General features: G+C 44.2%; 2 protein-coding genes across 2 annotated transcripts; one reads left to right on the top strand and one right to left on the bottom strand.

The window, feature by feature from the left end:
* Positions 1-6,878: 6,878 nt before the first annotated feature.
* Positions 6,879-33,596, bottom strand: LOC121581350 (proteoglycan 4-like). Its single transcript, XM_045224935.1, has 12 exons — positions 33,435-33,596; positions 28,974-29,223; positions 11,838-12,597; positions 10,083-10,634; positions 9,778-9,893; positions 9,508-9,695; positions 9,342-9,439; positions 9,029-9,186; positions 8,713-8,905; positions 7,770-7,914; positions 7,605-7,680; positions 6,879-7,386 (listed from the first exon to the last, which is right to left on the bottom strand). The coding sequence occupies exons 1-12, from the start codon at positions 33,594-33,596 to the stop codon at positions 7,280-7,282; spliced, it is 2,805 nt and encodes a 934-aa protein (XP_045080870.1). The 3' UTR covers positions 6,879-7,279.
* Positions 33,597-58,264: 24,668 nt separating this feature from the next.
* LOC121581352 (zona pellucida sperm-binding protein 4-like) lies at positions 58,265-64,346 on the top strand. Its single transcript, XM_045224936.1, is given in 11 exon segments — positions 58,265-58,355; positions 58,438-58,586; positions 62,189-62,237; positions 62,282-62,369; positions 62,477-62,606; positions 62,637-62,658; positions 62,738-62,824; positions 62,827-62,929; positions 63,716-63,860; positions 63,950-64,025; positions 64,240-64,346. Coding segments are annotated over 11 exon segments (1,047 nt in total).
* Positions 64,347-72,089: the final 7,743 nt, after the last annotated feature.

Genomic DNA, 72,089 nt, shown 5'->3' on the forward strand with positions numbered 1-72,089 from the left:
AAAGCTAAACAGCTACCTAGCTAGCTAGTTGACTGCTGTGGCTATCCAAAAAGGTATTGTTTTGAAAGTTGGATCATGTTATCCTTTGAGGCTTTAAACGTGTTCTTACTCTATGATTGAACATTCTAAGCAACTGGGAAGCATCCATGGCAGGCATTGTTGTCTCCTTAGCTTGCTACATAACGTCTGAGTGATAGCAGCACCACCAATCAGCTTACACCACTGCACACACACATGTCATTACTATGACAACTAGCATAGTCTTGTCAGCAAATGACTGCTGTCTGAACATACACAAATCCGATTTGGTCACTTGTAACTTGCTATTTGGACAGTCAGTAGACCAAAATGGATTTGAAAAACAAAACTGATTTGAGCATTAAGGCCTGCAGTGTGAACAATGCTTTAGAATACATCTCATACCTAGGAAGGATCTAAGCTGACAGTTGATTAACACATGCGTAAGATTCAAAGCCCTGTCTAAGTCAATGAAAAATAATTTTTGGCCTTACTGCTATTAGCCCATACAAACGCATTGAATAACATTTTAAATTTTAGTCATTTAGCAGACGCTCTTATCCAGAGCGACTTACAGTTAGTGAATACATTTTTTTTTTATACTGGCCCCCCGTGGGAATCGAACCCACAACCCTGGTGTTGCAAACACCATGCTCTATCAACTGAGCTACACCCCTGCCGGCCATTCCCTCCCCTACCCTGGACGACGCTGGGCCAATTGTGCGCTGCCCATGAGTCTCCCGGTCGCAGCCAGCTGCGACAGAGCCTGGATTCGAACCAGGATCTCTAGTGGCACAGTTAGCACTGCTATGCAGTGCCTTAGACCACTGCGCCACTCAGGAGTAACCTATAACAGATTCACTACATGGAACAACAGATAGAGGAAATTTGTTCTGAAGTGTCTGTCCTATATCTGAGAGGTATAAGTAAGATCAGGAAACGAAATATATATATATATATATATATATTTTACATATTTGTTTTTGCCACTAAACAGTCTCCATATATACAGTACTGGTACCGGGGACCTTCAGACGAGTCTTGTGAGGCCTGTGAGAGAGCAAAAGTCTTGTGAGGCCACGAATACCAAGGAGCTCTCCAAACAGGTCAGGGACAAAGTTGTGGAGAAGTACAGATCAGGGTTGGATTCTACAAAAATATCTGAAACTTTGAACATCCCACAGAGCACCATTAAATCCATTATTTAAAAAAATTGAAAGAATATGGCACCACAACAAACCTGCCAAGAGAGGGCCGGCCACTAAAACTCACGGACCAGGCAAGGAGGGCATTAATCAGAGAGGCAACAAAGAGACCAAATATAACCCTGAAGGAGCTGCAAAGCTCCACAGCGGAGATTGGAGTATCTGTCCATAGGACCACTTTAAGCCGTACACTCCACAGAGCTGGGCTTTACAGAAGGGTGGCCAGAAAAAAGCCATTGCTTACAGAAAAAAATAAGCAAACACGTTTGGTGTTTGCCAAAAGGCATGTGGGAGACTCCCCAAACATATGGAAGAAGGTACTCTGGTCAGATGAGACTTAAATTGAGCTTTTTGGCCATCAAGGAAAATGCTATGTCTGGCGCAAACCCAACACCTCTCATCACCCCGAGAACACCATCCCCACAGTGAAGCATGGTGGTGGCAGCATCATGCTGTGGGGATGTTTTTAATCGTCAGGGACTGGGAAACTGGTCAGAATTGAAGGAATGATGGATGGCGCTAAATACAGGGAAATTCATGAGGGAAACCTGTTTCTGTCTTCCAGAGATTTGAGACTGAGACGGAGGTTCACCTTCCAGCAGGCCCTAAGCATACTGCTAAACAACACTTGAGTGGTTTAAGGGGAAACATTTAAATGTCTTGGAATGGCCTAGTCAAAGCCCAGACCTCAATCCAATTGAGAATCTGTGGTCCAACTTGAAGGAGCTGGAGCAGTTTTGCCTTGAAGAATTTTGAAAAAAATCCCAGTGGCTAGATGTGCCAAGCTTATAGAGACATACTTCAAGAGACTTGCAGCTGTAATTGCTGCAAAAGGTGGCTCTACAAAGTATTGACTTTGGGGGGGGTGAATAGTTATGCACGCTCAAGTTTTCAGTTTTTTTGTCTTTGTGAAACAAGAAAAAAATGTTTTGCATCTTCAAAGTGGTAGGCATGTTGTGTAAATCAAATGATACAAACCCCCAAAAAATCCATTTTAATTCCAGGTTGTAAGGCAACAAAATAGGAAAAATACCAAGGGGTGTGAATATTTTCGCAAGCCACTGTATTACTGGGCTATATCAGCCAATACGCTAGATGTAGTTTGAAGAGAGCAGAGTTGGAGAGACTTGCACTTTCTCTTTAGTTATTTGTATAGTCTACCTTTAAGGAGTGGGAAGATCTTCAGATGGAAAATATGGGTGATCAATATTTAGGCCTATTTCTAGGCAATGTAGTAAACTATAGCCTAATCATAGGACTATTAAGGAAGTACATTTCCTTGGAAAGATAACTGCCCCGTGCTTCTCCGCCCATGCATAGGCTATGACCTACTCAATTGAATTGAGACCACATGCGCACCTGATCTCGCAGGTATGGCTATTGAACTGGAAGAAGCAAGAATGATGACAGCGACACTTGCTACGTTTTGCATAGGCCTATAGGATATAGCATACCTTTTCGGAGGACGATTTGCAGGCAGAGACAATTAAATGGGTAATCAATACTTATTGAAAATGAAAAGGCGCAACTCTCACTCACCATAGTAGCCTAACCTATGTGCACATTGTGCCTTTTCCTTTTCAATGACGATTCCATTTTTTGATTGCACTTCGACACACGTTGGTTGAGCGCCCTCCACTTCTTTCCTTTATCAATATTTATTTACAGACAATGTAGAAAATAAACTACAGTCTGATCATATTTAAATTAATTTTCATATTCAAGTTCACTGCCACGTGATTCTCCGCCCATGTAGGCAGCCTACTTTATTTCCATGAGACCACACATACTAGGCGCACTTGAACTCTCACGCCCAACTAGGAGAGGTAGGCTACTGAAGTTGAAGCAGCCAATTCTGAGTGTGTGAATAATGCAGGCATCCAGCGGGAACACAGCCCTCTAGTGCAGTCAGTACACAACACAATGCTCATCATGTCTTAGCAGGATCAGATGGTGAAAGAGGTCCCAGCAGGCTCAGACAGCCAGGGAAGACCAGTCTATGGAGCTCAGGTGAATTTTCCAGTATATTAACAATATCAGTGAATGATACAAAATTCCATCTTGAATTGATGGGTAGACCTACAGTAGCTACAGGACAGCAGTTTAAGCTTAAAGCTACAGTCTGGGATCTGGGAATAATGGTCATTTCAATTATTGAACCATTGATTCTATTCTTGGATAATTTACTGAACAAAAATAAAAACGCAACATGCAACAATTTCAAAGATTTTATTGAGTTACAGTTCATATAAGGAAATCAGTCGCTTGAAATAAATTCATTAGGCCCTAATCTATGGATTTCACATGACTGGGCAGGGTTGCAGCCTTGGAGGGCAAGTTTTGAGAGAGTGTGCAATTGGCATACTGACTGCAGGAATGTTCACCAGAGCTGTCGCCAGAGAATTGAATGTTAATTTCTCTACCAACGTCATTTTAGAGAATTTGGCAGTACATCCAGCTGGCCTCACAACCACAGACCATGTGTATGGCGTTGTGTGGGCGAGCGGTTTGCTGATGTCAACATTGTGAACAGAGTGCCCCATGGTGGCGGCGGGGTTATGGTATGGGCAGGCATAAGATACGGACAACAAACACAATTGCATTTTATTGATGGCAATTTGAATGCACAAAAATACTGTGAAGAGATTCTGAGGCCCATTGTGAGGCTAATTCTTTTAAGGTATATGTGACCAACAGATGCATATCTGTATTTCCAGTCATGTGAAATCCATAGATTAGAGCCTAATGAATTTTATTCAATTGATTGATTCATGAACTGTAACTCAGTAAAATCAATTAAATTGTTTCATGTTGCCTATATTTTTGTTCAGTATAGTATAAGGAATTGTTTCAATTCCATATATGTCACGGATTCAGCCGAGGCTGCCCCTCCTCCTTGCTCAGGCAGGCTTCGGCGTTCGTCGTCAACGGAGTACTAGCTGCTACCGATCTATGTTTCTGTGTTCTACTTGTTTTGTCTTCATTGTACACACCTGGTTCCCATTATGTCTATGATTTGTTCCCTATTTAACCCTCTGGCTCCCACTGTGTTGTGTGCGTGTTTGTTCTATGTTTGGTGTTATCGACTGGTGAGCGGGATTGTTCTCCCTGCGTGGAGTTTATGTTCACTTATATTTACGATTAAAGTACGCTGTCTACTAGCTCTGTGTCCTGCGCCTGACTCCGTCCTACCTCTACACACTGACGCCTGACAATATTGTATTTCTATCGGCAATGTTTTTTTTTTTTTTTTCTGGGGGATGGATCAGCTTAATATTGCAGATAGATTGTATCTTCTATCAATGTAATTGTCGGCAATGTTTTGTTGCATAATGGCTGCCGATGTACCCTACATAAAAGCCAATTTATCCAAATGTTGTAATAATGCGGAGGGCTCCATATAGCTCTGTATTGACATGATTGATTGACGGTAGATGGGGGTGGAAGGTCCTGTTGTATAAACACAAACTCACTTCCTTCACAACAGCTCTGCTCAACAGCTCTGTGCTGCTCCGCAAAGCGCAAGAAGTATGAATGCCCTGACTTCTGCAGAGGCCGTATCACCGTAAATGCTGCACAGCCAATGCAGACGCGGATTGACCATGTAGCAACTTTAACCCTCCATCTTATTCAGTGGGTACAGTGCAGAAAAGATCTGTTCCACTTCAAATATTTTTAGGTATCAGTCCCTGTAATATATCAACCATTGAAGGCATGGTAAGTGCAAACACATATTAGATCAGTGAGTAACAACAAGGAGGGAAATGGGTGCATAATACAATTATGAATAGGGCCTGCGTAATAGCTTGGGGATTGTTACCTATAAAATGTATACCTGCAGCCTTCTGTTACACTGGAATATCTTCCAACTCCCCAATTATTCGTGTCAATATGCTCACTTGGATAATAGTATGGATCATTGACCACGTTTACATGCACACCAATATCCCGTTATTATTCGGGATACTCAAGTATTCTGTTTTTGAGTTGACGCATATAAACATCATATCCCGTTTACAATAACCCCAAAAAAGCTTGTATCCCGGTTATGAGAAACACGGATAAGATGCCTGGAATATGCTGATCTTAGACAGGATACTGTGGCATGTAAGCATCTTATTCCGTTTACAGTTGTTTTTCGCAGTCTGCGCAGGCTAAGTTTCGCATATCATGGGTGCTGTGTGATGTTTTCATCTGATTGTCAAACAAATCACTTCAAAAAGTAGGCTATCTGCGCAGTTCGATCCACCATAATTCCATAAAAATGTATTTTGCTTATATGTTGTACCAGACCATATTGCCTACTGACTATTTTCACCAATCATTTAGACAACTTTATGCTTATAATTTCCAACATTTGGTAGGCCATATTATAATTTCCGATATTTGGTAGGCCCTTTGTTTTTCAACTATAGTTGGATACATGCCGCTTCTCTTCTGTCATAACTTGTTTCTCCATAAATAAAGTAGTGCTCACCAGAATAACGAATTACATTGATAGAATGAATGCATTAGTAATCTAGTGGAAACTTGTAATGTTGTCTGTTTCGTTTAGGGACCGGGGAGAAAATGCAATAACTCCAAAACAGTGGAAAGATTGGTCCTGTGCAAAATGTCAAAATGTCATCAGTTTGACCGTTTTTTAAAGGAAATTAAATGCTGAGAAAAAGATGAAACACGTTTTTGATTAGACTTCAGTTCGTCTTGTGTCCAGTTGCAGGTCAATCAATCATATTTTATGTGGTTGAAATACTGTCTGCTTGCATAACAGTGTCAAAGATAACACATTACACACACATTTTCTCAAGAGATGCTGAAAAAAAGAATTCATATTTCTCCACTCCTGTTCCCAAGACTAAATTAAAATGTGTATCATTTTACTGCAAGAAATGCCTAATTCTGTAGGACTTAATATTAAATTAAGCTACAAGTGAGAGGTTATAGGCCTATAGTCAGTGTCCATATTTGAGTTACTATTCAATTTAACCCATATGAACTTAAATGAGGAATATTCTGTTTTCATGGATACAGGGATACTCATGTGCATGTAAACAGCTTTTCCCGAATAAGACCTTAAGCGGGGTATGCATTACTACACGGAATACTGTGTGCATGTAAACGTGGTCATTGATCCCATTCAGTGTTGACCTACAGACCCTATATAGTAAAACTACTTAAACTGTTCTGTGTTTAGGCCTAGAATGATACTTCTACACAACCTTGACCACTGCTATCAAGGTGTTCCAAGAAATAGACAAGGCCTTCACATAACAAACCTGACCAGATTTACAGATCTTATATCCACATTTTTATGGCGAGAGAATAGGACATTATTATGAACTGCCAACTTTGTGGTACAACTGTTTATTAGAAACAATAAATACGTAGCAAAATCAGGAGACCATGTTGTATTAAAACCATATAGAGTTAAAGCTTGTGTCTGAGGTCGTGCATAAGCTGCTGTCTAGCTGTAATCAGGATATTTTCGACTAACCTTTACTTTGTGATACTCTCTTCGATATTGGTTCGAAAGGTGTCTGTAGGAGACCCCTGGAGTGTCACAGGAGACCCCTGGAGTAGGGTAGCACACTTCTGTGTCCAGTTGCAGGTGGAACTCGAAAAACTGGAGAATATTCAGAAAAATATTATATCTACGTTTTGTATAGATTGAGAAATGCCTCTTGCATGTGTGTAGATCTTTGTTTTGGTCGCACTGTGTGACATGCTGTCAGCCGCGGCCACGTCACATAGAAACGACTAGTTCCTACAAAGATGTTGGGAAATGCAAGATGTCTGGCAGCTAAAATGGCGAAGTAACTCCTCACTTGGTGCAAAAGGTGGATTTAATTTCTTTCTGAATATTCTTAGATTTTTGGAGTACCACCTGCAACTGGACACATATACATTTATAAGAGACAAGTTTCTTCCAAATCAAGAACGAAGAAAGTATCGGCAAGAAAAATGACTGCTGGTGCTTTTCAAAACCTCTGCTGTAACGGGTATGGAAGTACAGAGTACATTATTTCATTCCCCATTACAAACTGTAGCTGGTTGTATTAGTGGTCTGAAGGGTAGACAGGCTTTTTGTCAACCAGGACCACTTCTCCACTGGAGACCACAGCAGTCTGTATAGTCTTCCTCTGAGCAGCAGCAACATCTCTCCCTGAAAAACACAACAGAAACGGTTAAGAACAGAACCTGGGTCATATTCACAATAACAAAGCATTTGAACGTAGGAGTGTTGATCTAGGATCAGTTGTCTGTTAAATCATAATGATTAAGATTATGGACAAGGAGGATCTGATTGTAGATCAGCACTCTGAGACACCATGGGCCATGGTGTCCAAGCAAGGCCTTTGTAAAGGGAGAACCACCACCTACTTTGCCTGTTGCATTTCGGTTCACAGGAGACCCCTGGAGTAGGGTAGCACACAGATGTACTACAGTGGATGAAAATCTGGCAAGAGAGTACAGCATAAAATAAGTTAATGAAAAGGAAATTGTATATCAAATGAAGTTTGTACAATAAAATAGCTAGCCAATTACCCGATCTTTCTGGGGAGACAGAGTGTGGTCCACAAAGGTGAACATCTCGAGGGTGAAGCGTTTGTAGTGGTTGGGGTACAGAAGGCCAGAGGAACCTTCCACAGGGACCATGGTAGTCAGGTAATTATCATTCTGGTAGGAACATCTGGAAAGAGAGAGAGGAATAATAGAAACTTCATGTTGCAAAATGTCATCCAACACTTCCTGTCCAAAGCACTTTACACTGAGTGTACAAAACATTAGGAACACCTGCTCTTTCCATGACATAGACTTACCAGGTGAATCCAGGTGAAAGCTATGATCCCTTATTGATGTCACCTGTTAAATCCACTTCAGTCAGTGTAGATGAAGGCGACGAGACAGGTTAACGAAGGACATTTAAGCCTTGTGACAATTGAGACATGGATTGCGTATGGTTCCCTTCCGAGGGTGAATGAGCAAAACAAAATGTTTAACTGCCTTTGAACGGGATATGGTAGTAGGTGCCAGGCGCACCCGTTTTAATTTTTCATGAACTGCAACGCTGCTGGGTTTTTCACGCTCAACAGTTTCCCGTGTGTATCAAGAATGCTCCACCACCCAAAGGACATTCAGCCATCTTGACACAACTGTGGGAAGCATTGGAGTCAACATGGGCCAGCATCCCTGTGGAACGCTTTCAACACCTTGTAGAGTCCATTGCCCAACAAATTGAGGCTGTTCTGAGGGCAAAAGGGGGTGCAACTCAATATTAGGAAGGTATTCCTAATGTTTTGTACACTCAGTGTACATGTAAGTCTCAATTCAAAATACATAGTGGTACATGATGTCTTCTGATGTCACATAATGAAGAGATCTCAAACATATTGTTCATAATACATACAGTATTAGTAAAAAGAGCAAGACGTATAATCAGGGAGCACAAATCACAGAAATCAGGTTGATTAGTCCTGTAGTTACTCACTCTTCAATGAGGAGATCCCACTGGGGCATGCTGACAGGGCTGGGGGCAGAGGTGGTCCAGCAGTGCTCCAGCATCAGGACCAGGTTGGGATCCTTCCTCTCCAGGATGCGCACCTCAACATACAAAGGCTGCCTCAGGACTTTAGTGAGAGGGTAGTCTTCTTCAGTGTAATACAATGTGAAGGCTCTGGACTCTGGAAGTCAGACAGGATTGGAATAACTTTTGTAAAAGTCAATGAAAAAAACAAAATTTCACTACATGCGTTTGAAATATTACATATTGACACAGAACAAGCCTGAAATTAAATGCACCTTACCGTCATTGCATCCCTTGGTGTCGCATGTTCCTTTGGCCAGTCTGAGTTCCACTCTGAGGGGTCCCAGAGCAGCAACAGGAGCGGGTGCAGGAACAGTGTTCACCTCAATAACCAAAGCCTTCACCGCAGTGGCAGAGTACTTACACTGGAACAGCAGGCTAGATAGGGAGAAAATGGCAGTGATACAATAGGATCTTGAAGCATACTGTACCACTACTTTATGGGCTAAATCTAAGTCCTTACAAGCCTGTGATGTTCTGATTTCCCACTGGGGAAAATAAAGTAAATTCAATCTTACAGAGAGAAGACTCACTCAAAATGGCTGTCCCTGGTGATAGAGCCTCGAGGTCCCATCCCCACTTTATAGGAAGACGCCATCCTGTTCTCATAAACCATATAACCACTTTCCTCCTGCAGGGGTGAGTCCACAGTTAATACTGAGCCAGTGTATAACATATATATTATCTCTCTCTACTCACCTTCAGAGTGGTGCCACAGGCAGTGACAGGGAACTGGTATATGGCGAAGGCTGAAGTGATGCCAACAGGACTGCAGGGGCTGTCATTTCCCCCCAACAGACTGATGGAATCAATGTCTATTTTGGGCCAAGTGGCATCCCTGGCCACCACCACCACAAACTGAGCATCCCTGGTACACTGCACAGTCACTGGGGAAAGAGAGGAAAAAGTAAATGTTTTGTTCAAATATTATCTGAGCATTACAAGACAGACGCAATATCAGACACTCACCTGCCTTCCCATAGTAGCACTGCTGTCCATTGAAGCAGCAGTCGATAGCCTGACATTGAGCCTGAGTAATATCAGGGGTTCCACATTGCACTTTATACTGAGCCTCTACTTGACATCTCTGATCTGGAGTTTTGATTACTGCTGGCCACTGGGGCTCTGGCCTCTGGGGAGTCTGCAGCTGTGGCCCCTGGTGCTCTGGCCTATGGGGAATCTGTAGCTGTGGCCACTGGGGCTCTGGCCTCTGGGGAGTCTGTAGCTGTGGCCCCTGGTGATCTGGCCTATGGGGAATCTGTAGCTGTGGCCACTGGGGCTCTGGCCTCTGGGGAGTCTGCAGTTGTGGCCACTGGGGCTCTGGCCTCTGGGGAGTCTGCAGCTGTGGCCACTGGGGCTCTGGCCTCTGGGGAGTCTGCAGCTGTGGCCACTGGGGCTCTGGCCTCTGGGGAGTCTGCAGCTGTGGCCACTGGGAAGTTTGCTGCTGTGGCCTCTGGGGCTCTGGTCTCTGGGGAGTCTGTAGCTGTGGCCCCTGGGGCTCTGGCCTCTGGGGAGTCGGCAGCTGTGGCCCCTGGGTCTCTGGCCTCTGAGGAGTCTGCTGCTGTGGCCACTGGGGAATCTGCTGCTGTGGCTTCTGGGGCTCTGGTCTCTGGGGAGTCTGTAGCTGTGGCCCCTGGGGCTCTGGCCTCTGGGGAGTCTGCAGCTGTGGCCCCTGGGTCTCTGGCCTCTGAGGAGTCTGCAGCTGTGGGCTCTGGGGCTCTGGTCTCTGGGGAGTCTGCAGCTGTGGCCCCTGGATCTCTGGCCTCTGAGGAGTCTGCTGCTGTGGCCACTGGGGAGTCTGCTGCTGTGGCCTCTGGGGCTCTGGTCTCTGGGGAGTCTGTAGCTGTGGCCCCTGGGGCTCTAACCTCTGGGGAGTCTGCTGCTGTGGCCCCTGGGGCTCTTGCCTCTGGGGAGTCTGCTGCTGTGGTCTCTGGGGCTCTGGCCTCTGGGGAGTCTGCAGCTGTGGCCCCTGGGTCTCTGGCCTCTGAGGAGTCTGCTGCTGTGGCCACTGGGGATCTGGCCTATGGGGAATCTGCAGCTGTGGCCCCTGGATCTCTGGCCTATGGGGAATCTGTAGCTGTGGCCACTGGGGCTCTGGCCTCTGGGGAGTCTGCAGTTGTGGCCACTGGGGCTCTGGCCTCTGGGGAGTCTGCAGTTGTGGCCACTGGGGCTCTGGCCTCTGGCGAGTCTGCAGCTGTGGCCCCTGGTGCTCTGGCCTCTGGGGAGTCTGCAGCTGTGGCCACTGGGGCTCTGGCCTCTGGGGAGTCTGCAGCTGTGGCCACTGGGAAGTTTGCTGCTGTGGCCTCTGGGGCTCTGGTCTCTGGGGAGTCTGTAGCTGTGGCCCCTGGGGCTCTGGCCTCTGGGGAGTCGGCAGCTGTGGCCCCTGGGTCTCTGGCCTCTGAGGAGTCTGCTGCTGTGGCCACTGGGGAATCTGCTGCTGTGGCTTCTGGGGCTCTGGTCTCTGGGGAGTCTGTAGCTGTGGCCCCTGGGGCTCTGGCCTCTGGGGAGTCTGCAGCTGTGGCACCTGGGTCTCTGGCCTCTGAGGAGTCTGCTGCTGTGGCCACTGGGGAATCTGCTGCTGTGGCTTCTGGGGCTCTGGTCTCTGGGGAGTCTGTAGCTGTGGCCCCTGGGGCTCTGGCCTCTGGGGAGTCTGCAGCTGTGGCCCCTGGGTCTCTGGCCTCTGAGGAGTCTGCAGCTGTGGGCTCTGGGGCTCTGGTCTCTGGGGAGTCTGCAGCTGTGGCCCCTGAATCTCTGTCCTCTGAGGAGTCTGCTGCTGTGGCCTCTGGGGCTCTGGTCTCTGGGGAGTCTGTAGCTGTGGCCCCTGGGGCTCTGACCTCTGGGGAGTCTGCTGCTGTGGCCCCTGGGGATCTTGCCTCTGGGGAGTATGCTGCTGTGGTCTCTGGGGCTCTGGCCTCTGGGGAGTCTGCAGCTGTGGCCCCTGGGTCTCTGGCCTCTGAGGAGTCTGCTGCTGTGGCCTCTGGGTAGTCTGTAGCTGTGACCCCTGGGGCTCTGACCTCTGGGAAGTCTGCTGCTGTGGCCACTGGGGAGTCTGCTGCTGTGGTCTCTGGGGCTCTGGCCTCTGGGGAGTCTGCTGCTGTGGCCTCTGGGGCTCTGGTCTCTGGGGAGTCTGCTGCTGTGGTCTCTGGGGCTCTGGCCTCTGGGGAGTCTGCTGCTGTGGCCTCTGGGGTTCTGGTCTCTGAGCAGTCTGCAGCTGTGGCCCCTGGGACTCTGGCCTCTGAGTCTGCATAGGTAACGCCTGGGGCTCTGGCCTCTGGGGAGTCTGCAGCTGTGGCCCCTGGGACTCTGGCCTCTGGGGATTCAGCTGCTGTGGCCCCTGGGGCTCTGGTCTCTGGGGAGTCTGCAGCTGTGGCTTCTGGGGCTGTGGCCTCTGAGGAGTCTGCAGCTGTGGCCCCTGGGGTTCTGGCTTCTGGGGAGTTTGCAGCTGTGGCCCCTGGGGTTCTGGCCTCTGAGGAGTCTGCAGCTGTCGCCAATGGAGCTCTGGCCTCTGAGGAGTCTGCAGCTGTGGCCACTGGGGAGTCTGCTGCTGTGGCCCCTGGGAATCTGGCCTGTGGGGAGTCTGCTGCTGTGGCCACTGGGGCTCTGGCCTCTGATGAGTCTGCAGCTGTGGCCACTGGGGAGTCTGCTGCTGTGGCCCCTGGGAATCTGGCCTGTGGGGAGTCTGCTGCTGTGGCCACTGGGGCTCTGGCCATTGTGGCTGCCTAGGCTTAGAGGCTGTATCGTGGGGTTGGGGGTTGTTGTATGGAGGAAACCTCAAGTTAGGCTGTGCATCTGCATAACATGCAAACACTATCAACAACACAAACCCAAAGGAACACCACCTCACTGCCATACCTGCTCAATAAGATATAAGCGATCTTCAATAAGATGTAATACTGCCTATACTGCCTAATACAGGTTTATACCTGATTGTGAATGCTAGAATGCTAGAAACTGCCTCCTGTAATCAAAATCAATCCCTTTCCAACCCTGTCCACTTTAAATGGTCAGCACCATATGTGCTAGACTAGAGTCACTGGCTTTATCCAGAAATAACCCCTAGTAGTTTGTGAAAATAAGAGTACAATACAAGTTGCAAAAATAGAATGCAACAAGGGAACAAAAACCAGCTTCAGTGCAGAAAAATAGTTCAACCTCCATTAGGAAGAACACAGCTTATATACCCTGAGATATATGATGTAATACATCAGTATGTGTACGTGTTCCTGTGTGTCCTCAGTCCTTGTACTACGACCTTTAGCGATAAGCTGACGCAAATTCCTATCATGTGCGAACACAGGGGCACAACTTTGGTTATAGATGTGGCGGGGACATAACTTGGCGGGTGTCTGGGGGTCCTCACATTTTTTGGGGCATCTAAAGCTTATTTCCTGCATTTCTACACAATCTAATATGACCCATGGCCCTTCTAGCTGTCTCTATTTAGAACAACAAAAAGTAAGCAAAAATGCCCACAGTCATCAAGCTAGGTAAGAGACCGTTATTAAATATGTTTAAGTGATTGATAAGACTGAACTAGATCTATGATAATTCAATATTGTGTTGCACCTTTAACCAATAGCCTAACAAATGAACAACTCTTACAAATAAAGTACAAAGACTTAACTTTTGATTGTCTTTATTAAGACATCCTCTATATCAAATTTCAGCCAGCCCGAGCTGCCTGCAAGCCAGACCGTCATCAGTCTAGTCAATAACTCAACTCTCTCCCCAACACAACTTCTTTCCTATCTCTTTCTTTATGTCTCAAGGGAAAGTATTAGAAAACAAAAGCTTAATAAAAACACATACACCTACACATAAACACACAGAAACACTACATCCTCCATATAATTCATATCATAGGCCTAATAGTACTGTAGAGGCATTTTTACTTGCACACTATAGCTGGGCCACCCCGTCCTTCCCCTAGGGGTCCATGGCTCTGCAGCGCCCCAACCCAACACATCCCACTCAGCTTTAGGATCTTAGTGAAACATTCATTATTGGTTTTGGGTATGTTAGGCCAAGGCCAGCATGACAACCAACAGTACGGCAGACCCCCCGTGCCAGGACTGAACAGCCCAGCAGCTAGGGGATTGCTTAAATTGATATCTCCCATGACGTGGGCATGTTTTCAATACAGTCTCCTTTTGCCGTACAGTATTCCATTTAAGGCATCCAGACCTTATGAAAGTTGCACAGTATACCCTTAATCTTGTAATAAATCAAATCTAGTGATACATAACTTGACATTTTCTCCATCAATTGTGGGAGGATAATCAACCTTCCAATTAATGGCAATGCATTTCTTAGCCGATATAAATGCTAGGTTACAAAGATTCTTCTGATAACAGTCTCCAGTATCAACATTTCCAAGCAAACAAAAACAGGGAGAAGGGAGAATTTATAGAGATAAAAGAACATACTCTTTACCAGAATTCAGCCAGCCTTCATAAGACCATAACATATGCAAGTATGTCCCCTTTTGTGTTTTATACCTCCAGCAGAAGAATTCCATTTCTGCGTGCATGATATTCCGTTTCACTGGCATATAGTACATTCTATGGATGGTCTTAAACTGCAGTAATTTATATCTGAGATTATATGAACATGACTGGGCATTCTAACATATCTGTATCCATTCATCATCAATAGCATCTCCCAGGCCTTCCTCACATTTTTGTTTTGCATGTTTTGTGTCATTGGGAAAAGCCTCTATCAACCCTTCAAACCATTTGGAAATCAACTTTAGAGGTTTGTCAGACTGCCTTAAAATAGTTTCAATCTTTGAAGCTTCTTGCTTGTCCACTGCACAGATAATAAAGTGTTGTACAGTGCATTTGGAAAGTATTCAGACCCCCTTTTTCTACATGTTGTTACGTTACAGCCTTATTCTAAAATCGATCAAATTATTTTTTTCCTTATCAATCTACACACAATACCCCATAATGACAACACAAAAACAGTTTTTAAAGATTTTTTTTAACATAAGTATTCAGACCCTTTACTCAGTACTTTGTTGAAGCACCTTTTGGCAGCGATTACAGCCTTGAGTCTTCTTGGGTACGACGCTACAAGCTTGGCACACCTGTATTTGGGGAGTTTCTCTTATTCTTCTCTGCAGATCCTCTCAAGCTCTGTCAGGTTGGATGGGGAGCGTTGCTGCACAGCTATTTTCAGGTCTCTCCAGAGATGTTCGATCGGGTTCAAGTCCGGGCTCTGGCTGGGCCACTCAAGGACATTCAGAGACTTGTCCCGAAGCCACTCCTGCGTTGTCTTGGCTGTGTGCTTAGGGTCATTGTCCTGTTGGAAGGTGAACCTTCACCCCAGTCTGAGGTCCTGAGCACCTTCGAGCAGGTTTTCATCAAGGATCTCTCTGTACTTTGCTCTGTTCATCTTTCCCTCGATCCTGACTAGTCTCCCAGTCCCTGCCGCTGAAAAACATCCCCACAGCATGATGCTGCCACCACCATGCTTCACCGTAGGGATGGTGCCAGGTTTCCTCCTGAAGTGATGCTTGGCATTCAGGCCAAAGAGTTCAATCTTGGTTTCATCAGACCAGAGAATCTTGTTTCTCACGGTCTGAGTCATTTAGGTGCCTTTTGGCAAACTCCAAGCGGGCTGTCATGTGTCTTTTACTGAGGAGTGGCTGGCCACTCTACCATAAAGGCCTTATTGGTGGAGTGCTGCAGAGATGGTTGTCCTTCTGGAAGGTTCTCCCATCTCCACAGAGGAACTCTGGAGCTCTGTCAGAATGACCATCGGGTTCTTGGTCACCTCCCTGACCAAGGCCCTTCTCCCCTGATTGCTCAGTTTGGCCGGGCGATCAGCTCTAGGAAGATTCTTGGTGGTTCCAAACTTCTTCCATTTAAGAATGATGGAGGCCACTTTGTTCTTGGGGACCTTCAATGCTGCAGAATTTTTTTGGTACCCTGCCGAAGGTCTGTGCTTCGACACAATCCTGTCTCGGTGCTCTACGGACAATTCCTTCGACCTCATGGCTTGCTCTGGCATGTGCTGTCAACTGTTGGACCTTATATAGACAGATGTGTGCCTTTCCAAATCATGTCGAATGAATTGAATTTACAGGTGGACTCCAATCAAGTTGTAGAAACATCTCAAGGATGATCAATGGAAACAGGATGCACCTGAGCTCAATTTCGAGTCTCATAGCAAAGGGTCTGAATACTTATGTAAATAAGGTATTTCTGTTTTAACGTTTTTATATTTTTGTAAACATTTCTAAAAACTTGTTTTTGCTTTGTCATTATAGGGTATTGTGTGTAGATTGATGAGAATTTTTATTTATTTAATCCATTTTAGAATAAGGCTGTAACGTTAAAAAAATGTGGGAAAAGTGAAGGGGTCTGAATACTTTCCGAATGCATTGTATATGCAAATGTCCACCTCTGGCTGTGGTAGCTACTAGCTAGCTAACTAGCTGCTAGTAGTTCATTCACGTAAGTCGAGAGGGGATGAAACATTAGCAAACGTCACATGACAGTTACACTAGCTCAGCACTGGGAATAAATACTATATGTTCTGTCAAACAGCAGTTACCTTGCTAGCTAGATCAGTCAACTAAAGAGTAGCCAGTTTCTGCTCTGCTTTCTTTTAAAACTCTGAGAAAATGCACAACACAGACAGCAGCTGCCTCTGTTCATCTCTCCCGTGCTGGTCCTATATGCCAGCCTTTCAGAAGCTTTGCCTTCACACAGCCTGTCCGCACGCTCTGTGGTATCCGTGTGGTCCTAAATCCAGCCTGCTGAAACCGGAAAACAGCCTACCCAACCGCTCTGAGGCGTCTGCATGGTCCTAAAGCACACCGAGGCCGGGTTTTGTATCACAGTGCAATGATAAAACTGGGGGGGGACAAAAATGCAATTTCAGAATGTGGGGGGGTCATGTCCCTCCCCATCCCCAGTGAAAGTTGTGCCCCTCTGCGAACAAGATAAATGTAAAACCATTCAAAATATTCAGTCGACACCTTTAGTGTTTGTCTTGAGACTACAGAATTGACTAGTATGTGAATCATGTGGGTTACAGAGACTGAATATGTTATGCATTATGGCAATCACACTCAATCTAAATATGAACATGAGTAACACCTTTTCCCATCCACAGGATGTAATTATTATTTGTTCAGAAATGTACAGCGGCAGAATTCAGAACATGGGCTGTTCTTACAGTATTCTCCCTGTACACCAAGTCAGAACCATAGGATAAATAAAGGGAGCATAGAAGCAGACAATGAAAGCTCTTACAATATTTGATGATTACATTTCTATAAAACAGGCACCACCAAGTCAGAACAGTAGGCTAGGTTATGAGGGAGAAAGGGACCACATTTTTAGGGTGAGGCACATGGGCTACTAACAACTTACTACACAACATACACTTAGTATTACTTTCTTAGCTACAGCATACAGTGCATTCAGAAAGTATTCAGACCCCTTCCCTTTTTCCACATACAGTGGGGAAAAAAAGTATTTAGTCAGCCACCAATTGTGCAAGTTCTCCCACTTAAAAAGATGAGAGGCCTGTAATTTTCATCATAGGTACACGTCAACTATGACAGACAAATTGAGAAAACAAAATCCAGAAAATCACATTGTAGGATTTTTAATGAATTTATTTGCAAATTATGGTGGAAAATAAGTATTTGGTCACCTACAAACAAGCAAGATTTCTGGCTCTCACAGACCTGTAACTTATTCTTTAAGAGGCTCCTCTGTCCTCCACTCGTTACCTGTATTAATGGCACCTGTTTGAACTTGTTATCAGTATAAAAGACACCTGTCCACAACCTCAAACAGTCACACTCCAAACTCCACTATGGCCAAGACCAAAGAGCTGTCAAAGGATACCAGAAACAAAATTGTAGACCTGCACCAGGCTGGGAAGACTGAATCTGCAATAGGTAAGCAGCTTGGTTTGAAGAAATCAACTGTGGGAGCAATTATTAGGAAATGGAAGACATACAAGACCACTGATAATCTCCCTCGATCTGGGGCTCCACGCAAGATCTCACCCCGTGGGGTCAAAATGATCACAAGAACGGTGAGCAAAAATCCCAGAACCACACGGGGGGGACCTAGTGAATGACCTGCAGAGAGCTGGGACCAAAGTAACAAAGCCTACCATCAGTAACACACTACGCCGCCAGGGACTCAAATCCTGCAGTGCCAGACGTGTCCCCCTGCTTAAGCCAGTACATGTCCAGGCCCGTCTGAAGTTTGCTAGAGTGCATTTGGATGATCCAGAAGAGGATTGGGAGAATGTCATATGGTCAGATGAAACCAAAATAGAACTTTTTGGTAAAAACTCAACTCGTCGTGTTTGGAGGACAAAGAATGCTGAGTTGCATCCAAAGAACACCATACCTACTGTGAAGCATGGGGGTGCGAAACATCATGCTTTGGGGCTGTTTTTCTGCAAAGGGACCAGGACGACTGATCCGTGTAAAGGAAAGAATGAATGGGGCCATGTATCGTGAGATTTTGAGTGAAAACCTCCTTCCATCAGCAAGGGCATTGAAGATGAAACGTGGCTGGGTCTTTCAGCATGACAATGATCCCAAACACACCGCCCGGGCAATGAAGGAGTGGCTTCGTAAGAAGCATTTCAAGGTCCTGGAGTGGCCTAGCCAGTCTCCAGATCTCAACCCAATAGAAAATCTTTGGAGGGAGTTGAAAGTCCGTGTTGCCCAGCGACAGCCCCAAAACATCACTGCTCTAGAGGAGATCTGCATGGAGGAATGGGCCAAAATACCAGCAACAGTGTGTGAAAACCTTGTGAAGACTTACAGAAAACGTTTGACCTGTGTCATTGCCAACAAAGGGTATATAACAAAGTATTGAGAAACTTTTGTTGTTGACCAAATACTTATTTTCCACCATAATTTGCAAATAAATTCATAAAAAATCCTACAATGTGATTTTCTGGAATTCTTTTTCTCATTTTGTCTGTCATAGTTGACGTGTACCTATGAGGAAAATTACAGGCCTCTCTCATCTTTTTAAGTGGGAGAACTTGCACAATTGGTGGCTGACTAAATACTTTTTTTCCCCACAGTACGTTACAGCCTTATTCTGAAATTGATTAAATTAATGTTTTTCCTCATCAATCTACACACAATAATACCCCATAATGACAAAGCAAAAACAGGTTTTTACATTTTTTTTGCACATTTATTAAACATAAAAAAATGAAAACCCTTTGCTATGAGACTTGAGCTCAGGTGCATTCTGTTTCCATTGATCATCCTTGAGAAGTTTCTACAACTTGATTGGAGTCCACCTGTGGTAAATTCAATTGATTGGACATGATTTGGAAAGGCACACACCTGTCTATATAAGGTCCCACAGTTGACCGTGCATGTCAGAGCCAAAACCAAGCCATGAGGTTGAAGGAATTGTCCGTAGAGCTCCGAGACAGGATTGTGTCGAGATACAAATCTGGGGAAGGGTACCAAAACATTTCTGCAGCATTGAAAGTCCCCAAGAGCACAGTGGCCTCCATCATTCTTAAATGGAAGAAGTTTTGAACCACCAAGACTCTTCCTAGAGCTGGCTGCCCGACCAAACTGAGCAATTGGGGAGAAGGGCCTTGGTCAGGAAGGTGGAGAACCCGATGGTCACTCTCACAGAGCTCCAGAGTTCCTCTGTGGAGATGGAAGAAACTTCCAGAAGGACAACCATCTCTGCAGCACTCCACCAATCAGGCCCTTATGGTAGAGTGGCCAGACTGAAGCCACTCCTCAATAAAAGGTACATGACAGCCTGCTTGGAGTTTGCCAAAAGGCACCTAGACCATGAGAAACAAGATTATCTGGTCTGATGAAACCAAGATTGAACTCTTTGGCCTGAATGCCAAGCGTCACATCTGGAGGAAACCTGGCACCATCCCTACGGTGAAGCATGGTGGTGGCAGTATCATGCTGTGGGGATGTTTTCCAGCGGCAGAGACTGGGAGACTAGTCAGGATAGACGGAAAGATGAACGGAGCAAAGTACAGAGAGATCCTTGATGAAAACCTGCTCCAGAGTGCTCAGGAACTCAGAATGGGGCAAAGGTTCACCTTCCAACAGGACAACGACCCTAAGCACACAGCCAAGACAACCCAGGAGGGGCTTCGGGACAAGTCTCTGAATGTCCTTGAGTGGCCCAGCCAAAGCCCGGACTTGAACCCGATCGTACATCACTGGAGAGACCTGAAAATAGCTGTGCAGTGATGCTCCCCATCCAACCTGACAGAGCCTGAGAGCATCTGCAGAGAAGAATGGGAGAAACTCCCCAAATACTAGGTGTGACAAGAAGACTCGAGGCTGTAATCGCTGCCAAAGGTGCTTCAACAAAGTATTGAGTAAAGGGTCTGAATACCTATGTAAATGTGATATTTGAGTTTTTTTTTTATATACATTTGCAAACATTTCTAAAAACCTGTTTTTGCTTTGTCAGTATGGCGTATTGTGTGTAGATTGATGAGGGAAAAAAACGATTTAATCCATTTTAGAATAAGGCTGTAACGTACCAAATTTGGAAAAAGTCAAGGCGTCTGAATACTTTCCGAATACGCTGTACATATCTCCCTGGCATATTACATCATTTATGCAGCAGCATACAATATATTTTTGGACTCACCTTGTTGTGCTGTGCTCACTTGAACTGGAAGGTGGCGCGGTGGTCCTTCTTGTGGGCAAATTTTGTCATCAAAGTCTGGCATTCTCTGGATTTATGATGATCTCAAGACAACTGGTCGACTCATGACGTCAGTGATCTTCAGGTCGGAGCTCTAGAAAGAGGTTCCCTTCTTGGAATTCCGAGTTGGATGACTGTTAAAAACGAATTTTCCCAGTTGGAGCTTGTTTTTTCAGAGTTCCCAGTTGGCTTGAACTCACTGAAATCTGAGATTTCTGAGTTTCCAGTTGTTTTGAATGTGGCAGAAGTCATGCTGGATTGACAGCATGGCCAATGTAATCAACCTTTTCTGGCCCATGGTGTTGAACGTTTATCCTTTTAAGCTTGGAAAAGAGACCCTTAAACCCAGACTTGGACCACACACCTACTCTGCTGAATAGCAGGCTAGTGATTGCTTTGCAATGCTTGCAGTTAGCCACTGGTTCCTTCCAAACCACTCATTGTTGAATTTGCGATTTCCAACTTGTTGTGTAATGTTTATGTCCAATGGCCGACGTGCACCGATACATTTTATCTATAATTTCTCTTCATATGACAAGGATTGAAAAGGACTTGCCAGTAGATTGTCGACTTGATTCATGATGATGACTGCTTGTCTAGCTTGATAGCTAAGATTTTGAAAGTATGATGTTGACATGATCAGTCCAATCAAAGCTATGGTAGATATAAAATAATTTGACATCATCAAGACCTTGAGCCTTCTTGGATGGGCACTTCTAATGTAACTCTATGGCAGCACATTTTACATTTTAGTAATTTAGCAGACACTCTTATCCAGAGCGACTTACAGTTAGTGAGTACATACATTTTCATACTGGACCCCCATGGGAATCGAACCCACAACCCTGGCGTTGCAAACACCATGCTCTACCAACTGAGCTACACAGGGCTTGAATTTTTGAGCTCTCCGCATAGATTCTGTGGTGATATAGTGTCCCCATGAGTGACAGAACACTGAGCCAATCACGGCGCAACTAGAGAAAATTACCAACCCCTATGCTCCATATTTTCCGCTGGCTGCCCCACCACCACAGAAAGCACTGATCTAGGCTGAAACACCTGCATTTTGGAGCTGCCTTAGTCAAGAAAGCAAAAAATAGGAAATGTTTGTATGAGGCTTAATTAACAGAATTATTACTATTTTTTTTACATTATTCGCAAACTGATATGTGACATGTATTAATGCCAAAATAACATGCAAAACAGGCAACAAAAACAACAACAACCAAAAATATATACACTACCGGTCAAAAGTTTTAGAACATCTACTCATTCAAGGGTTTTTCTTTATTTTTACTATTTTCTACATTGTAGAATAATAGTGAAGACATCAAAACTATGAAATAACACATATGGAATCATGTAGTAACCAAAAAAGTGTTAAACAAATCCAAATATATTTTATATTTGAGATTCTTCAAATAGCCACCCTTTGCCTTGATGACAGCTTTGCACACTCTTGGCATTCTCTCAACCAGCTTCACCTGGAATGCTTTTCCAACAGTCTTGAAGGAGTTCCCACATATGCTGAAAACTTGTTGGCTGCTTTTCCTTCCATCTGTGGTCCGACTCATCCCAACCACCTCAATTTGGTTGATGTCGGGGGATTGTGGAGGCCAGGTCATCTGATGCAGCACTCCATCACTCTCCTTCTTGGTAAAATAGCCCTTACACAGCCTGGAGGTGTGTTGGGTTATTGTCCTGTTGATAAATGATAGTCCCACTAAGCCCAAACCAGACCAGATGGGATGGCATATCGCTGCAGAATGCTGTGGTAGCCATGCTGGTTAAGTGTGCCTTGAATTCTAAATAAATCACAGACAGTGTCACCAGCAAAGCACCCCCACACCATAACACCTCCTCCTCCACGCTTTACGGTGGGAAATACACATGCAGAGATCATCCGTTCACCCACACAGCTTCTCACAAAGACACAACGGTTGGAACCAAAAATCTCAAATTTGGACTCCAGACCAAAGGACAAATTTCCTCCGGTCTAATGTCCATTGCTCGCATTTGTTGGCCCAAGCAAGTCTCTTCTCTATTATTGGTTTGTCCTTTAGTAGTGGTTTCTTTGCAGCAATTCAACCACCCCATGTAGCTCAGTTGGTAGAGCATGGCACTTGCAACGCCAGGGTTGTGGGTTTGTTTCCCACGGGGGGCCAGTATGAAAAATAAATAATGTATGCACTCACTAACTGTAAGTTGCTCTGGATAAGAGCATCTGCTAAATGACTAAAATGTACATGTAAAATGAAGGCCTGATTCACACAGTCTCCTCTGAACAGTTGATGTTGAGATGTGTCTGTTACTTGAACTCTGTGAAGCATTTATTTGGGCTGCAATTTCTGAGGTTGGTAACTCTAATGAACTTATCTTCTGCAGCAGAGTTAACTCTGGGTCTTCCATTCCTGTGGCGGTCCTCATGAGAGCCAGTTTCATCATAGCGCTTGATGGTTTTTGTGACTGCACTTGAAGAAACTTTCAAAGTTCTTTAAATGTTCCGTATTGACTGACCTTCATGTCTTAAATTAATGATGGGCTGTCATTTCTCTTTGCTTATTTGAGCTGTTCTTGCCATCATATGGACTTGGTCTTTTATCAAATAGGGCTATCTTCTGTATACCCCCCTACCTTGTCACAACACAACTGATTGGCTCAAAGGCATTAAGAAGGAAATAAATTCCACAAATTAACTTTTAAGAAGGTACACCTGTTAATTGAAATGTATTCCAGGTGACTACCTCATAGTTGAGAGAATGCCAAGAGTGTGCAAAGCTGTCATCAAGGCAAAGGGTGGCTACTTTGAAGAATCTCAAATATAAAATATATTTTGATGTGTTTAACACTTTTTTTGGTTACTACATGATTCCATATGTGTTATTTCATAGTTTTGATGTCTTCACTATTATTCTACAATGTAGAAAATAGTAAAAATATAAAAAAACTCTTGAATGAGTAGGTGTTCTAAAACCTTTGACCGGTAGTGTATATATACTTTTTTTTTGCTAAACAGGTGGGGCTCAGAACAGGTGGCCTGAATGACGGGTCGCCACTGGTTAGAGCACAAGTGCCAAGACCATAGTAGGCACTTTTGCTAATTAAAGCAACTGTTTTTGTGACAAAAACGATCAGTAAAGTTGAAAATGGAAACACCCGACCTCGCTCCTTTCTCTCCCTCAACTCCGTCTAATCCAGACATTGTGTGCGCACACAAAAAACTATCCAGTAAATATACCACTTTGTGGTTAAAGGAATTCCTGCCTCAGTCTCCTCCATTCCTCTCAGTCACCTGACCCATGACCACCTGTTCACCTTCACTATTGTCAGTCATCCTACCTGTCCGGCTACACACACAGATTCCAATAATCTTTCAGACACATTGATATGCTGTGATCCATTGGCGGCTAAAGTAATGAGAGCATAGAACCCTGAGATAGCCTATAGGCCAATGCAGCAGTAGGCCTATAACTTCCATCATCAACTAAGTAAAATACATAGGCCTAAAGCTGACAAATAAAAACAGTAGAAAATATTCTGATGACATTTCTGGTTCTTTCAATCACATTCATATCTCTTCTCCGCCTGTCTGCCTCCCTTTCTATCTGTCTTGACTTGAGCTATTGCTAGTGAAGTTCAACATTGTATCAAATAGTCACAAGGTCTGGACCGAAACTGTCGCTAATGAACTTGCAACATTGTATCAACTAGCCTATTCCGGGCCCTCAAAGTTTCCTGCGCCAGTGAGCTTGGAACCGAAAGCAGTTTTTTATTACATTTCCACTGGATACTGTATATGGGATCATCAGATCATGATATTTTGCTCTTTCACTCCGAGGCTTGGTGATTATCGAGGCCGGGAGTGTTGGAAAGATTGTTCAAATACTGAGGAACTATTATTCGCAATGGATGTTAAAAAAAACATACTTAGTTGACTTCTGTGAGTCGAAGAAAAAATGGGTGGTGTACGTGGTGAGTTAAGATAATCAGAAATAAGACATTGCCAAATGGGCACTTTCCTACATATGCATGCATTCTGGAGACACACCATATCTTCGCCACACACCCCTTATCTTCACACATATATTTTAGACGCTTTCCAATCACACTGAAAAAAAGTGAAAATTAGTGTATCCTCAATGTATGTATTTTTTTGGATTCGTTTTATTAAACATTATACTTTTGTCAGGGTTTCGGCCGAGGCTGCTCCTCCTCCTGGTTCGGGCAGGCTTCGGCGGTCGTCGTCCCCGGAGTACTAGCTGCCACCGATCTATGTTTCATGTTCGTTTGGTTTTGTCTTGATGTTGTACACCTGTGTCTTGTTAGTCCTCGTTAGTGTCCTATTTAGTTCTCGTTGTGTGTGTTTGTCTTTGTGTGTGATTGCTCTTCTGTTTCGTGTTGGAGCTACGTACTTCCCTCCAGTGTTTTGGAGAGGTTTTTCGCACATGTTAGTGCGCCGTTTGATTGACGCCTGTGTGCGCCGTTATTTCACCTTCGGGCTTATTGTGCTTATTTTCTACGTGAATATTGCACTAACGTCTTTTGGACTGAGCTTCTGCGTCCTGCGCTTGATTCATGCACCACACCCACCTTCAGCACCCCTTGATAACTTTAGTGGTTTCAATCTATTTCTTGTGGATTCGCTCGACCTAAATAAATGTACATTCCCCTCAATCTAATATTTCTGTTTCAATGGAAGCATAGAAATTGGTTTTTTCCTTACGCGTGCAAATGCGTAGTCTGCACAGACATCTGATGTCATGACGCAGCGTTCAGCTGCAACTTTTCCACCTGCTAATCCTTTTGCTCTTCCCAGTTCATAACGGTTGATGAGAAAGCATTGTTATACACGGTAGGTTGAGTCATGAAATCATATTTCGTAAGCAATATGTTGTTGGTGGTGTGTTTGACAATTGTATAATTGACCATTTGGCAGTGTTTGAGATTAATACAACTTTGTTGTGGATGTAATGTGTTACGAAAGTCATTGGTAATTTAGCTAGCTAGCTAATGGTAGTCACTTGTACTAGCTAGCTAGCGAGCGAGCTCGTGTCTGTGTTAAGTTTTGTAAGGTTAAGTTAGTTCTGACATTGTCAACTAAGTCTGTGTATTTTCTCCCGGTTCATTTTGTTTAAAAAAAACGTTGTTTTATGCTGACATTGTGTCTTGGGATGGTGGCTAGCTACTTCTAACTGTTAGCTATTATTATTAGTACGGTTATTTTCTTTCTTTGTCATAGTAATTGTGTTAGCTATAATGCTACTACTCGCTAACATGCAAATTTAGCTAGCCAACCACGTGCAATGCTAGCTAACGTTGAATAGTACAGGTAATCACTAACATTATGAACATTTTACTGGTCTAAACATTGAAGGGAACTTTGCATTTTCTCACCAGCATTGTTTAAGTGAATTCACTCAACACCTGAAGGTTTGACTTATTTATTTTATTGCTGCTGGTAAGTCATTCTAATATAATAGAGACTGGTATAAGGTTAATGTTAATGTTAATATTGTTGGGTGTCATAATATTCAACAAAATTGGTCTGTGATCTATATGAGCTCTTAATAACCTTCGGCATAAATGTCGGGTTAGGACGTAACACCGCTATGCTCAAATCACCATTAATGGCAAAGCAGTCGGGTCTCGTCGAAAGAGCACACAAATCACTGACACGCATAGCAGTAGTCAAAGCGAGCAACAGTGCCGTCTTCATAGACAGCATCTTGAGGGGTATTTGATTCAATGGCTCGAACGGCGACTCACAGAGCGCTTCGAGTACCAAAGTCAAATCCCACTGAGGAAGCGTGGCTCTAGGCATTGGCCTAAGCCGCCGTGTTCCTAAAAGGAAACGTTTCACTAGAGGGTGGCTAAAGACAGTGTCTCTGCCAAACCCCTCGTGACAAGCTGAAATCGCCGCTGCAAACACCTTAATGGTGGCGGGCGATCACTGCTTATCAAACATAAACTGCAGGAACGAGAGTACACTCTCAACCCAACAGTTCATGGGGTCTACATTCTCTGTGCCACACCACTGTGAAAACACATTCCATTTACTGGCATACACCCTGGAAGTGGAACCGGCACGTGAACCCTATATGGTCCTGATTACTGAATCAGATAACCCACGGCGCTTTAGCCTGTCCCTCTCAGGAGCCAAGCCTTCAGTGGTTGGCCAATTATGGGCAATCGCCCTATCGAGCCTCCCACCTGAGACAACGCGTCCCATCGATGTGGAATTGGCCAAGGTGGCGCAACCATTTCCAACTCCAAGAGGTTGATGTGGCAACTCGAAAGAGGCCACACACCTCCTATCGCTTGGGTCTGACACGTCCCTCCCCATCCAGTCAGAGAGGTATCTGTAAACACTGGAATGTAGGAGGACACTTTGCCTATTGGGACTCCGTGCGTGAGAACGTGCGGGTCTCTCCAATAGTTCAGATCTGCACTGAGTGAGAGAGGAACCACCACCAATCGACGACGTTGACGCACTGGGTCTAGTCTTAGTTGGGCGAACTATTGCTGCATCCTGCGCATGCGCAGGAGTCCCAGCGTTACCACGAAATGGGCTGACGACATGAGACCCAAGAGTGACATGACTGACAGCGCCGTTACTGTGTGATTCGGACGAAACCTTCTCAGGGCTAGCAACAGGGCTGCCCTTCGAGGATCCGAAATTCGAGCCCTCATCATTACAGTGTCTAGCTGTATCCCCAGGTAGACAATCTGATGACTGGGCCAGGGTGCGCTCTTTTTCCAATTCACAGCAAACCCCAGACACGTGAGATGAATCACTGTCTGTGTCGTGTGAGTGAACGCCAGCTCTGCTGACGGGGCGAGAACCAGTAGGTCGTCTAGGTAGGCTAGTAGCCTTATTCCCTGACGACGCATTTGAAAAACGTGCGAGGTGCCAGGGCGTACTCGAATGGCATCCTCGTGAACTCGTAAGCCACCCCTTGAAAGGCGAATCGTAGAAACTTTCTGTGACGCGGCTGCACCGGCACATGAAAGTACGCGTCCTTTAGGTCTATGCTCGTACAAAAGTCTCCCTTCTGGACACATTCCAGTATACATTTTGTCGTTAGCATTCGGAAGGGCCGTTTGGCTACGCTCTCGTTGAGAATGTGTAAATCCAATATCGGCCTCATTCCCCCCGTCTTTTTCGGCACTAGGAAATAGGGCGAATATAGCCCTTTGTTCCTTTGCTCCCGGGGAACTACTGTGACTGCCTCCTTCGCCAAAAGTTACGTAATCTCTGAAACCAGAGCGGCCACTTTTTCGGGCGTTTTCCACCACCCCCTTGAACGGGGGGGAGGTCCGATGAAATTGGATGGCATAACCTTTCTCCAGCACCTGGTCTAGCCAGTGGGAGAGAGTACAGCTTCTCTGCCACTCCCAGCAATGCAGAGGAAGCGGTAGAGCGCAAAGCTGTGGTACTTTCAGTAGGAAGGACCTGTATTCCTCTATGGCCCTTGCCGCCACTGTTCCCCAACACTGAAGTGGTGGAACGGCCCAAGGCAGGCCTCCCAAGAAAGGGAGAGGAACTATCAGCGCGTTCTGAGAGAAACGGGGGCGCCAATACGTTGGTTAAACTCGTAACCGTAGTATTCCGGCCCTCCGTGAACGCAGCACGGGTCTGAACTGCACTGACTGAGGTGTTAGCCTGAGACAGAGCGCCGTCCCCAAAGAGCGATTGCGTAATCATTCCATTACCTGGCTGTGACTGCAGTCTGCTATGTGAGACCTTCACTGCAGTACTCATAGGAGTCTGTAAAGTGAGGTCTTCATGAGGTAAAGCAAGGCAGCGCCTTTTTACCTTAATTACACTCGCCTCGTGTGTGCTCAGCTACGCACCTTTGGTGGGCTGAGCTACACTCAGTGGTGAACATCAGCGCGTTCTGAGAGAAACGGGGGCGCCGATACATTGGTTACACTCGGAACCGTAGTATTCCGGCCCTCCGTGAACGCAGCACGGGTCTGAACTGCACTGGCCGAGGTGCTAGCCTGGGACAGAGCGCCATCCCCGCATGGCGATTGCGTCATCATTCCATTACCTGGTTGTGACTGCATTCTGCTATGAGAGACCTTCACTACAGCACTCATAGGAGTCTGTAGTGTGAGGTCTTTATGAGGTAAACTAAGGCGGCGCCTTGTTACCTTCATCACACTCGCCTCGTGTGTGCTCAGCTACGCACCCTTGGTGGGCTGAGCTACACTCAGAGTGGTGTGGTAGAGACATAGAGCGTGAAGTATTCTGCACGTTCTCAGACGTGATATGGAAAAGGGGCTCTCTTGTGACAAAGTCAATTGGAGCCAACTCTTTATTACACACATCAAAACATACAGTCTCCTCCGTACCCTCAACAGAAGGGTGGGGGGGAATAGTGGGCTCAGTCCGACCATGCGCTGTGCCAGCTCCCATTCTCTCCCCCTCGTCCCATCATTGGCGCTGTCTCTTCTGAGTACCCTTTGGGTGCTGCCAGGTCGACGCTCTTATCACCTCTCTCGCCGGCGGAATCGTCGGAGCCTCAGGTGCCGCTGGGGGGGCGGGGCCCACTCGCCTGCTGCTCGAGGCCGACGCCTGACGCCGGGCACGACGCCTTGCCGTAGATCCCGATCTACTGGGGGCGGTGGAGATGGACGGCTTCTGTGGCGCGTGGCTAGACTTCCCTGTCAGTGGCAGGTGTCTGGCCAGCTGCTTCCTCTCCTCGTCCAACTTAGCAAACCGTTGTCAGAGATGGGGGCGTTAAGCAGTGATGCTCTGTCGTCCTCTTTCATGGCCGTCAAGGACAGCCAGAGGTGTCATTCCGTGACCACCGAAGTGGCCATGGACCTCCCCACACAGACGGCCAACGCTTTAGTTAGGTGAAGAATAGCGCCAGAAATCCTGGACGCCTCTTCCACCTCTTCTCCCGTGAGCTCAGTCTTACCCGTTGTTAGACGGGACAGAGAGGCTGCGAGGAGGGCAATATTGTTTGCTGCTGCTACAGCCTGGGCTCCCAACGTGAAGGACTTCTCTGCCAGCTGTGCTGTGAGTCTGTCCTTCTGCGTCGGCAAAGTGGCCTTTTTGAAGGAGGGCCAGGGACTCGAACCCGGCACGAGATACGCCGCCATGGCGCTCTCAAGCCTGGGGATTCCCTTAGCAACCATCTGTCTCCCTTCCACTCTAGTGAATGGGAGGTACGCTTTAGCCGGCGAACGCGCCGCTAGAGGTGCCTCCCATCATCAAACCAGTGAGAAGGTGAGTGGGCGGTGGACCGTTGGGAGATCAGATCACCAGCAGCGAACGCTGCGCAATGACCAATCATATAGAGTGGTTCCCATGACGAATTTGATGCTATGTGACCCAACATTGGATACTTTCTTCAGCAAAGATGGCTGATAAAAATATTAGGATGGAAGAAAATGTAAGTAATTATAACGTCATAACTAATCATGTTGAGAGGAATATGTTAGTTTATGTAGAGACAAATGATTATGCATATTTTTTTGTCATAAAGTTAATTTATGAAAATCGCTATTTAGCAAGCTGGCTGACTAGCTAACATTAGCCAGCTACTGTAGCTAGCTATCTTTATGGGCGTTGTGACATGAGTATGAAATTGTAATTCATGTTGTTTCGTGTTTTAGGGACTCCTGAGAAAACCAGCACACCAGGCTGTCGTCTTGTGGAACAGTGGATGTAAAGAATCTAGCTAGCTAAAGCATTTACTGCAAATTGAATGTACACTTTTGTAAGCTTGCCTTGCTGATATTTGCCATGCAATGTAGCTGAAGTAACATACCTAGCTAAATATTTTTCTTGCTTATTGTATAGTGGAGGATAAAAATCCCTGTATGCCAATGGATGTGTAGCTAGCTATGTAGCTGATCTGTGCATGGACAGTGGTTTTAATTGCTTCCCCCAGTTAATCATTAATTCCCAAGAAATTGCAGAAAAGGACTGTTACATGTCAATATTATAATGTCAATATTAGCTAGCTAAACTATATATACAAAAGTATGTGGGCAACCTTTGAAATTAGTGGATTTGGCTATTTCAGCGACACCCGTTGCTGACAGGTGTATAAAATCGAGCACACAGCTATGCAATCTCCATAGACAAACATTGGCAGTAGAATGGCCTTACTGAAGAGCTAAGTGACTTTCAACGTGGCACCGCCATAGGATGCCACCTTTCCAACAAGTTAGTTCATCAAATTCTGCCCTGCTAGAGCTGCCCCGGTTAACTGTAAGTGCTGTTATTGTGAAGTGGAAACATCAAGGAGCAACAATTGCTCAGCCGCGAAGTGGTAGGCCACACAAGCTGAAATGGGTTTCCATGGCTAAGCAGCTGCACACAAGCCTAAGATCACCATGCGCAATGCCAAGCATTGGCCGGAGTGGTGTAAAGCTTGCCGCCATTGTAATCTGGAGCAGTGGAAGCGCGTTCTCTGGAGTGATGAATTACGCTTCACCATCTGGCAGTCCGACGGATGAATCTGGGTTTGGCGGATGACATGAAAACGCTACCTGCCCCGATGCATTGTGCCAACTGTAAAGTTTGGTGGAGGAGGAATAATAGTCTGGGGCTGTTTCATGGTTCAGGCCCCTTAGTTCCAGTGAAGGGAAATCTTAATGCTACAGCATACAATTACATTCTAGACGATTCTGTGCTTCCAACTTTTTGGCAACAGTTTGGGGAAGGCCCTTTCCTGTTTCAGCATGACACCTTTGCGATGAATTGGAAAGCCGACTGCGAGCCAGGCCTAATAGCCCAACATCAGTGCCGACCTCACTAATGCTGTTGTGGCTGAATGGAAGCAAGTCCCCTCAGCAATGTTCCAACATTTAGTGGAAAGGCTGTTATAGCAGCAAAGGGGGGACTAACTCCATATTAATGCCCATGATTTTGGAATGAGATGTTCGACGAGCAGGTGTCCACATACTTCTGGTCATGTAGTGTATGAACCTAGCTATGAACCTCAGCTATCATAGCCGGTTGTATTGACTTCAAAACAGTCTGAATGGCATCAGTGAAGCCTATGGGTTGAGTAAAACATAATATAACTTTGTGTCAAGGATGCAAGTCGTATATACATGTAGTTATTACCAAGCATGAGTTCCCCACATTGTAGCATGTACATTGAATATATTCACTGATCATGTACTCTACCTTGGCAAATAAATCTGCGGTTCAGGTATGAATGTCTGTGAGACATTCTTTTTCAGTCATATCTAATACCAGGAGTATCAAACTCAAGTCTTTGAATGATGCTGTGTCTGCATGTATGTATTACAATTATACACTTTAACAGTGTTTACCAATCATGGTCCTGGGACATCAATGGTTCCATCTTGTAACTATGCAATAGACTAGAACACATGATTTAACTAGTTAAAGGCTGATTTGTCATTTATATACATGTATACAGAAACAGAATTTAAAAAACATTACACTACACTTCCTATGCATCATGTAAATACTCTTAAGGTTTATCTCAATATTTAATTTCCTTCAAATGAGAGACTTAATATCAACCTGTTGAGAATGGAAACCAATTCCAGCAGAGAATGTGAAAAGCTTTATTGAAAGAAGTTCATTATCCAAGTGTTATAAATACATAATACTTGCATTATAAATATTATAATTGTAATATTATATTATAAATACAAGTTCAATCTGTAATCTGGTGTGCATTATAAAAAAGAGGAAGAAAGAAGAGGTGGGGAGAGAGGTGTGAGAAAGTGTAAAAGACAGAAAGGGAAAGAGATAAGAACAGAGGAGCAGAGAAGACAGCATTTGATTAATGAATTACAGTGCTACTAAACTTCATATTCTCTCAGGTCATCCTAACCAGCCTTGGGCCCCCAGTTGGCCCGAAGTTTATCTTAATTAAGAGCGGGTGAGGTGGCAATGATGGGACTGGGGGTTGGCATCCTCTCTCACATCAAAACATACCTGCAGACGAGAGACAGATGGAGAGAGAGATAGCATGATTAAGCCTTGTGTTTTTTAAATTCTAAAACTGTCAGTCATCATAATCATCAGGAGGTGAAATGCAAAACTGACCATGGATAAAACCAAAAAAAGTAATGTAGACGTTTTTTTTCTTCGTGTTATCCAATTGCAATCCAATTACGATCTTGTCTCATCACTGAAACTCCCCAACGGGCTTGGGAGAGGCAAAGGTTGAATCATGCTTCCTCTGAAACATGACCCGCCAAACCGCGCTTCTTAACACCCGCCTGCTGAACCCGGAAGCCAGCTGCACCAATGTGTCGGATGAAACACAGTTCAACTGACAACCGAAGTCAGCCTGCAGGCGCCCAGCCCGCCACAAGGAGTCGCTAGAGCGCGATGAGCCAAGTAAACCCTCCCATAACCCGGACGACGCTGGGCCAATTGTGCGCCGCCTTATGGGACTCACAGTCACGGTCTGTTGTGACAGCCTGGAATCGAACCCCAGGCTGTAGTGACCATGGATCATTAACTCTGGGACTACTACATCTTTATCTGTATTTCAATGTAAAGCATCTTTTTAATAATACTTCCTGTTGACCCGACCAAGTGACCTCTCACCTCTGATCATGCTGTGCCCTCTATGTGTCAGCAATTTCAGATGGAGGGGTTCACCGACACAGCTGATATAACCTAGAGGATTAAGGGAGAAGAGGGAAAGGGATGAAGTGAAGGAGAGAGACTGACATTTTTTTCAATATGGTTGACTCTTAAAAGAGCCTGTTTTATTTTTGTACAGACATCATCACCCTTACCTGAACAGCACCCTTATCTGAGAAGTAGATTTCAAAGAGAGAGAAACTGGGAATTTAATAACTACAGTTGACATAGCTAAGTAAATGGAAGAATACTCTTGTTGCAATGCGGATGGCTCTTAAAAGAGCCTTTGATTGTGCATAGTGTAGTCTATGGTGTTGCCAGGGTACAGCACCCTCTTCGAAGAAGTAGGAGGTGAAGATCTCCCGCACACAGATTGCCTCCCATGCTGCGTTGTTGGCCCCCATCCTGGCAGCATCCTGCAGAGCAGCAGACCTCTCCTCTGGCACACAGCAGAGAGCTGCAGGTCCTCTCCTGGTCCTCCTGTCCATCCTAATGAAGTTATGCAGGACACAGGTTGCCTTCACACGCCTGATTTCCCCCACGAGACAGTCCCAGATGGCCCTGGTCACCCAACCGTGCAGTGCCCTACACAGTAACTGTAGGCAATCGTTTTGAAGGAATCTCCAGTTGCAAGGTATCTGTAGGAATATGGAAGATCATGTCATTATTAGACTTTTACATCACAAGGTCATTGTGGATTACTAAAGTACAGTGAGGGAAAAAAGTATTTGATCCCCTGCTGATTTTGTACATTTGCCCACTGACAAAGACATGATCAGTCTATAATTTTAATGGTAGGTTTATTTGAATAGTGAGAAACAGAATAACAACAACAAAAATCCAGAAAAACATATGTCAAAAATTGTATACATTGATTTGCATTTTAATGAGGAAATAAGTGTTTGACCCCTCTGCAAAACATGACTTAGTACTTGGTGGCAAAACCCTTGTTGGCAATCACAGAGGTCAGGCGTTCTTGTAGTTGGCCACCAGGTTTGCACACATCTCAGGAGGGATTTTTTTCCACTCCTCTTTGCTGATCTTCTCCAAGTAATTAAGGTTTCGAGGCTGACGTTTGGCAACTCAAACCTTCAGCTCCCTCCACAGATTTTCTATGGGATTAAGGTCTGGAGACTGGCTAGGCCACTCCAGGACCTTAATGTGCTTCTTCTTGAGCCACTCCTTTGTTGCCTTGGCCGTGTGTTTTGGGTCATTGTCATGCTGGAATACCCATCCACGATCCATGTTCAATGCCCTGGCTGAGGGAAGGAGGCTCCCACCCAAGATTTGACGGTACATGGCCCCGTCCATCGTCCCTTTGATGCGGTGAAGTTGTCCTGTCCCCTTAGCAGAAAAACACCCCCAACGCATAATGTTTCCACCTCCATGTTTGACGGTGGGGATGGTGTTCTTGGGGTCATAGGCAGCATTCCTCCTCCTCCAAACACGGCGAGTTGAGTTATTGCCAAAGAGCTCGATTTTGGTATCATCTGACCACAACACTTTCACCCAGTTCTCCTCTGAATCATTCAGATGTTCATTGGCAAACTTCAGACGGGCCTGTATATGTGCTTTCTTGAGCAGGGGGACCTTGCGGGCGCTGCAGGATTTCAGTCCTTCATGGTGTAGTGTGTTACCAATTGTTTTCTTGGTGACTATGGTCCCAGCTGCCTTGCGATCATTGACAAGATCCTCCCGTGTAGTTCTGGTGTCACGATCGTTTAAAGATTGGTCGAACCAAGGCGCAGCGTGATAAGCGTACATGTTTATTACAACTGTGCAAACACGACAAAACAACAAACAAACGATACGTGAAGTCTTAAGGTTACACACAACAAACCTATACGGAACAAGATCCCACAACTAACTGGTGTCAACAGGCTGCCTAAGTATGGTCCCCAATCAGAGACAACGAGCAACAGCTGCCTCTGATTGGGAACCACACAGGCCAACATAGATCTACACATTCTAGATCTTAAACATAGAACATCGACTTAGCAAACACAACACAGAAAATACACACCCTGACTCAACAAATACAAGTCCTCAGAGTCAGGGCGTGACATCTGGGCTGATTCCTCACCGTTCTAATGATCATTGCAACTCCACGAGGTGAGATCTTGCATGGAGCCCCAGGCCGAGGGAGATTGACAGTTCTTTTGTGTTTCTTCCATTTGCGAATAATCGCACCAACTGTTGTCACCTTCTCACCAAGCTGCTTGGCGATGGTCTTGTAGCCCATTCCAGCCTTGTGTAGGTCTACAATCTTGTCCCTGACATCCTTGGAGAGCTCTTTGGTCTTGGCCATGGTGGAGAGTTTGGAATCTGATTGATTGATTGCTTCTGTGGACAGGTGTCTTTTATACAGGTAACAAACTGAGATTAGGAGCACTCCCTTTAAGAGTGTGCTCCTAATCTCAGCTCGTTACCTGTATAAAAAGACACCTGGGAGCCAGAAATCTTTCTGATTGAGAGGGGGTCAAATACTTATTTCCCTCATTAAAATGCAAATTAATTTATAACATTTTTGACATGCGTTTTTCTGGATTTTTTTGGTGTTATTCTGTCTCTCACTGTTCAAATAAACCTACCATTAAAATTATAGACTGATCATTTCTTTGTCAGTGGGCAAACGTACAAAATCAGCAGGGGATCAAATACTTTTTTCCCTCACTGTATAATATCTCTTATAACAAATCATGATAACATTGGATAGATAGATGCATGTTCCATCTCCACGGAGGAACTCTGGAGCTCTGTCAGAGTGACCATTGTCTTCTTGGTCACCTTCCTGACCAAGGCCCTTCTCCCCCGATTGCTCAGTTTGGCCTGGCGGCCAGCTCTAGGAAGAGTCTTGGTGGTTCCAAACTTCTTCCATTTAACAATGATGGAGGCCACTGTGTTCTTGGGGACCTTCAATGTTGCATACATTTTTTGGTACCCTTCCCCAGATATGTGCCTCGACATAATCCTCTCTCGGAGCTCTACGGACAATTTCTTCAACCTCATGGCTTGGTATTTGCTCTGACATGCACTGTCAACTGTGGGACCTTATATAGACAGGTGTGTGCCTTTCCAAATCATGTCCAATCAATTGAATTTACCACAGGTGGTCTCCAATCAAGTTGTGGAAACATCTCAAGGATGATCAATGGAAACAGGATGCACCTGAGCTCAATTTCGAGTCTCATAGCAAATGGTCTGAATACTTATGTAAATAAGGTATTTCTGTTTTTTTGTTTGGAAAAAAATCTAAAAACCTGTTTTCGCTTCTTCATTATGGAGTATTGTGTGTAGATTGATGAGGATTTTTATTTTATTTTATCCATTTTAGAATAAGGCTGTAATGTCACAAAATGTGGAAAAAGTCAAGGGGTCTGAATACTAATAAGCAATTAATTCTAGAACACTGAGAAATATTGAAATGTCATCAATTGCAAATTACATGACCCTCCCCTGGACTGAAATTGAAAAAGCATGACCCTCCCCCATTTTTCTCCAGGTACCCATTATGTAAATTTTGATAAATCCCTACCACAGGTTGTTTTGACCTCCCGGGTGGCGCAGTGGTCTAAGGCACTGCATCACAGTGCTAGCTGTGCCACTAGAGATCCTGGTTCGGATCCAGGCTCTGTCGTAGCCGGCCGCGACCGGGAGACCCATGGGGCGGCGCACAATTGGCCCAGCGTCGTCCAGAGTAGGGGAGGGACTGGCTGGCAGGGATGTAGCTCAGTTGGTAGAGCATGGCGTTTGCAACGCCAGGGTTGTGCGATCGATTCCCATGGGGGGCCAATATGAAAAATGTAAAAAAATAACAATAATGTATGCACTCACTAATTGTAAGTCGCTCTGGATACGAGCGTCTGCTAAATTACTTAAATGTAAATGTTTTCCCCAAAGGCAGGCGGGGGCCACGACGTTCTATCTAATACTCTTTACTTCTGCCTCCTCGCCAAAAGGAGGCTATCAAGGAGGGGAGGACTATCTTCCGTTTGCCTACAAATGAATTGACACACTCCTCGACCACTCATCGGCATAAACTGAATGATTCTGAACACTCTCCCAAGTCGGAACTTCGGCAGGCAAGTTTTCTGGCCACAAGCATAAACTAGCTACATGGGAAGGGATCATCAGGACGACTGACTGAACCGAATCCGTTCGAATCTCGCTGTGCGACATACATCATCAATTTGGGAACCAAGCATGTCCATAAAGCATCTCCGTCTCCCGTTCTATGAAGGGTGATTGATAGATTGTTTTCGACAGTTAAAAAAAATACATCAGGTCAATAACTATTGGCACCCTTGATAAAGATGAGCAAAAAAGATTGTATAAAATGAATAATACACATTTTAAAAAATTGGGATGGTCCCTCATAATGTATTCTTCAATCTCATAAAACATTTTAGAAAAAGGTTCAGTGTTGTTATCCTCGCAAGGGTGCTAGAGTACTGAAAACAGGGGTCTCTTATCTTCTTTATACATGTTTTTTTATTAATAATGCAAAAATCTCTCTAAGCAATTGTATTAGTATAAAATGTAATTGTAAAATTTTTTTTGCATACAATATAGCTCAGTATTTATTATATACAATCTTTTTTGCATATCTTTATCAAGGGTGGCAATAATTATGGACCTCACTGTACACACAGTACAATACTTGACAGAGATAACACAATAAAGTACATTATTTATTTATTATTATTTCCTTTGTGGTCCCTTAAATAGAATCCACTGTTGCTACATCCATCTTTGGACATAAATTAATTTTACTGAACAGAAATATAAACACAACATGTAAAGTGTTGGTCCCATGTTTCATGAACTGCACAAATTTGTTTACATCCCTGTTAGTGAGCATTTAATCCATCCACCTGACATGTGCGGCATATCAAGAAGCTGATTTAAACAGCATGATCATTACAGAGGTGCATCTTGTGCTGGGGACATTAAAAGGCCACTCTAAAATGTACAGTTTTGTCACACAACACAATGCCACAGATGTCTCAAGTTTTGAGGGAGCGTGCAATTAACATGCTGACTGCAGGAATGTCCACCAGCTGTTGCCAGATAATGGAATGTTCATTTCTCTACCATAAGCCGCCTCCAACATCGTTTTAGAGAATTTGACGGTACCTCCAACAGGCCTCACAACCGCAGTCCACGTGTAACCACGCCAGCCCAGGACCTCCACATCCGGCTTCTTCACCTGCGGGATCGTCAGAGACCAGCCACTCGGACAGCTGATGAAACTGAGGAGTATTTCTGTCTGTAATAAAGCTCTTTTGTGGGGAAAAACTAATTCTGTGGGTAGGCCTGTGCTCCCAAGTAGGTGGGTCTATGCCCTCCCAGGCCCACCCATGGCTGCGCCCCTGCCCAGTTGTGAAATCCATAGATTAGGGCCTAATACATTTATTTCAATTGACTGATTTCATTTAATGAACTGTAACTCTGTAAAATCATTGAAATTGTTGAACGTTGCATTTATATTTTTGTTCAGTATATGTTTCTGAACAATGCATCATACTGCATTGTTGACAATATGACCAAGAGCGCGCCTCCCTTATTTTCTTCGTCCGGTGCCATGATGGGCAGTAGCCCAGTGCAACCCGGGCCAGCTTAATCAAATCCCCTAATTTACATTTCTTGAGGCCCAACCCTCAGCTTTTTACTAAAACAGAGGCGGGGTCACAGCTGTGTTATTGTTTCAACTGCAGACGCTAGCTTTAAAGTGCATGGGGCAATACAAGGTGGGTGGTTAAATTACAATCAACTTCATTATCGTCAGCACCTGCGTGAGCCTTGTCCTGAAGGCAGAACTGAGGACTATCCTACTACTAAGCAAGCTAGATCTACTCAGGGTTTTCTAAAGCTAACCAGCTTCAGTTAGCTTCACATTCCAGCTCAGGCTTCATCCGTACTACGACGGTGGATATTACTTATCATTAATGCCATCTTTGGTGTGCTTTGGTGTGCTTATCAATGCACAAGCACTTTTTTCCCACTCCTATCGTTTATTTTATTTTCATTAAGTCTTACAAAAGTGTTACATTGCGTGAAGTTTAAAATGCATTCTGTCATTACTAAATGTGTAATGTGATATATTTTAACATTTTATTCAAATTATAAACTGGGTAGTTCGAGCCCTGAATGCGAACAGCCCTTAGCCGTGGTATATTGGCCATATACCACACCACCTCTGGCCTTATTGCTGAAATATACAATATAGAAAAAACAGAGTATACAATGGAGTATACAAACATTTCAAACAACAGTCAGAGGAATACAGACAATACATTATATAAAGACCAGGGGCGTTTCTAGGATTTCAAGACATTTGGGGGCTTAGCTAAATGCATGAATTTGGTGCACTTTGAGATTAACATTGAGAGATTAGAATATTGAGAGATTTGATCGTTTTTAGGTAACTTGCACCTTCCCACCTGCCACAGCAGACACTGCCAGTACTCAATTACAGTTGATACTGTGGGTCTCTCTATTCTGGAACACTCTCTACTCTCTACTCTGGAGCACATACGTCTAAAGCAATGGTCACCAACCGGTCGATCGTGATCGATCACCAAACATTCATGTAAAAAAGCCAACGATAAAGGCTTGCGCTCCTTTTTTAAAATGATTAGTGTTGCGCTGTTGGCGGTAGGTGCGCTTGATTCAGAAGTCCTGCGCACCGGGTAGGCAAAGTGTTCCCATTTTGAACCAGGGCTACGACAAAAATGTGTACTGTTGGGGGTACTCGAAGACCAGGATTGGGAAAACACTGATCTACAGTGTATTGCCAAGAAACACTCAACAACTTCAAACATAGACTCTGACCTTTCCAATGAGCCAAACTGATTAAAGAATCTCACAGTACCCAAACTCTCTCTCTCTCTCTCACACACACACACACACACACACACACACACACACACACACACACACACACACAGTAATTAGAATCCATAGAGCAACTTTAAGTGATAGTCTACTGTGTGCTCACCCCTCCTCTGCTTCTCTCCATCGCTTTCTCTGTGTCATCTGTTGCTGTCTCTCTTGTCTGCCCTCTTCTGTCGCTGTCTCTCTTGTCTGCCCTCTTCTGTCGCTGTCTCTCTTGTCTGCCCTCTTCTGTCGCTGTCTCTCTTGTCTGCCCTCTTCTGTTGCTGTCTCTCTTGTCTGCCCTCTTCTGTTGCTGTCTCTCTTGTCTGCCCTCTTCTGTTGCTGTCTCTGTGGTCCTCTGTAGCTCAGCTGGTAGAGCACGGCGCTTGTAACGCCAAGGTAGTGGGGTCGATCCCCGGGACCACCCATACACAAAAATGTATGCACGCATGACTGTAAGTCGCTTTGGATAAAAGTGTCTGCTAAATGGCATATTATTGTCTGCCTTCTTCTGTTGCTGTCTCTCTTGTCTGCCCTCTTCTGTTGCTCTCTCTTGTCTGCCCTCTTCTGTTGCTGTCTCTCTTGTCTGCCCTCTTCTGTTGCTGTCTCTCTTGTCTGCCCTCTTCTGTTGCTATCTCTCTTGTCTGCCCTCTTCTGTTGCTCTCTCTTGTCTGCCCTCTTCTGTTGCTGTCTCTCGTCTGCCCTCTTCTGTTGCTGTCTCTCTTGTCTGCCCTCTTCTGTTGCTCTCTCTTGTCTGCCCTCTTCTGTTGCTCTCTCTTGTCTGCCCTCTTCTGTTGCTCTCTCTTGTCTGCCCTCTTCTGTTGCTGTCTCTCTTGTCTGCCCTCTTCTGTTGCTGTCTCTCTTGTCTGCCTTCTTCTGTTGCTGTCTCTTAGTATTCTATGTTGCTTTTTCTTGTCTACCCTCCTCTCTCGTCATGTCCTGGTTGTAAAAAAGTGTACAAGTAAACAATTGTTTTAATAGTTTGTCTTTTTCACCTCACCTGCAAATTCTTTGTACACCATTTTGTACTTTTTCACTGTGTGTATTTCAACTCTTATAATTTGTGCAAATAAATACAACTAATTAGAACGTATAGAGCAGCTTGCAGTGATACAGTCTAATGTGTGCTCAATCCACCTCTGTTCTGTCTCCATCTGCCCCCTTGTTTCTCTGTGTCTTGTCTGTTACCGCCTCCTTTGTCTATCCTCTTCTGTTATGTTCTGTTCTTCTAGCGTCTCTCTCCATCACCTATTCTTCTCTTGCTGTCTCTGTGTCTTGTCTGTTTTCTCTCTCCATCATCTACTCTTCTGTTGCTGTCTCTGTGTCTTGTCTGGTGTGTCTCTTTAGTTTTGCAATCCAAAATGGTCAGGGGATACTGGGGAAGCTTAACTTGTTTTGAGCCTGTCTGGGTCACCTAAATCATCCTCTTCCCTACCAGTTTCCCCTGGCTGCTGCTGTTCTAAGTGTTCCACTGGCCTGCTGTTCTCATCTGTTCTCCTCCTTGGCTCATCTGAAAGGTAGGTGCAACTTGGCATTAGCTAGTTTTAAGGGCCTCTGCACTTCCTGACTTGGCCTCGTTTTAGATTTGGTTAATTAAGAAATGCTAGCGGCCATGACTGATTTCAAACATGAGTTGGTTTCGGGGTATGGTTTGATGTGGGTGTCTCGTGTGTGTGTGTGTGTGTGTGTGTATGTGTGTGTGTGTGTGTGTGTGTGTGTGTTCGCAGGTGGGAAGAGTTAGCCAAATTATTTAGCCAAATTATTTAGCCAATTAGCTTCAGCTGGCTGGATTGTAACCTGACTTTGACTTTGGATAGCCTATCTTAGGAACCGTCAATAAATTACACAATGTAAATGAGACAATATTTTCATGTTGCACACCTTTTAGTTTTTTCAATAAAATCTTGTAATATTTGTATACACTACCAGTCAAAAGTTTGGACACACCTACTCATTCAAGGGTTTTTCTTTATTTTTACTATTTTCTACATTGTAAAATAATAGTGAAGAAATCAAAACTATGAAATAACACATGGAATCATGTAGTAACCAAAAAAGTGTTAAACAAATCAAAATATATGTTGTATTTTAGATTCTTCAAAGTAGCCACCCTTTGCCTTGATGACAGCTTTGCACACTCTTGGCATTCTCTCAACCAGCTTCATGAGGAATGCTTTTCCAACAGTCTTGAAGGAGTTCCCACATATGCTGAGCACTTGTTGGCTGCTTTTTCTTCACTCTGCGGTCCAAATCATCCCAAACCATCTCAATTGGGTTGAGGCCGAGTGATTGTGGAGGCCAGGTCATCTGATGCAGCACTCCATCACTCTCCTTCTTGGTAAAATAGCCCTTACACAGCCTGAAGGTGTGTTTTGGGTCATGATAGTCCCACTAAGCGCAAACCAGATGGGATGGCATATCGCTGCAGAATGCTGTGGTAGCCATGCTGGTTAAGTGTGCCTTGAATTCTAAATAAATCACCAAAAGTGTCACCAACAAAGTACCCACACACCATCACACCTCCTCCTCCATGCTTCACGGTGGGAACCACACATGCAGAGGTCATCCATTCACCTACTCTGCGTCTCACAAAGACACGGCGGTTGGAACCAAGAATGTCCTATTTGGACTCCTCAGACCAAAGGACAGATTTCCACCGGTCTAATGTCCATTGCTCCTGTTTCTTGGCCCAAGCAAGTCTCTTCTTCTTATTGGTGTCCTTTAGTAGTGGTTTATTTGCAGCAATTTGACCATGAAGGCCTGATTCACACAGTTTCCTCTGAACAGTTGATGTTGAGATGTGTCTGTTACTTGAACTCTGTGAAGCATTTATTTGGGTTGCGATCTGAGGTGCAGTTAACTCTAATGAACTTATCCTCTGCAGCAGAGGTAACTCTGGGTCTTCCTTTCCTGTGGTGGTCCTCATGAGAGCCAGTTTCATCATAGTGCTTGATGGTTTTTGCGACTGCACTTGAGGAAACGTTCAAAGTTCTTGACATTTTCCATATTGACTGACCTTCATGTCTTAAAGTAATGATGGACTGTCATTTCTCTTTGCTTATTTGAGCTGTTGTTGCCATGATATGGACTTGGTCTTTTACCAAATAGGGTTATCTTCTGTGTACCACCCCTACCGTGTCACAAAACAACTGATTGGCTCAAACGCATTAAGAAGGAAAGACATTCCACAAATTAACTTTTAACAAGGCACGCCTGTTAATTAAAATGCATTCCAGGTGACTACCTTATGAAGCTGGTTGAGAGAATGCCAAGAGTGTGCAAAACTGTCATCAAGGCAAAGGGTGGCTACTTTGAAGAATCTCAAATCTCAAATATATTTTGATTTGTTTAACACTTTTTTGGTTACTACAGGATTCCATATGTGCTATTTTATAGTTTTGATATCTTCACTATTATTCTACAATGTACAAAATAGAAAAAATAAAGAAAAACCCTTGAATGAGTAGGTGTGTCCAAACTTTTGACTGGTACTGTATGTATTTCTACAATATATAGTTAGTTTGAGGTTTTTAAGTCATTGAAATTTGGAGATATTGGAATTTTAACATATTGTCCCATGTACATTGTGTAATTTATTTCAACAGGGAAGTTATATTGAGACTAAAGTCTATTTTGCAAATGAGCCCTACACAATACAAAAACAAACAAATCAATAGGGAAGTACAGTGCCTTGCAAAAGTATTCATCCCCCTTGACGTTTTTCCTATTTTGTTGCATTACAACCTGTAAATTAAATAGATTTTTATTTGGATTTCATGTAATGGACATACACAAAATAGTCCAAATTGGTGAAGTGAAATGAAAAAAATTACTATAAAAATAAATAATGGAAAAGTGGTGCGTGCATATGTATTCATCCACTTTGCTATGAAGCCCCTAAATAAGATCTGGTGCAACCAATTTCCTTCAGAAGTCACAACATTAGTTAAATAAAGTCCACCTGGGTGCAATCTAAGTGTCACATGATCTTTCACATGATCTCAGTATATACATATACACCTGTTCTGAAAGGCCCCAGAGTTTGCAACACCACTAAGCAAGGGGCACCACCAAGCAAGTGGCACCATGAAGACCAAGGAGCTCTCCAAACAGGTCAGGGACAAAGTTGTGGAGAAGTACAGATCAGGGTTGGGTTATAAAAAAATATCTGAAACTTTGAACATCCCACGGAGCACGGAGAAGGTACTCTGGTCAGATGAGACTAAAATTGAGCTTTTGGCCATCAAGGAAAACGCTATGTCTGGCGCAAACCCAACACCTCTCTTCACCCCGATGACAGCATCATTCTGTGAGGATGTTTTTAATCGGCAGGGACTGGGAAACTGGTCAGAATTGAAGGAATGATGGATGGCGCTAAATACAGGGAAATTCTTGAGGGAAACCTGTTTCAGTCTTCCAGAGATTTGAGCCTGGGACGGAGGTTCACCTTCCAGCAGGAGAATGATCCTAAGCATACTGCTATAGCAACACTCGAGTGGTTTAAGGGGAAATGTCATTTAAATGTCTTGGAATGGCCTAGTCAAAGCCCAGACCTCAATCCAATTGAGAATCTTTGGTATGACTTAAAGATTGCTGTACACCAGCGGAACCCATCAAACTTGAAGGAGCTGGAGCAGTTTTGCCTTAAAGAATGGGCAAAAATCACAGTGGCTAGATGTGCCAAGCTTATAGAGACATACCCCAAGAGACTTGCAGCTGTAATTGCTACAAAAGGTGACTCTACAAAGTATTGACATTGGTGGGGTCAATAGTTATGCACGCTCAAGTTTTCTGTTTTTTTGTCTTATATCTTGTTTGTTTCACAATAAAAAATATTTTGAATATTCAAAGTGGTAGGCATGTTGTGAAAATCAAATGATACAAACCCTCCAAAAATCTATTTTATTTCCAGGTTGTAAGGCAACAAAATAGGAAAAATGCCAAGGGGGTGAATACTTTCGAAAGCCACTGTATAGATAAACACAAATATACACAATATACACATTAAATACACATTAAGATACAAAACACAGTCAATTAAAACAAACACATTCTTCATTATAAAAATCCTCTGTCAGCTGTCTAGATTGCCTTAGGGACACCAAAGCATCCAATTGAAACGTTTTTTGGAGATTATTCCAAACACAGGGTGCAAGGAAGTTAAAGGCTGATTTACATAACTCTGTAGACAACAAATGAGTCTCCAGAGGTAACCTCTTAAGGATCGGACCCTTTTTTTCTATTTTCGCCTAAAATGACATACCCAAATTCAACTGCTTGTAGCTCAGGACCTGAAGCAAAGATATGCATATTCTTGATACCATTTGAAAGGAAACACTTTGAAGTTTGTGGAAATGTGAAATTAATGTAGGAGAATATAACAAATTAGATCTGGTAAAAAGATAATACAATCAAAAAAACATGCGTTTTCTATTTATTGTTTTGTTCCATCATCTTTGAGAAAGGCCACAATATAAAATTGCTGTTTAGGCGCAATTTAGATTTTGGCAGCAGTGTGTGTGCAAAGTTTCAGATTGATCCAGGGAAGCATTGCAATACTGGACTATTTTGTATCAAGTCTGCCCAAATGTGCCGAATTGGTCAATTGATATTTTTTCAAGTACATGACTATAGAGAACATACAAAAATGATATGGCAATACAAAATGTAAGTTTACACACTCCCAGGAATGTCATGCTAATACACTAACTTTCCCACATCTAGATGGCCGGGTGGGTGTGGAGCCAGAGACAGCAGGGGTTCAAACTGTAGAACCCTGTTCCTACATTTGAATATAAAACTGGATTTTATTAAACAAAATTATGCTACATTTTATCTCTGGGACCCTTAGAATGACAAATTAGAGCAAGATTACTGAATGTAAGTACATTACTTACCTTCAGAGGTGAATGTATAAAAACCAGTTGCCATGATAGGTTTTTTGTTGTTGTGCGCTCTCCTCAAACAATAGCATGGTATTTTTTCACTGTAATAGCTACTGTAAATTGGGCAGTGCATTTAGATTAACAAGAATTTAAGCTTTCTGCCCATATAAGACATGTCTATGTCCTGGAAAGTTTGTTGTTACTTACAACAGTCACGCTAATCACAGTAGCGCACGTTAGCTCAACCGTCCCGTATACGGGACACCGATCCCGTAGAGGTTAACCAACCCTGTGAACGGGTTTGATAACTTGTCATGTTCAATCTTAACAGTGAAGTTAGGTAAGTCGGACACTTGTGGAGCAGAGCTTTGTAAGCAAAAAGAGCGTAATTATGTGAAGTCATTGTCAATGCAAATACCAAGGTATTTGTATGCAGGGACTCGTTCGATTTATAGAACCATCCGATGAGTAAAGATATAATCCATCTGAGACAATCTTCCGAGAACTTGAAAACAACATGTATTTAGTTTTACCCGTATTAAGCACGAGTTTTAAATCAGTAAGGGCTTCCTCCACAGCTGCAAAATTGGACTATAGCCTTGTCACAGCCAGGTCAGCTGTCGGGGCAATTGCGTACATAATAGTATCATCCGCATATAGATTAAATGTAAACGTTTTAATAGATTGACCAATAGTATTTGTATAAATAGTGAAAAAAGCAGGTCCTAGTATCGAACCCTGCGGAACACCTTTATGTACTTCAAGAAATTCGGATATAACCCCATCAATCACGATGGCCTGAGTTCTGTCACTATGATAATCATGAAACCATGAGCAGGTGTCAGAGCCCAGGCCAATCGAGGACAACTTGTTCAATAAAATAGCATGATCAACAATATCAAACGCTTTTGACAGGTCCACAAACAAAGCGGCACAATTCATTTCAGCATCTAAAGCTATGACAATATCATTAACAACTAATGTTGTTGTTGTGATAGTGCTGTGCTCTGGTCTAAACCAATATTGATTTATATTTAAAATACCATGCTCAGATAAAAAAGATTGAAGTTGCTTATTTACCAAAGATTTGAGAATCTTAGCTAGACATGGAAGCCTGGAGATGGGACGATAATTATCAAGACCACTACTATCTAACTACTATACCTAACTAGCCCCATAGGGATATCGAAAGTCAACCCAAATTTACCACAGGCAATACGATCGGATCGCATGCAGCTGCACTCCGAATTGATGATTACTTGTGTGCTGCCAGCTGTGGGCATGTGGGCCGGATTGAAACAAACCCAACCTTCATTTACGTTGTGATGAAGTCACGATCACAAGTCTGACAAAACTCAGTTTTGGACGAGACTGACTTTCTGACCAAAATTATCCTATTTACACTTTGTGACTCAAATCGATGCCACATAGGCTGTTTTCTAAATTACATGTTGGATTTAGGAGCAGTTGCTCTTTAAAGTTACTGTATACTGACATGAGCAGGGTAACTGAACTGTAAAGAAAAATTCAAGTGTCCACATAACACCGCAACAGTACTCCAAACATGACAGATGAGAAGCTACATAGCCCCTAGGCTATATGATTATAAAGAGACATGAGCCCAAAAAAAATACCTGTAGAATGGATTAAGTTATAAGACATCTATGATTCATTTCATTTCGTCAGTTACCAGCTAATGTGAGATTTTTAGATTACATAACATTTGATGACACATAACTTAAGGGTCTATGTATTTTCTATGTTTTGTTCACCTACAATCTAACCAAAAAGCTGGCCATCTTTTCCCCTGTCTTTCTGGCTGCCCTCCCACTTCCCTTCTAAGTTCAAGATCAAGTTTGTTTATTTGTCATATAAACATGATATACATGGAGTACACAGTGCAATTAAATGCTTACTTGCAGGTTAACCTCTCAAGAATTCAACAACAACTGAAAAAACAAGTAGCTATGTGAATAAAAGAGTAATAAAAATAAAAGCTCAATGAAATTATTTCACCAATTTAATAATGGGCAGTTTTTGTTATGTATAGTTACATATAGTGCGTTCGTAAAGTATTCAGACCCCTTCCCTTTTTGCACATTTTGTTACGTTACAGCCTTATTCTAAAATTCATTTCATAATTTTTTCTCCTCATCAATCTACACACAATACCCCATAATGACAAAGCGAAAACAGGTTTTTATAATTTTTTGCAAATGTATAAAAAAAAAACGGAAATACCTTATTTATATCAAATCAAATTGTATTTGTCACATGCGCTGAATACAACAGGTGTAGACCTTACCGTGAAATGCTTACTTACAAGCCCTTAACCAACAACGCAGTTCAAGAAATAGAGTTAAGAAAATATTTACTAAATAAACTAAAGTAAAAAAACAAATAAAAAGTAACACAATAAAATAACAATAACAAGACTATATACAGGGGGTACTGGTACCGAGTCAATGTGCGGGGGTACAGGTTAGTCGAGGTAATTTGTACATGTAGGAAGGGGTAAAGTGACAATGCATAGCTAATAAACAGCGAGTGGCAGCAGTGTAAAAACAAAGGGGGGTCAGCAGTCTTACGGCTTCGGGGTAGAAGCTGTTAAGGAGCCTTTTGGACCTAGACTTGGCGCTCCGGTACTGCTTGCCGTGCGGTAGCAAAGAGAACAGTCTATGACTTGGGTGACTGGAGTCTTTGACAATTTTTTGGGCCTTACTCTGACACTGCCTAGTATATAGGTCCTGGATGGCAGGAAGCTTGGCCCCAGTGATGTACTGGGCCGTACGCATTACCCTCTGTAGTGCCTTACGGTCGGATGCCAAGCAGTTGCCTACCAGGCGGTGAAGCAACTGGTCAGGATGCTCTCGGTGGTGCAGCTGTAGCACTTTTTGAGGATCTGGGGACCCATGCCAAATCTTTTCAGTCTCCTGAGGGGGAAAAGGCGTTGTCGTGCCCTCTTCACGACTGTCTTGGTGTGTTTGGACCATTATAGTTTGTTGGTGATGTGGACACCAAGGAACTTGAAGCTCTCGATCCACTCCACTACAACCCTGTCGATGTGAATGGGGGCGTGTTCAGCCCTCCTTTTCCTGTAGTCCACGATCAGCTCCTTTGTCTTGCTCACGTTGAGGGAGAGGTTGTTGTCCTGGCACCGCAGTGCCAGGTCTCTGACCTCCTCTCTATGGGCTGTCTCATCGTTGTCGGTGATCAGGCCTACCACTGTTGTGTCGTCAGCAAACGTAATGATGGTGTTGGAGTCGTGCTTGGCCACGCAGTCGTGGGTGAACAGGGATTACAGGAGGGGACTAAGCACGCACCCCTGAGGGGCCCCCGTTTTGAGGATCAGCGTGGCAGATGTGTATGTTGCCTACCCTTACCACCTGGGGAGGCCCGTCAGGAAGTCCAGGATCCAGTTGCAGAGGGAGGTGTTTAGTCCCAGGGTCCTTAGCTTAGTGATGAGCTTTGTGGGCACTATGGAGTTGAACGCTGAGTCAATGATCAGCATTCTCACATAGGTGTTCCTTTTGTCCAGGTGGGAAAGGGCAGTGTGATTGAGATTGCGTCATCTGTGGATCTGTTGGGGCGTTATGCGAATTGGAGTGGGTCTAGGGTTTCCGGGATGATGGTGTTGATGTGAGCCATGACCAGCCTTTCAAAGCACTTCATAGGGCGGTAGTCATTTAAGCAAGTTACCTTCGCTTTCTTGGGCACATGGACTATGGTGGTCTGCTTGAAACAATCAGGGAGAGGTTGAAAATGTCAGTGAAGACACTTGCCAGTTGGTCCCCGCATGCTCTGAGTACACGTCCTGGTAATCCTTCTGGCCCCGCGGCCTTGTGAATGTTGACCTGTTTAAAGGTCTTGCTCACATCGGCTACGGAGAGCGTGATCACACAGTCGTCCGGAACAGCTGGTGCTCTCATGCATGCTTCAGTGTTGCTTGCCTCGAAGCGAGCATAAAAGGCTTTTAGCTTGTCTGGTAGGCTCGCGTAACTGGGCAGCTCGCGGCTGGGTTTCCCATTGTAGTCTGTAATAGTTTGCAAGCCCTGCCACTGAGGTGGTATACTCCTTAATGCCATTGGATGAATCGTGGAACATATTCCGGTCTGGGATAGCAAAACAGTCCTGTAGCGTAGCATCCGCGTCATCTGACCACTTCCATATTGAGCAAGTCACTGGTACTTCCTGCTTTAGTTTTTGATTGTAAGCGCAAATCAGGAGGATATAATTAGGGTCAGATTTGCCAAATGGAGGGCGAGGGAGAGCTTTGTATGCGTCTCTGTGTGTGGAGTAAAGGTGGTCTATAGTAATTTTTTTCTCTGGTTGCACATGTGACATGCTGGTAGAAATTAGGTAAAACAGATTTAAGTTTGCCTGCATTAAAGTCCCCGGCCACTAGGAGCTCAGCTTCTGGATGAGCATTTTCTTGTTTGCTTATGGCCTTATAGAGCTCGTTGAGTGCGGTCTTAGTGCCAGCATCGGTTTGTGGTGGTAAATAGACGGCTATGAAAAATGGTAGTATAAGTATTCAGACCCTTTGGTATTAGACTCGAAATTGAGCTCAGGTGCATCCTGTTTCCATTGATCATCCTTGAGATGTTTCTACAACTTGATTGGAGTCCACCTGTGGTAAATTCAGTTGATTGGAAATGATTTGGAAAGGAACACACCTGTCTATATAAGATCCCACAGTTGACAGTAAATGTCAGAGAAAAAACCAAGCCATGAGGTCGAAGGAATTGTCCGTAGAGCTCCGACACAGGATTGTGTCAAGGCACAGATCTGGGGAAGGGTACCATAAAATGTATGCAGCATTGAAGGTCCCCAAGAACACAGTGTCCTCCATAATTCTTAAATGAAGAAGTTTGGAACCACCAAGACTCTTCCTAGAGCTGGCCGCACGGCCAAACTGAGCAATCGGGGGAGAAGCCCCTTGGTCAGGGAGGTGACCAAGAAGCCGATGGTCACTCTGACAGAGCTCCAGAGTTCCTCTGTGGAGATGGGAGAACCTTCTAGAAGGACAAACATCTCTGCAACACTCCACCAATCAGGGCTTTATGGTAGAGTGGCCAGACGGAAGCCACTCCTCAGTAAAAGGCACCTAAAGGACTCTCAGACCATGAGAAACAAGATTCTCTGGTCTGATGAAACCAAGATTGAACTCTTTGGCCTGAATGCCAAGCGTCACGTCTGGAGGAAACCTGGCACCATCCCTATGGTGAAGCATGGTGGTGGCAGCCTCATGCTGTGGGGATGTCTTTCAGCGGGCAGGGACTGGGAGACTAGTCAGGATCGAGAGAAAGATGATCGGAGCTAATTAAAGAGAGATCCTTGATGAAAACCTGCTCGAAGGTGCTCAGGACCTCAGACTGGGGTGAAGGTTCACCTTCCAACAGGACAACAGCCAAGCACACAGCCAAGACAAAACAGGAGTGGCTTCGGGACAAGTCTCTGAATGTCATTGAGTGGCCCAGCCAGAGCCCGGACTTGGACCCAATCGAACATCTCTGGAGAGACCTGAAAATAGCTGTGCATCAACGCTCCCCATCCAACCTGACAGAGCTTGAGAGGATCTGCAGAGAAGAATGGGAGAAACTCCCCAAATACAGGTGTGCCAAGCTTGTAGCGTCATACCCAAGAAGACTCGAGGCTGTAATCGCTGCCAAAGGTGCTTCAACAAAGTACTGAGCAAAAGGTATACTTATGTAAATGTCATATTTCCGTTTTTTATTTCTAAACTAGTTTTTTCTATGTCATTATAGGGTATTGTGTGTAGATTGATGAGGAAAAAATTTACTTAATCCACTTTAGAATAAGGCCTTAAAAAACAGAATGTGGAAAAACTCAAGGGGTCTGAATACTTTCTGAATTCACTGTATACTGAACAAAAATATAAACGCTACATGTAATGTTGGTCCCATGTTTCATGAGCTGAAATAAAATATCCCAGATTTGTTTTTTTATATGCACAAAAAAACGTATTTCTCTCTAATTGTGTGCACTAATTCGTTTACATCCGTATTAGTGAGCATTTCTCCTTTGCCAAGATAATCCATCCACCTGACAGGTGTGGCTTATCAAGAAGCTGATTACAGAGCATAATCATTACACAGGTGCACCTTGTGCTGGGGACAATAAAAGGCCACTCTAAAATGTGCAGTTTTGTCACACAACGCAATACCACAGATGTCTCAAGTTTTGAGGGAGCATTCAATTGGCATGCTGACTTCAAGAATATCCACCAGAGCTGTTGCCAGATAATTTAAGGTTCTCTACCATAAGCCGCCTCCAACATCGTTTTAGAGAATTTGACAGTACATCCAACCGGCCTCACAACCGCAGACCACGTGTAACCACGCCAGCCCAGGACTTCCACATCTGGCTTATTCACCTGCGGGATCGTCTGAGACCAACCACCCGGACAACTAATGAAACTGAGGACTATTTCTGTCTGTAATAAAGCCCTTTTGTGGGGAAATCGAATTCTGCTTGGCTGGGCCTGGCTCCCCAATAGGTCGGCCTACGCCCTCCCAGGCCCACCCATGGCTTCCACTTGTCCTGGGGTCAACTGCATCATGAACTTTTCCCATTACCAGGACATTTTAGCCAAAAACCTGGTTGCCCCTGCCAGGAGCAGAGGATGTGAGCGGAGTGGAGCTAAAGTAGAGCGAGGAGCGTGCGTAATTTGGCAGGAGCATGGAGCGGATTGAATTTGTTTTGGCTTATTCAAGACTTGGCCTTCTCTCCTGCTCCAATTTTGTTCGGTACCACTCAGCCAGTGGCGGTCGGTGCCATTTAAGATGAGGGATGACGATGTTATTTAAATTTATGAGCATGGCCTAATTTCTATTACAGCATTTCTGTCATTCATATTCCATTCACCCAGCTCAATGTAACATCGATAGCTTTAGGCTACTATATGATACTCAAATTGTCCCTATACCCATCATGAATTTGCTACAACCTAACCTGCGAATTAAAGTTTACAGCATAGGTACACAGGTCGAGAGAAATTTGAGTAATCAAGGTGACAAACAGTGACACATTCAATACCACCTTGAACACTCTTGCCTGCATCTAGCTGATCTAGGTTGTAATCATTACTCCCAACAGTTGCAAACAAGAGTTTCTATTGGACAAATTTAGGTATGTTTATCCTCATTTCATTTATTTTCAACAGAATCGATGGAAGGAATAGACCCCTGATCACACGCAAACACAGAACTAGCAGCCACACATAAACAGCATGACCACTTTGCTCATTCTATATATAACTGCTTCTCGCATACGTTTGCTCCTCTTCTCACCTTTTCCCATCGCCTGTGGACTTCAGCGCACAACACACCAGCTGTCTGTGACCAGGCCAAAAAACCTTTCCAAACCAAACCTTCATACCATAACCGCTAACTGCTACATACAGCCTACATCGTTGTCACCATATTAACGACATAGTCAACATAGCTACTAGAACTAACACGTTAGTAAACCCGCTACAATCATGCAGTACAGTGTACAGTAAGCAGTTTAGCAGTTACACCGGCGGGCCCAGGTCGCAATAAATTCATAAAACCAAAAGCTAACCTTGAATTGGAAGAGTTCCTGCGTTGGATAGCCATAACCAGCTAGCTAACATAGCGTCCCTCTCTGTTTGAACCGGGTGTTTGAGTAGGCTAAATTAGCTAGCTGCATTCACTAGCTAAGTAAGTGAAAGTGAAAGTAAAAAATCTAATAAAATACGAAATATAGCTATCTCTCTCTTTCTCTCTCTCTCTCTCTCGCTCTCGCTTTTATGCACTGCAGCGCTAGCTAGCTGTTGCTTATGCTTTCAGCAGTGGTGTGTATTCATGGATGCCAAGGGAAGCCAGGCTTCCCCAAAAACGTTTTATTATATATATATCTTTCGTCTCTCTGTGTTTCATTATTTTCCTTCAATTCGCAAGAGGCTGAATGTATCTCACAGGAGAAAGCATCCGAGCGAGGGAAACATCGCCCCTCTGTCTCTCTACAGTACCAGTCAAAAGTTTGGACACACCTACTCAATCCAGGGTTTTTCTTTATTTTTACTATTTTCTACATTGTAGAAAAATAGTGAAGACATCACAACTATGAAACAACACATATGGAATCATGTAGTAACCAAAAAAGTGTTAAACAAATCAAAATATATTTTAGATTTTAGATTCTTCAAAGTAGCCACCCTTTGCCTAGATGACAGCTTTGCACACTCTTGGCATTCTCTCAACCAGCTTCACCTGGAATGCTTTTCCAACAGTCTTGAAGTAGTTCCCACATATGATGAGCACTTGTTGGCGGCTTTTCCTTCACTCTGCGGTCCAACTCATCCCAAACCATCTCAATTGGGTTGAGATCGGGTGATTGTGGAGGCCAGGCTTGGTAAAATAGCCCTTACACATCCTGGAGGTGTGTTGGGTAATTGTCCCGTTGAAAAACAAATGATAGTCCCACTAAGCGCAAACCAGATGGGATGGCGTATTGCTGCAGAATGCTGTGGTAGCCATGCTGGTTAAGTGTGCCTTGAATTTTAAATAGATCACAGACAGTGTCACCAGCAAAGCACCCCCACACCATCACATCTCCTCCTCCATGCTTCACGGTGGGAACCACACATGCGGAGATCATCCGTTCACCTACTGGTTGGAACCAAAAATCTCACATTTGGACTCATCAGACCAAAGGACAGATTTCCACCGGTCTAATGTCCATTGCTCCTGTTTCTTGGCCCAAACAAGTCTCTTCTTCTTATTGGTGTCCTTTAGTAGTGGTTTCTTTGCAGCAATTTGACCATGAAGGCCTAATTCACGCAGTCTCCTCTGAACAGTTGATGTTGAGATGTGTCTGTTACTTGAACTCTGTGAAGGATTAATTTGGGCTGCAGTTTCTGAGGCTGGTAACTCTATTGAACTTATCCTCTGCAGCAGAGGTAACTTTGGGTCTTCCTTTCCTGTGGCGGTCCACATGAGAGCCAGTTTAATCATAGCGCTTGATGGTTTTTGCGACTGCACTTCAAGAAACTTTCAAAGTTCTTGAAATTGACTGACCTTCATGTCTTAAATTAATTATGGACTGTCGTTTGTTTTTGCTTATTTGAGCTGTTCTTGCCATAATATGGACTTGGTCTTTCACCAAATAGGGCTATCTTCTGTATACCACACCTACCTTGTCACAACACAACTGATTGGCTCAAACGCATTAAGAAGGAAAGAAATTCCACAAATTAACTTTTAACAAGGCACACCTGTTAATTAAAATGCATTCCAGGTGATTACCTCATGAAGCTGGTTGAGAGAATGCCAAGAGTGTGCAAAGCTGTCATCAAGGCAAAGGGTGGCTACTCACAAATCTCAAATATATTTTGATTTGTTTAATACTTTTTTGGTTACTACATGATTCCATATGTTATTTCATAGTTTTGATGTCTTCACTATTATTCTACAATGTACAAATAGTACAAATAAAGAAAAACCCTTGAATGAGTATGTGTGTCCAAACTTTTGACTGGTACTGTACATGTAGGCCATCTATCTGATACTGTCTGGTCCAAACAAGTATGACATTGTTGCCGCCCGTAGCATTGAATGCAAGGGAAGCCAGCGAGCATTTGGCCTCCTAGACAATTTTTTAATGAAAAATGTGCCAATCAGCGTTGAGCTAAACTGAGCAAACTCAACTGTGAATGGTCCTGGCGGGGAGGAAAAAGGGTCAAGGGAAGCCAGCTTGGATTTGGCGCCTCTCCTAACAAATCGCTTTGAGAGCATACGTCGTTAACAGAAACAACTTGAATTGTTGCATCTCGTTGTGTTGTTGTCCTCCGGTGGCTAGCTAGACAGCTAGCTAAAATTGGCCTCTTCCTAAATTAGCCATGGATGGAGATAGGGATTTGGACTTGTGGTTTTACTTAATTCTCTTCACTGGCCAGTGATTATAACGGCGATTCTGATCCAACCATTAATTCATACATTGTTGTGCCCCTGGCCTGAGAGGATGGAAGTTCAATATATACAGTAGCTAGATGTAGAAGGCTAATGTTAACTAGCTAACATTGCCCATGAATGGAAGTTAGGCTAGCGAGCAAGCATTTTATCTAGGTAGCCTAGGACAACAAAAAATAAAAGCGTGTAATGTATGACAGAGTAATAGACCTTTTCGTCAACATGAAAGAGAGGATGATGGCATTGGCATTTCTCTACAAGTAGGGTGAGTCAACATGTTTTTCTACTTGCCTGCATGCACAAACAGAAATCAGAACCATGGACAGCCACATCATATTTTGCTTATGTTGATTGGACTAAATTGTTTTTGGTATCTTTTAGTTGTCACTGTATTAGACTAAGCAGACGTGATTTGATGATGTTGAAATGGTGCTGGAATAGTGAGGACAGCTCCTGTTTTCTTTGCGACTTGCGGTAACTCTCTGTGGTTCTAAATCAATAGTGGTTTAGTGGTCCGGAAATGTCGGAAAGATAAACTTGCTTAACCATGCTGTAGGTCATGTCTTACATGCAATATGCGTCGTGGACTTCACCGGACAGAGGTTGATATCTGGTTTTGTGAGAAAACAAAGGTGTGGTTGAATTTATTCTGCCACTGTGTCTTCTTATTGTCTCGGCCTTTAGACCTATATATCACGGTCGCAAGGCATATGAATTAACAGCAAACAACGCAATTATCACAACACATACAGTGTAGGTTGTAATATGGCTTTTTTGGGGGGGTGGTTTGGCTTCCCCAGTGATTTTACCCATGCACCGCTACTGGCTTTCAGTACTAAATTTATTCTCTGATCCTTTTATTGAGTGGACAACATGTCAGTTCATGCTGCAAGAGCTCTGATAGGTTGGAGGACGTCCTCCGGAAGTTGTTATAATTACTGTGTAAGTCTATGGAAGGGGGTGAGAACCATGAGCCTCCTAGGTTTTGTATTGAAGTCAATGTACCCAGAGGAGGAAGAAACTAGCTGTCCTCCGGCTACACCATGGTGCTACCCCAGAGAGAGCTGTTGAGGCTACTGTAGACCTTCATTGCAAAAAAGTGTGTTTTAATCAATTATTTGGTGAAGTGAATATATTTATTATAGTTCTATCTAAAAAGGATAACTTTTTTAATGTTTCACTATTTTTATTTTTATGAAATTCACTGAAGAGGATGGTCCTCCCCTTCCTCCTCTGAGGAGCCTCCACTGCGCTCAGGCCATGCTCAGCATTTTTTATTTCCTTCATCACTGTTCTTTTAATTAGGCCTATTCTGCTGTATTTATTTAGGCTACCCCACCACTAATGTGCAGAGACATTAATATGAGTCGAAAAAGAAATACTATATTTCGATTGTGTGTGATTGACATAATGCATAACATATTCAGAGTCTCTGTAACCCACATGATTCACATACTTGTCAATTCTTTAGTCTCCAGACATACACTCAAGGTGTCGACTGAATATTTGGAATGGTTTCACATTTCTCTTCTTCGCTGATGATAGTAATTGGCATCAGCTAATCGCTGAAGGTCCTAGTACAAGGACTGAGAACACACAGGAACACGTACACACATACTGACGTATTACACTATATCTACTGTATATAAGCTGTATTCTTTCTAATATAGGTTGAAAAACAAAATATCCACTGAAGATGATTTTGTTCCCTTGGTGCAATCTATTTTTGCAACTTGTATTGTATTATTATATCCACTGAGACTGCTAGTGGTTATTTCTGGATAAGGCCAGTAACTCTAGTCAATAAGGTGCTGATTATTTAATTGCACAGGGTTGGAAAGGGATTGATTTTGATTACAGGAGGCAGTTTCTAGCATTCTATCATACTCAATCAGGTATAAACCTGTATTAGGCAGTATAGGCAGTATTGCATCTTATTGAAGATAGCTTATATCTTATTGAGCAGGTATGGCAGTGAGGTGGTGTTCCTTTGGGTTTGTGTTGTTGGTAGTGTTTGCATGTTATGCTGATGCACAGCCTAACTGGAGGTTTCCTCCATACAATAACCCCCAACCCCACGATACATCCTCTAAGCCTAGGCAGCCACAGTGGTCACAGCTGCAGACTCCCCTGAGGCCAGAACCCCAGGGGCCACAGCAGCAAACTCCCCAGAGGCCAGAACCCCAGGGGCCACAGCAGCAAACTCTCCAGAGGCCAGAACCCCAGTGGCCACAGTTGCAGACTTCCCAGAGACCAAAGCCCCAGGGGCCACAGCTGCAGACTCCACAGAGACCTGAGCCCCAGAGGCCACTGCTGCTGACTCCCCAGACGACAGATCCCCACAGGCCACAGCTGCTGACTCCCCAGAGGCCAGAGCCCCAGTGGCCAGCAGTAACCAAAACTCTAGATCAGAGATGTCAAGTAGAGGCTCAGGATACAATGCAATGTGGAACCCCTGATATTACTCCGGCTCAATGTCAGGCTATCGACTTTTACTTCAATGGACAGCAGTGCTACTATGGGAAGGCAGGTGAGTGTCTGATATTGCGTCTGTCTTGTAATGCTCAGATAATATTTGAACAAAACATTTACTTTTTCCTCTCTTTCCCCAGTGACTGTGCAGTGTACCAGGGATGCTCAGTTTGTGGTGGTGGTGGCCATGGATGCCACTTGGCCCAAAATAGACATTGATTCCATCAGTCTGTTGGGGGGAAATGACAGCCCCTGCAGTCCTGTTGGCATCACTTCAGCCTTCGCCATATACAGTGAGGGAAAAAAGTATTTGATCCGCTGCTGATTTTGTACGTTTGCCCACTGACAAAGACATGATCAGTCTATAATGTTAATGGTAGGTTTATTTGAACAGTGAGAGACAGAATAACACCAAAAAAATCCAGAAAAACACATGTCAAACATTTTATGAATTGATTTGCATTTTAATGAGGGAAATAAGTATTTAACCCCTCTGCAAAACATGACTTAGTACTTGGTGGCAAAACCCTCACAGAGGTCAGACGTTTCTTGTAGTTGGCCACCAGGTTTGCACACATCTCAGGAGGGATTTTGTCCCACTCCTCTTTGCAGATCTTCTCCAAGTCATTAAGGTTTCGAGGCTGACGTTTGGCAACTCGAACCTTCAGCTCCCTCCACAGATTTGCTTTGGGATTAAGGTCTGGAGACTGGCTAGGCCACTCCAGGACCTTAATAATGTGCTTCTTCTTGAGCCACTCCTTTGTTGCCTTGGCCGTGTGTTTTGGGTCATTGTCATGCTGGCATACCCATCCACGACCCATTTTCAATGCCCTGGCTGAGGGAAAGAGGTTCTCACCCAAGATTTGACGGTACATGGCCCCGTCCATCGTCCCTTCGATGCGTTGAAGTTGTCCTGTCCCCTTAGCAGAAAAACACCCCCAAAGCATAATGTTTCCACCTCCATGTTTGACGGTGGGGATGGTGTTCTTGGGGTCATAGGCAGCATTCCTCCTCCTCCAAACACGACGAGTTGAGTTGATGCCAAAGAGCTAGATTTTGGTCTCATCTGACCACAACACTTTCACCCAGTTCTCCTCTGAATCATTCAGATGTTCATTGGCAAACTTCAGACGGGCCTGCATATGTGCTTTCTTGAGCAGAGGGACCTTGCGGGCACTGCAGGATTTCAGTCCTTCACGGCGTAGTGTGTTACCAATCGTTTTCTTGGTGACTATGGTCCCAGCTGCCTTGAGATCATTGACAAGATCCTCCCGTGTAGTTCTGGGCTGATTCCTCACCGTTCTCATGATCATTGCAATTCCACGAGGTGAGATCTTGCATGGAGCCCCAGGCCAAGGGAGATTGTGTCACGCTCTGGCTCCGGGACTTTGTATGTTGAGCCAGGGTGTGTTCGTTTCGTTGTGTTCTGTTTGGTTGGGTTGTCTATGTGGTTGTTTCCTTGTTTGGTCGTGTGACTCCCAATCAGTGGTAACGAGTGTCAGCTGTCGGCTCGTTATCTCTGATTGGGAGCCATATTTAAACTGTGTGTTTTCACCTTGTGTTTGTGGGTTTTTGTTCCTTGTCAGTCATTGTCACTGTGGACTTTACGATCGTGTTTGTTTTGTTTCGTGTACTTTACCAATTAAAGTCATGTTCGTATCGCACGCTGCGCCTTGGTCCACTCATTTCGTAGACGATCGTGACAGAAAAACCCACCATTCTACGACCAAGCAGCGTGTCCAGGAACAGGCAGCCTGGACGTGGGAGCAGCGTCGGAGGGACGAGAGGCACCCCCAAGAATTTTTTAGGGGGGGGCAAACGGCACGGACGACGGGGCTGACGGAGGCAGAAAAGGGGCAGATTCAAAAGGCCACCAGGTTACGGGGGCTACTGGTCAAAGTAGGGAAAGGAGATGTAGAGGCACGGCGAGTGGTACTGGGGTGTATTACCAGTCCGGTCCGGCCCGTTCCAGTTCCCGGGGTAGAGCCAGTGGTGTGTGTCCCCAGTACAGTCCGGCCTGTTACGACCCCTCGCACCAAATGGACGGTGCGCGTCGCCAGCCCAGCCCGGCCTGTTCCTGCTCCACGCACAAAACCTACGGTGTGCGTCGCCAGCCCAGCCCGGCCTGTTCCTGCTCTACGCACAAAGCCTACGGGGTGCGTCGCCAGCCCGGCCTGTTCCTGCTCCACGCACAAAACCTACGGTGTGCGTCGCCAGCCCAGCCCGGCCTGTTCCTGCTCCACGCACAAAACCTACGGTGTGCGTCACCAGCCCAGCCCGGCCTGTTCCTGCTCTACGCACAAAGCCTACGGTGTGCGTCGTCAGCCTGGTCCAGCCTGTTCCTGCTACTCGCACCAAGCCAAGGGTGCGAGTCGTCAGCCTGGTCCAGCCCGTTCCTGCTACTCGCACCAAGCCAGGGGTACGAGTCGTCGGCCTGGTCCAGCCCGTTCCTGCTACTCGCACCAAGCCAAGGGTGCGAGTCGTCAGCCTGGTTCAGCTCGTCCCTGCTACTCGCACCAAGCCAAGGGTGCGAGTCGTCAGCCTGGTCCAGCCCGTTCCTGCTACTCGCACCAAGCCAGGGTGCACGAGTCGTCGGCCTGGTCCAGCCCGTTCCTGCTACTCGCACCAAGCCAAGGGTGCGAGTCGTCAGCCTGGTTCAGCTCGTCCCTGCTACTCGCACCAAGCCAAGGGTGCGAGCCGTCAGCCTGATCCAGCCCACTCCTGCTACTCGCACCAAGCCAGGGATGCGAGTCGTCAGCCTGGTGAGGCCCGTCCGGCCCACGCATCAAGCCTAGGGTGCGTATCGTCAGCCAGGTCCGGTCCGTTCCTGCCTCACGCGCCAAGCCAGGGGTGCGCGTCGTCAGTCCAGATCCTACCAGCTGGGTCAGATCGGACCGGGGGCGCTACGGGGGGATTGAGGAGGGGTGGTGGTCAAGCCCGGAGCCGGAGCCGCCTCCGAGGAGTAATGCCCACCCAGCCCTCCCCTGTTTGGGGTTTTTGAGGCGCGGTCGCAGTCCGCGCCTTTAGGGGGGTACTGTCACGCTCTGGCTCCGGGACTTTGTATGTTGAGCCAGGGTGTGTTCGTTTCGTTGTGTTCTGTTTGGTTGGGTTGTCTATGTGGTTGTTTCCTTGTTTGGTCGTGTGACTCCCAATCAGTGGTAACGAGTGTCAGCTGTCGGCTCGTTATCTCTGATTGGGAGCCATATTTAAACTGTGTGTTTTCACCTTGTGTTTGTGGGTTTTTGTTCCTTGTCAGTCATTGTCACTGTGGACTTTACGATCGTGTTTGTTTTGTTTCGTGTACTTTACCAATTAAAGTCATGTTCGTATCGCACGCTGCGCCTTGGTCCACTCATTTCGTAGACGATCGTGACAGATTGACAGTTCTTTTGTGTTTCTTCCATTTGCGAATAATCGCACCAACTGTTGTCACCTTCTCACCAAGCTGCTTGGCGATGGTCTTGTAGCCCATTCCAGCCTTGTGTAGGACTACAATCTTGTCCCTGACATCCTTGAAGAGCGCTTTGGTCTTGGCCATGGTGGAGAGTTTGGAATCTGATTGATTGCTTCTGTGGACAGGTGTCTTTTATACAGGTAACAAGCTGAGATTAGGAGCACTCCCTTTAAGAGTGTGCTCCTAATCTCAGCTCGTTACCTGTATAAAAGACACCTGGGAACCAGAAATCTTTCTGATTGAGAGGGGGTCAAATACTTATTTCTCTCATTAAAATGCAAATCAATTTATAACATTTTTGACATGTGTTTTTCTGGATTTTGTTGTTGTTACACTGTTCAAATAAACCTACCATTAAAATTATAGACTGATCATTTCTTTGTCAGTAGGCAAAAGCACAAAATCAGCAGGGGATCAAATACTTTTTTCCCTCACTGTACCAGTTCCCTGTCACTGCCTGTGGCACCACTCTAAAGGAGAGTAGAGATAATATACATTTTGTACCCTGGCTCAGTATTAACTGTGGACTTGTTATGTGGTTTATGAGAACAGGATGGCGTCTTCCTATAAAGTAGGGATGGGACCTCAAGGCTCTATCACCAGGGACAGCCATTTTGAGAGAGTCTTTCCCCAGAGGGAAATCAGAACATCACAGACTTATTAAAAAGAGCTGGTTTCCTGCACCCAGATTTAACCCATAAAGTAGCTATTTTCTCCCTATCTAGCCTGCTGTTCCAGTGTAAGTACTCTGCCACTGCAGTGGAGGCTCTGGTTATTGAGGTGAATACTGTTCCTGCACCCGCTCCTGTTGCTGCTCCAGGACCCCTCACAGTGGAACATGCGACACCAAGGGATGTAAAAACAACAAGATACATTTAATTTCAGGCTTGTTCTGTGTCAATTCGTAGTACTTCAAACACATGTAGTGAAATTGTTTTTTCATTGACTTTTACACACGTAAAAAAAAAAATCTGTCTGAATTCCAGAGTCCAGAGCCTTCACATTATATTACACTGAAGAAGACTACCCTCTCACTAAAGTCCTGAGGCAGCCTGTGTATGTTGAGGTGTGCATCCTGAGAGGAAGGATCCCAACCTGGTCCTGATGCTGGAGCACTGCTGGACCACCTCTGCCCCCAGCCCTGTCAGCATGCCCCAGTGGGATCTCCTCATTGAAGAGTGAGTAACTACAGGACTAATCAACCTGATTTCTGTGATTTGTGCTCCCTGATTATACGTCTTGCTCTTTTTACTAATACTGTATGTATTATGAACAATATGTTTGAGATCTCTTCATTATGTGACATCAGAAGACATCATGTACCACTATGTATTTTGAATTGAGACTTACATGTACACTGAGTGTACAAAACATTAGGAACACCTTCCTAATATTGAGTTGCACCCCCTTTTGCCCTCAGAACAGCCTCAATTTGTTGGGGCATGGACTCTACAAGGTGTTGAAAGCGTTCCACAGGGATGCTGGCCCATGTTGACTCCAATGCTTCCCACAGTTGTGTCAAGATGGCTGAATGTCCTTTGGGTGGTGGAGCATTCTTGATACACACGGGAAACTGTTGAGCGTGAAAAACCCAGCAGCGTTGCAGTTCATGAAAAATTAAAACCATCCACTTAATTTCCATGCTTGCTGCTCCCTGGTTATACATGTCTTGCTCTTTTTACTAATACTGTATGTATTTTGAACAATATGTTTGAGATCTCTTCATTATGTGACATCAGAAGGTATCATGTACCACTATGTATTTTCTATTGAGGCTTACATGTAAAGTGCTTTGGACTGGAAGGGGTGTATGAAATGTTGCAACATGAAGTTTCTATTACTCAAATCAAATCAAATCAAATTTTATTGGTCACATGCGCCGAATACAACAGGTGCAGACATTACAGTGAAATGCTTACTTACAGCCCTTAACCAACAGTGCATTTACTCCCCTCTCTTTCCAGATGTTCCTATCAGAATGATAATTACCTGACTACCATGGTCCCTATGGAACGCTCCTCTGGCCTTCTGTACCCCAACCACTACAAACGCTTCACCCTCGAGATGTTCACCTTTGTGGATCACACTCTGTCTCCCCAGAAAGATTGAGTAATTGGCTAGCTTTTTAAATAATAATTACTTAATTTGATATACTATTTACTTTTCACTAACTATTTTATTCTGTACTCTCTTGCCAGATTTTCATCCACTGTAGTACATCTGTGTGCTACCCTACTCCAGGGGTCTCCTGTGAACCGAAATGCAACAGACAAAGTAGGTAGTGGTTCTCCCTTTACAAAGGCCTTGCTTGGACACCATGGCCACGATTAGGAGTGCTGATCTACAATCAGATCCTCCTTGTCCATAATCTTAATCATTATGATTTAGAAGAAAACTGATCCTAGATCAACACTCCTACATTCAGATGCTTTGTGATTGTGAATATGGCACAGGTTCTGTTCTTAACCGTTTCCGTTGTGTTTTTCAGGGAGAGATGTTGTTGCTGCTCAGAGGAAGACTAGACAGATTGCTGTGGTCTCCAGTGGAGAAGTGGTCCTGGTTGACAAAAAGCCTGCCTATCCTCCAAACCACTAATACAAATAGCTACAGTTTGTAATGGGGAATGAAATAATGTACTCCGAACTTCCATACCTGTTACATCGGATGTAGTGAAAAGCACTGGCACTCATTTTTCAACTTAACTTTACTTGGTGATACTTTGTTCTTGATTCGGAAGAACTTGTCTCTTATAAAAGTATGTGTCCAGTTGCAGGTTGTACTCCAAAAATCTGAGTATATTCCAAAATATATTAAATCCACCTTTTGCCCCGAGTGAGGAGTTCCCTCGCCATTTTAGCTGCCAGACATCTTGCATTTCTTTGCAGGAACTAGTTGTTTCTATGCAACGTGGCCGCAAAGAAACATATTTGATACACTGATTTTGCAGGTTTTCCTACTTACAAAGCATGTAGAAGTCTGTAATTGTTATCATAGGTACACTTCAACTGTGAGAGACGCAATCTAAAACAAAAATCCAGAAAATCACATTGTATGATTTTTAAGTAATTAATTTGCATTTTATTGCATGACATAAGTATTTGATACATCAGAAAAGCAGAACTTAATATTTGGTACAGAAACCTTTGTTTGCAATTACAGAGATCATACGTTTCCTGTAGGTCTTGACCAGGTTTGCACACACTGCAGCAGGGATTTTGGCCCACTCCTCCATACAGACCTTCTCCAGATCCTTCAGGTTTCGGGGCTGTCGCTGGGCAATACGGACTTTCAGCTCCCTCCAAAGATTTTCTATTGGGTTCAGGTCTGGAGACTGGCTAGGCCACTCCAGGACCTTGAGATGCTTCTTAGGGAGCCACTCCTTAGTTGCCCTGGCTGTGTGTTTCGGGTCGTTGTCATGCTGGAAGACCCAGCCACGACCCATCTTCAATGTTCTTACTGAGGGAAGGAGGTTGTTGGCCAAGATCTCGCGATACATGGCCCCATCCATCCTCCCCTCAATACGGTGCAGTCGTCCTTTCCCCTTTGCAGAATAGCATCCCCAAAGAATGATGTTTCCACCTCCATGCTTCACGGTTGGGATGGTGTTCTTGGGGTTGTACTCATCCTTCTTCTTCCTCCAAACACGGCGAGTGGAGTTTAGACCAAAAAGCTCTATTTTTGTCTCATCAGACCACATGACCTTCTCCCATTCCTCCTCTGGATCATCCAGATGGTCATTGGCAAACTTCAGACGGGCCTGGACATGCACTGGCTTGAGCAGGGGGACCTTGCGTGCGCTGCAGGATTTTAATCCATGACGTCGTAGTGTGTTACTAATGGTTTTCTTTGAGACTGTGGTCCCAGCTCTCTTCAGGTCATTGACCAGGTCCTACCGTGTAGTTCTGGGCTGATCCCTCACCTTCCTCATGATCGTTGATGCCCCACGAGGTGAGATCTTGCATAGAGCCCCAGACCGAGGGTGATTGACCGTCATCTTGAACTTCTTCCATTTTCTAATAATTGCGCCAACAGTTGTTGCCTTCTCACCAAGCTGCTTGCCTATTGTCCTGTAGCCCATCCCAGGTGCAGGTCTACAGTTTTATCCCTAATGTCCTTACACAGCTCTCTGGTCTTGGCCATTGTGGAGAGGTTGGAGGCTGTTTGATTGAGTGTGTGGACAGGTGTCTTTTATACAGGTAACGAGTTCAAACAGGTGCAGTTAATACAGGTAATGAGTGGAGAACAGGAGGGCTTCTTAAAGAAAAACTAACAGGTCTGTGAGAGCCGGAATTCTTACTGGTTGGTAGGTGATCAAATACTTATGTCATGCAATAAAATGCAAATTAATTACTTAAAAATCATACAGTGTGATTTTCTGGATTTTTGTTTTAGATTCCGTCTCTCACAGTTGAAGTGTACCTATGATAAAAATTACAAACCTCTACATGCTTTGTAAGTAGGAAAACCTGCAAAATCAGCAGTGTATCAAATACTTGTTCTCTCCACTGTATGCAAGAGGCATTTCTCACTCAATACAAATATTTTTCAGAATATTCTCTGGTTTTTGGAGTTCCACCTGCAACATACATGTACATACATTTATATTTTAGTCATTTAGCAGACGCTCTTATCCAGAGCAGCAACTTACATTTGTGCATACATTATTTTTATTTTTTCATACTGGAATCGAACCCACAACCCTGCCGGCCATTCCCTCCCCTACCCTGGACGAATTGTGCGCCGCCCCATGGGTCTCCCGGTCGCGGCCGGCTACGACAGAGCCTGGATTCGAACCAGGATCTCTAGTGGCACAGCTAGCACTGCAATGCAGCGCCTTAGACCACTGCGCCACAATAAACATGCGTTTATAAGGGACTGAATGCTTCCCCAATAGAGAATGAAGAAAGTATTGCAAAGTAAATATCCTGATTACGGCTAAACAGCAGCTTATGCACAACCTCAGACACCAGGGGCCTGTTGCACAAAAGTAGAATTAAGACATCCGGGATAAATGACTCAGCTGAGCTCAATGAAGCCAAAACATGTGCGTCCAGGCTTAATTGGTTGCACAAAGACCAAGCCAGGATGAGCAGACACGGATTCATTAAGCCAGGTGAAACCAATCCTGGATAGGTGCGCGCTCACGGCTCACTCAAATAGACCCCGCCACAGATCACAGATTAACTGATTTACCATGGCAACTAGAGCCGCGTACTTTTCCCCGTCGGAAGCACAAATCCTCATGGAGGCATACGAGGAGGTAAAAGATATAATTAAGAAGAAAGGCAACACCGCCACAGTGATAAAGCAAAGAGAAAAAGCGTGGCAAAGTATTGCAGACCGCCTGAATGCGTAAGTAGTGCACAATTACACACTCACCGCTCCGCTGAAACATCACAATTACAATTCAAATATTTAATTCACATCTCCAAAAATGCAGTTGTACTGTAATTATGAAACGGTTAAATTTTTAATTGAAATGCACTGCAGATATGAGTGAAATTGTGTAAAGTAACTCCATCACACTGTATAAAGCTATGATAAATTTTTTGATATTTTTACTGAAAACAAGACAAAAATACCAAGTAATTTTTTGCAGTGTGACTCCATTAAATGTGTGTGTGTGTGTGTGTGTGTGTAGATTAAACATGAACGGGCCAAAACGGACATGGCAGCAGGTCAAAATCAAATACAAGAACATTCTGCAGAATGGTATGGTCCCTGACTAATATTTAACAAAGCACAAGCATATATTGTACCCAGAAGGTGCCTGCTCACACATTGTCTGTACTGTTTTAGCAGTGAAAAAGAATACCCACAGACAAGGCACGGGTGGTGGGTCACCAAAGGCTGACCTTACCCCAGCAGAGGACATGGCCTTGGAGCTAAATAAAGGCAGGCCCGTCTTAGAGGGGATCCCTGGGGGGAAAGAGACGAGCATAGGTTCCTCCCAAGATGCCACCCGCTTCATTCAAGGTATGTCCTTCCATCTCTACATGGGATACAACCACATTCATATTGAATCAATTTGGACTGTCTGACTTTGGTTTACCTATTGCCTTGCAGTGTCTGGCAGCACTGTGTTCCTGTTAGAGCCACCAGCACAAGCACCAGACGATGCTGATCCAGTGAGTACTCCATCAAAGGCATACTGTAGGCCTGGCATGTCTTGTCTACTAGCTTCAATATGAATCCGATTAAATGTGATAGGGTGAAGGCCCCAGTGCAGCAGCAACAGCACATGATGGAGACGATGATGAGGAGGAGACCATCTCTCTGGATTCCAGAAGGCATGAGGTATCATGTTAAGACTGTGAAAGTACTATTTACTCTACAATGGTGAGGAGTCCTCATCAAAATCAAAAAATCTAATTTCTTTTACAGGACCCAGATGCTATACAGTGGGAAAACCAGCCTGGCAACATAGTGCGTATTAATAAAAGGACACCACATCCTGCCAAATTCCAGCTGCGCTAATTGTATTGTGTTCACAGAGCTCACAAGCTATCAGAAAGTTGTATGGCAACCACCTCCGGCGCCAAATAGAACTGGCAGACATAGACATTCAGTACAAGAAGAAAAAGATGGAAAATCTTGCACTGGAGTCTGAAATAAAAAAGAGGACAATTAGGAAACTGGACCTTGAAATAAAAAAACTTGAGAGGGAGGTGAGATATGCCTTCAATGTACACTGTATGCTAACTGTAACACAAATGTATTAATCATTATTTTTCTTTCCTCCCCCAGCTCCAAGAAGATGACACAGCTCAAAATAAAAATTAGGTATATTCTCGTAAAGTCAAGTGAGCCATGACATATGAGCTCTTATTGTGAGCACACAGGACGGTGGCATCTTTCTAAGGTTTTTTTATTTTCCCAGCAATCAGTACAACCAAGTCATCGTTATAAGGCATCGCCCTCTTTTGCCCACCCCCCAGCACCAGGTGTGGCCACTAGCCTATATGAAGGCCCAAAATTGTGTGTTCCTTTCTGCTCTGACAATGGCATGCCCATTCGTGCGAGATGTGGTGGATGAAGAAGCACTTGTGCTGAGGAGAGCCTTCAGGCGAGAAAGGGTCTTCAGGGACCGGTTGGACCCACTGGCCTTCCCTGATGACCATCTATATGAAAGATACAGGTTTTCTGCAGATGGCATCAGGTATCTATGCAGACTACTGGGTCCCAGGATTAAGCACCGCACTGCACGGAGCCATGCACTGAGTGTGGAGCAAATGGTTTGTGTGGCCTTGCGCTTTTTTGCTAGTGGAGCCTTCCTGTACTCAGTGGGGGATGCAGAACAGCTGAACAAGGCCACAATTTGCCGCACAATAAGGAGTGTGTGTCTGGCTATCAAAGCATTAGCAGATGTCTTCATCTCCTTCCCTGGCCACAGAAGACTCTGTGACATCAAAGAGGAGTTCTATAGGATTGCAGGTAAGAGGATCTACAAATTACAGGACAACTGTTAACACATAGTAGGATACTCATTACTTTGTGTGACAGGTTTCCCCAATGTCATTGGTGCAGTGGACTGCACACACATAAGGATAAAAGCCCCCTCAGGTGCCCATGAGGCCGATTTTGTGAATAGGAAATCCTTTCACAGCATTAATGTTCAGGTGAACATAACTTTTTGATATTGTCCATTGACGAACACTCTGCATTGCCAGTGATGTGCATTGATTGGTGTAATATTCCTCATCTTATGATTTCAGATGGTCTGCAATGCTGACTGTGTGATCAGCAATGTTGTGGCAAAATGGCCTGGCTCAGTCCATGACTCCAGAATCTTTCGGGCCTCTGAAATCTATCAGTGCCTATCACAAGGTAAGCCACACAACCCCTATTTATAACCATCATGGCTGTGTCAAGAATATCACTGTGTTTATGAGGTAGTAATGATGAGATTTTGTGTTGACAGGTGAATTCTCTGGTGTGTTGCTGGGAGACAGGGGGTATGGCTGCCAGCCTTTTCTCCTGACACCTTTCACAGACCCCCCAGGAAGCACAGCAGGCCTACAACCATGCCCATGCCAGGACCAGGGCCAGAGTTGAAATGACCTTTGGCCTCCTGAAGGCACGCTTTCACTGCCTTCACAAATTAAGGGTCAGCCCTGTTAGGGCATGTGATATTACTGTGGCTTGTGCTGTCCTCCACAATGTGGCCTGCCTGAGGAAGGAGAGGGCCCCCAGAGTGCCACCAGCCATGGACTGGGACAATCCGGCAATCTTCCCTGATGACGACAGTGGTCGGCTGCTGAGGGACCAATATGTGTTGAATTATTTTAGTTAGTATGTGTGCTTTCAATTTTGGTTAAATATGTCCTGCGGTGGCAGAGGAATTTGGGTTTTTTGGGTTCGTTTTTTTACGAATTTGGCCTCTTATGATGTTTGTGCGGTATACTGTGTGTAATACAAGGCTGCAGGGAGGCTACTGCATCCATTCATTTGTCTGTTCAGTTGATGTGTATGGATTTGTCCTGCATTTATTTTAGTGTGCAGACATGCAGGGTGTGTTATATACAGACCTTTGAATGTGTATGTATCATTTTGTATAATATGCTTGGATTCTGTGCTTTCCATCTTGTAGAGTCACTGTGACTTCAGTTTCGAAAGGAGCTGATGGTTTACCTGCTTTGTTTTGTCCTTATTCAATAAAGGAACATAATGTTACACATTGTGTTTTTATATTCATATGGAATGTGTATTTGTTTATATGACAGAGTACTAGGGCCACACTGAAGAAAAAGGATAAAGTCATAAATTTATGAGGCTGGTTCTTTCTGCAGAAAAGCTACATATTGTTTTTACAGTTTTGATACTTATGACAATGTGATACTTAATATTCTGGCACATCAGCATGTCTTTGTTTATGAAACCATACTGAAGTACAATTTCACGAAATGCCCCACATCTGTCATTTTAACAACTGTCCTTTAAAACAACTGGTTACAATATTATGACTTGTGTTTTTTTCCCCTCTGTGGCCCTAATATTCTATCATTTTATATATAGCCTTATAGTCTATGGGAAACTGTAAATTATCTAATGATAGCAACATCATCTAAAAATCATTTTTTATCCAAAATCATTGAAATTAATGATCACAAACGTTTAAATAATGACAGTGGGTCTAGTTATATGTGATAACAATGTATAGTGAGCAGTGAAATAACTATTGGTTTCCATTTGTGGTGACTGCTGACTGACATTAGGGATGAGATTAAATAGATCCTGGAATTTAGCCTGGTCTGGAGCAGGCTAGCTCCACAGAATAAATCTCCATGGTAATTTATACCATAACATATCCTCCTGCCCCCTATCCATCTTTAGTGCAACCGGATTACGGATCAATTGAGCCAGGATCACCAAGATATCCTGGCTTAATCCCTTATCCTAGTTTTGTGCAACAGGCCCCAGCTTTAGCTCTGCCCCTGAGATTAATATTTACATGGCTATAATACAACATGGGCTCCTGATTTTGCTACATATTTATTGTTTCTAATAAACAGTTGTACCACAAAGTTGGCAATTCATTAAAAAATATATATTTACTTATTTGTACTCTCTCAACATAAAAATGTGGATATAAGATCTGTAAATCTGGTCAGGTTTGTTGTGTGAAGGCCTTGTCTATTTCTTGGAACACCTTGATAGCAGTGGTCAAGGTTGTGTAGAAGTATCATTCTAGGCCAAAACACAGAACAGTTTAAGTGGTTTTACTATATAGGGTCTGTAGGTCAACACTGAATGGGATCAATGATCCATACTATTATCCAAGTGAGCATATTGACACAACAAATAATAAAATAAAATCAATATAAAATAAAATAAAATTTTATTGGTCACAAACACATATTTAGCAGATGTTATTGCGGGTGTATTGAAATGCTTGTGTTCCTAGCTCCAACAGTGCAGTAGTATCTAACATTTCACAATAATAAACACAAATCTAAAAGTAAAATAATGGAATTAAGAAATATTTAAATATTAGGATGAGCAATGTCGGAGTGGCATTGCTCAGTGCCCCCGCACATTGACTCTGTACCGGTACCCCCTGTATATAGCCTCCCTACTGTTCTTTTATTTTACTGCTGCTCTTTAATTATTTGCTATTTTTATTTTTTACTTATCTATTTTCTATTTATTTATTTTTCTTAAAATTGCATTGTTGGTTAAGGGCTTGTAAGTAAGCATTTCACTGTTGTATTCAGCGCATGTGGCAAATAAATGTTGATTTGATTTTACTAGAATACAGTAGAATACAGTATATACATATGAAATGAGTAAAACGGTATGTAAACATTATTAAAGTGACTATTGTTCCATTTAAAGTGA

Source organism: Coregonus clupeaformis, chromosome 14 (genome assembly GCF_020615455.1).
Source record: "Coregonus clupeaformis isolate EN_2021a chromosome 14, ASM2061545v1, whole genome shotgun sequence".
NCBI classification, from domain to species: domain Eukaryota; kingdom Metazoa; phylum Chordata; class Actinopteri; order Salmoniformes; family Salmonidae; genus Coregonus; species Coregonus clupeaformis.

Excerpts from the sequence above, each read along its gene's own strand:
- LOC121581350 (XM_045224935.1), bottom strand. The coding sequence starts at position 33,596 with ATGGACAGGAGGACCAGGAGAGGACCTGCAGCTCTCTGCTGTGTGCCA. Across the intron at positions 10,635-11,837 it reads ACTCCCCAGTGGCCACAGCA|ACCAGAGCCCCAGAGGCCAC; the intron begins GCAGACTTCCCA and ends GACTCCCCAGAG. Across the intron at positions 7,915-8,712 it reads TGGGATCTCCTCATTGAAGA|ATGTTCCTACCAGAATGATA; the intron begins GTGAGTAACTAC and ends CTCTCTTTCCAG.